We start from the raw sequence: 72,089 nt of genomic DNA on the forward strand, positions 1-72,089 counted from the left end.
CATGTTAACCGAGAGAATGACGACATTCCCCAGGTGCACTATCACCATGTTAACCGAGAGAATGACGTCATTCTTCAGGTGCACTATCACCATGTTAACCCAGAGAATGGAATCATTCTCCTGGTGTAGTATAACCATGTTAACCGAGAGAATGACGTCATTCTCCCTGTGCACTATCACCATGTTAACCGAGAGAATGACGACATTCTCCAGGTGCACTATCACCATGTTAACCAAGAGAATGACGTCATTCTCCCAGTACACTAGAACCATGTTAACCGAGTGAAAGACGTCATTCTCCCGGTGCATTATCGCCATGTTAACCGAGAGAATGACGTCATTCTCCTGTTGCAGTATAACCATGTTTGTTAACTGGCTGCAGAGACTTGGTCGCGTCGTGTGAACTATTATAGCAAGGGGGAGACTCTGTACCTCCCGCGGACACCTCATCGGCACTGACGTGTACTTTTAGTACTTTTGCGCATTGAGTCGTTAAAAATAGTTGATTGTAAAGTTGGCCGGACTATCTGTTTTTATCTCTGAAGTGTTTCTGTTTCTTGTAATGTGTACTTTGCTCCAATGTAAAGCATCAGCATAATTGTTAACCGATAACCTTTAAAAAAAAATACATTGTATATGTTGTTGGTTTTCAAGCGTATAAAAGCCACACGAATATAAATCAAACAAACATCTCTAATGTGGCAAAACGTGATGTTGAACAAGTCTCCAGTGCGTGGAACAGTTTTACTTTCCGGTTGAGGAGGAAGCCCCCGACCCCAGCCAAGAGCCAGACAGTTGCCTTGACCCCAAGGGGTCACTGACTCCGTGACTGCAAAATCAGTACACGTTGCTTTGACCCCAAGGGGTCACTCACTGACTCCTCGACTGCTTAACCAGCACACGTTGTCGTGACCCCAAGGGGTCACTCACTGACTCCCCGACTGCTTAACCAGCACACGGCACCGTCACTGGTGTTGAAATGTCCCCGTCTTGTGCAAAGATGAGTACGGGCGTTAAGTGAAATAAATAAATAATGGGGGGGACCAAGAGTCCATTGGCATCATTAGAGGGCTCTTGTGAAAGTGCTGCTTTATAGTGGGCACTTAGACATGTGTACAGTTGGGTTAGAATTTAAAAAAAAGCCAGTGTCAGGTCAAAAGACTGTGGCTAGAAGACAACTCTTGATAAGCGCCACTGTTGCCCGCTACTCATCCACGGCAGCAGTAGGGTCCACAAAAAACTGTATTATCCACTGCCCCGAATTATTGCTATTACTTGAAATATTTTCACGGAAAAGAGTGACGTGACAAACTAATCCTGTTGTCCGTGATTTTTACCCCAAATGTCGGATTAAAATTGCGGATAATTAGAATTGCGATATTGGTTCCCATATATCGCTGCAGATTAAGAGTCCTGCAGTTGAACACATAATATGCTTTCGCGACCAATATTATTAATAATACATGTTTTTTTGGGTTCGATCGCATAAATAAAAATGCGTCGTTTTACCCACCATCACCCGACACAGCGAATTCTTAAGGTTTGTCACGTAAACAAAATGCGCCAATTAGTTACTAGCTCAGCGCACCGGTTGTGTGTTGGAGAATAAACCCACAGGCTCACTGTGATGACGTCATCTTGCTCTATTTAAGATCAGAAGTAGGAAGACTTCTTCACAATTCTGGCAAATCGCCTGATGAAGCTGGTTGTAATCACCAGCGAAACGTCGTACTCAAATTGTAAATGTTGTGGGTTTACTCTCCAACACCCCGGTGTGCTGTACTAGTAACGAATTGGCACCCAAAAAAACGTTCTTATGAATAGGAGTCCTGTAGTTTAAAAATGCTGTGGTTTGCAAATCAGTTATTTAGACTGTTGTCTCAGTGCAATGTGGGAGTGTAGCTCGCTAATCTCTCATGAGCTTCTCCAACATTGGCTGCACTCAGATAACGATCGACTGATAGGTCCCAAAGCCTCTTGTCTCCTGGATATGCCATCTGTATGTATGTTAGCTCCTTTCGCATTATACGTAGCCAACTGTGCAAACCAGAGGTGTGGGAGGACAAAAAACTAAACACAAAAAGGAGTTTTATAAAGAAATTAGTTTGTAAATCTAGATGACGATTGTAAAATGCATAGCTCCAGTGGCTTTCTAATATCGGAAGAGCATTCCAGACGGCTGCAGTAGCACATCTGAAAGCACGCGATGCGGTGGCCGTCTTCTTCAGTTGGAGATGGGAGGCATTGGAATTCTGACATTCAAATACAAACCAAACTCAAGCACGCTTAGCTTCCGAGATTTGACGAGGTGGGATGAATTCAGAGAGATGCCGTCATTTTTTTCATAATCCACTTTGTTGAGCTATCATGTGACCAGGTCGCTTCTGAAATATAAGTTAATGCCTCAGTGGGCTTTGTCTGGTAGGATGGTTTAGTTTCATTTGTATTTTTGTGGGTGATGTTTACCTTGCTTGTACTTTACACAACTATCGTGTTTTTTTAAATTGTTGTAACGTTCTTACCTGCACCGACTGGACATCTGTGAAAAAGAGCTTATAGCTCATCGGATTCCTCCAGTATAAATAAATATTCTGATTCTGTTGTGTATCACCAATGCCACCTCCTTGAGCTTGGCTGGAGATCATGACGTGTGAGAACGGCAGCTTCACGAGAGAGTGACTGCGCAGACAGGAGCAAGTGGACCACGGCATTATCTAATTTCACGTGGAAAACACTTTGACCCTGGTAGCTGACCAGAACATAAAAGCGTGGTCAGTGGCTGACTCGGATCTCAGATGCCAGTTAAATAAAAGACACCGTCATACAGTAGACTCTTGATTATCCGCGTGCGGTTTATTTGATTTGCGGATTAGCCACGCACTTGAGATTTTTACAAATTAATAACTCGTGGCTATTTCCCTTAAGCCCAAATTGATAATCTAAGAACATTTATACATTATGAGACCTCCTTTGCCAGTAACAAGATATAGTAATAGGTTTTACCCTTTTAACTGGCACAAAAACTGACACCTTAGGCTCTAAGAAAAGCCGTCTCGGGTGTGGACCAATCAAATTCAAGGACAGTGCATATTATTATCAGAGTTGTCTCTTTTGTTTGCATTTTGACTGCTTGTGTTGTGGTTATTGCAAACATGATTCCTTGAATAAAGGTGTCAGTTTTTGTGACAGTTAAAAGGGTAAAACCTATTACTATAACCAGCTATACATTGTTATTCATGGAAATGTTTATTACAAGTCACGTGCTTTAACCCAACAAATATTCGCTCCGGTTAATCCGAAATCCACGCGATCACCTCTACAGTACAGTAGTTGCATATCTTTACAACATTGGGCGGAGTTTGATGTTGATTGGCGTGGCTCTGCTCTTAGCCACTTAGTGGGCGGAGTCTTCTACGTGGGAGCAGTAAAGTGTCATCACTGAGCACGCGCAGCGATCGGTCGAATCGTCAGTATTCTTTCTAATTCAAAAGAGTAATAATCGAAAATGTCAGTTGTGCTTCATTGAGTGATTTTAGCCAATCATTTATTTTAATTCACATAAACTGTGCTTTGGCGGAGAAACTCAAACATAATGTTTATCTATATTAGTGGTTTTTGGCAGAGTTCCGCGGAAAATGGATATTTTTTGGATTATCCGCGATTTTGAATTATCCGCCGCCGTCCTCCTCGTCATTAGCGTGGATAACCGAGAGTCGTCTGTATTGTATTGCGGAGGTGCTGTGTGCACAGTGCATTTTAAGTTGTAGGAAACAGAAATCCAAAACTCCCTCACGTAATCGGCATTTTCACGTTGTGCACTTTGAATGCCGCAATTGGTGAGGCAACATTACCTCGGAATGAACCATTACAGGATTGCGCAACCAGATAGTTTTAACTCGCCCCAACTCCTATTCTGTAGATAACGATCGCTCACGTAACAATGACTGGTAATATAAGTCCTCCGGTTGCCCGGCTGAGTGTGTGTGTTCTTATGACGTGAATATTTGAAATTATTTACCATAAAACGTAACTGTGCCTAAGAGTGTACAAGGTCATGGTTGGCGTCAGGAAAACTCATACTGTGTGAATTAAATTACTGTATTGTACAAGCATATGTAAACATCGGTTTAATTCCAGACGTAACGTAAAATTTAAGCCTATTGACCGATGGCCTCTTCAGTACCAGTTTCTTCCAGCAGTCACGTGTTCTGGCAAACTGTGGACTGGTTTCACCTTTTCTGAGTCTCATCAGGAGGCTGTAGCCTGCTGTCAAGCACTGCTTGAGCATATTCCAGCAAGATTGTTCCCCATTGGTCAAAAGACATACGTTATCTTTAGATGTGTTATTAAATTCCCCTCGATTAATATGGCCACGGACGTTTCCTGAAGAGACTTTGGTTGCTTATCGACTAAAGATGCACAGGAAGCAGCTATTCTTAGCTGTTCTTGGATACGTGACTGTAATGGCAATTTGTATATAAGTAGCTCTTACCCATGTAGACATTTTTTTTCAAAACGTTTTCTGGAGTCGGATAATTTATGTAACTTTGTTTTCATAGTCTGTCATCGTTTCTTCTTTCACTGAAAATGCACGTTTTAGTCGTAAATTGTTCTACTGTTGCTAATAGCAGAAGATGACAGCAGACTTATGTTGAAGCACATTTTAGTAATCGTCATTCATTCAGAAATACAGCAACGTACAAAAACATACCAATAAAAATGTGAAATACATTTACAAGGTTATGTAAAACTGATATTGGAATATTCTCTCGTGTGAAAAATGAAAAAGCTTATTGTGAAATGTTATACCACCGATATTTATGTACAAAGAGTTCTGTAACATGGCTTTACAAGCCCTGTTCAGGCTGATTGGTTGTCTAAAGGTGTGTCTCATACAATGGCAGCTCACCCTGATTGCATAAACTTGTTTTTGGAACACAACTGCATTTTGTACCTTCAGCAAATTAGTGCCGTAAGGGGCCGCCCATAAATGACGTCACGCAATTTTTGACGATTTTTGACACCCCCCCCTTCGTCACACGACGTCACAAAAAGTCAGACCCCCCTCAAATATGACGTCACAAAGCTCTGCTCCCCCCCCCCCCCAAAAAAAAATTAAACATGCTTCAAATCTCTTTAAACTATTGTCATTGTAGTGCATATTTAATGTGGCGCTGCACTCTGATGTTGTAGGAGAAAACATTTATTTTAAAAAGTCCATTTAATTAAGTAGAACGTGTTGTCTATATTTATTTAAAGTTGCGCCTTTTGACGTGACGTCACATTTCTCAACCCCCCCCCCCCTCGTCACACATCGTCACACATCGTCACAGGAGGTGGTGGGTTTGATCCTGACCCTGACGCCTGCTGTACATTTGGAGTTTGCGTGTCTCTCTCCCCGTGGTCGTGTGGATTTTTCTCCGGGTTCTCCAGTTGTCTTCCCTCCACATTTTAAATCAACATCACGCATTTTAAGAGTAGTCGGCTGCTTTACATTTCAACATAAGCCAATTCGTTGGGCTATGCTTTGCGTGGTAAGGTCGCATTTTAAAAGGAGCAATCGACCTCAGTGGGCCTTGCCGGGTAAAATAAAACGTTTATTTGAGTAGATGGGGCATCCTGGATACTCCAAGCTGCGAATGCCGACGATGAGGCATATTGTGGATGATCGTCCTCTGACCCCACTGGATGGAGGACTGAGAGCATTGAACAATGCAGACGACGCTGTGGACTGGCTGGGCCAAGTTCGCATACCTAGACTAACATTTACCACACATTGTAATCGGGCTTTCATCCAGAATGCCTGGAGTTCATAACAACTCGTATCCCCTCAACAAAGCAGTTTGATGAATTGCTGTTTATTCTGGGTTACGATTCGACCAATACACAAATTCTCCGCTCATCTTGTCTGTACAGTTGTATTTTGCTCCATCAGCCTCAATGTATCATCTGTCACAATTCTGTCAATTGTCACAATTTGGGGCCACTATTTGATTCAATGATCAGTTTTATCTGTTGCACTGTGTATGCGTATGTATGAACTTCTTTTGCACCGTACGTAGCCAACCGAGCCAATCGGAGTAATGGATGTGTCTACCCAGTTTCCGTGAACCGATCAGGTACAAAGATATATACTTGAAGCACGATTAAGCCATCCTTACACACATGATCCTGTGTATTGGTGAGCTTAAAAATCGATATCCATCAATGCATTGATTAATCAGAACATTCGTACCATAACTTAAGCTTCAAGCACTAGGAGGGCGCTAAGTGTGCAGATGAGATGACCGTACAATTAAGTTTATTTTCAAACGAATTCCCTTTTCTGTCCCCTTTTGGGGATTATGTAGAATGAGCTGCCCATAATAACAACACGATTCATAACACGCGCACATATCAAGAATTGGATGCAATGTTAGGGCACATTGTACATGGCTTTCATGCAGGGTGATGCGATTATTTTCCTGGCTTGTGTGAAGATATTTTCAATTGTATTAAGGCTGGCCAAGTGAGGCCGAACAAGTTTGATCGTGAGCGGGGGTTAACCCACCTGTGCCATTGTGGTTTAGAAACTATTGGGGTAGGCACGTGTATAGTGCCCATGCTTAATGGAGACATCCCCGTTGGATTGTTTAGCATGTCCGATAAGTAAAGGCTTTGGTTGACTGGATACAAGACATATACAAGGCAGCAGAACCGAAGCTAAATCAGTCTCCACTGGGCCAGCGAGAGACAACTTGGGAGAGGCAGCCAGCTGATGCTGCAGTCACACATTTTTGGACTTATAAGTATTTCAGTTTCTCAGCTAGTGTGTTATATTCACTGTTTTTGTATTCTATATTTTGTGCCGAATACTTTTCCTGGCATACAATGAACTCGGAAAACATTTCTCTCCCCCCCCCACCTTTGGCTTGATCCCACGGAACTTCACTCAAACCCCTCCGCGTCCAGCTGGAATCTCTGCATTGGGGCCCTGTTTTTTTAACCTCCCCCCTTGTTTCCTGCTTTCTCCACACTCAACTCGTCACACAGCGGTAGGGTTTTGCCTCGCAGCAGTGCACTGAAGTTTCCTTTACAGTCATTTTCAGGCCAACCATGACAGGTCGCTGGAGTAGTCCAGACTATCCCGGCTCTTGTCAAAGAACACACCCCCTTACGTAGAGAACATACCCACCCACTCAGCACCACGAACCGCACACGCGCGACGCGAGCCTGACACGAACCAGAAAGATGCTGCCGTCTGTGAGATGGTTACACGTCTCCTCAGCTGCCTCGTTCACTTTTGTTGCCAACTTCGGCCCCTCATTGGCTGCGGGTTATGGCCCAGCCTCAGGCACCTATGGTCAGGCTACAGGGCACAATAAGTTTGTCTGTATGCTGTTACAGCGAGTTACTCGCTTATCCACTAAGTCTTCGAACTTCAAAGCTCTTATAAATTCACACTTTACCTGCCAAAGAGCTGTTCCACGGCTCACACGAGTGAACCGGTCTGCCCTTTGCATCCACGTCGTAACAATTAGCTCGTTATTTTTCACTACCTTTTCAGTTTTCCAAAAACACTCCAAGCTGCTCTGGCCCACCTCTAGGTATCATCTTTTGATTGCGGTCTGCCCTCAATTGCTCATATTCACGTAAAAAATTCAAAATAATAATGAACACAGCTCAACATGCAACTGTGGATAAGTCATGTTTATTTTGTACATCACTTTTCACGTTTGCTCGTATCAATGTGTTTTTCTGACTCAATATGATACACAATACTTTCCCAATAATCTCATGCCACTTCTGTGGTATCAAGGCATAAGGCAAATAAAAAAAAATTCCAGGTAATTATCCTACATAGTAGAGCATCACATGAGGAATGAGCCTGGAATAATATAATTGGCTTCCCTTACCAGTTTTGTATAAACGACACTGAAAACTGGAATTTATTGAAATTCCTAATGCAGGAATTGGGTGGCTTGACAAAGAGTACAGACCCGTTTACACAAGAAGCGGATTGCATCTGTGGATGCTCAGGATGTGAGTCAAAAGTTGTCCGTCTGTCACAATGGCATCATAACAGGCATCGAGCCATTTCCTCAGCCACTTCTAAATAGCATTAACTCTCTGCATAGAGGATCAAGAACAGGCACACAAGGACTCAAAATGTTCATAATTATGGTTTCCAATTGATTTTTGGCTTGGGCCATATCATTACGTGGGCCAACCCAAAAATCTGTGGTGAAGCACAAATTAAATTGACCAAGTCGCCATGAAAAGCAAAGTTTCAATCCTTAAATAAATAAATATTTCGCTTATACCAAAGCCACCAAACACTTTATGACATATTTTTTTCACTAGTATATATAATCCTTTTATATTGTTTACTAACCCCAGCCAATTTATATTCCGATTGTGCTATGGGCACATCATGATGCAGTGAGCCCAACTGTGTAGAGGAACGTTCCCCAGAAGACAACATCACAGAACTACATCAAATGCCGCTTCAGCAGCCATTTCATCCACAACCTGTGGTGCATTGATATTAGTTTCCCTTGATATGGCACACTGCGCATGGCAAAATGTATTTGGCACCAACCAGAATTTAGAAAAACTGGCATAAAAATAAGGTATCACATTTTTTTTTGCAGCAAATACACACTATCCATTATTGTAGATTATGCACCTTTCTCAGCTTGTCTTGTAAATGTTACTTTACCAAATGTATGCAAATATGGCTGTTATGGTCTCAATGTTTCAATATATTTACTGTTTGTATCAACAATTGCATCTCAATTGTGCTCTTGCCATCTAGGTACAGAATGTGTTATTTTTCCATTCCAAATCCCTGCCACAAACAGAGGATATGCATGTTGTATAATTTCCCATAAGTGGCATTACTGGACATCCTATAAGGGTCTCTCTTACTCAATATCTTGGCCGTGCTGTTCAGCTGTGCAGACCGAGCCGTTTATTCCACACATGTGAAATATTACTTGCAAGTCCTTCAGCCTGATTTAAGTAAAAATAACTGGAATATTTTCGTTTATCCTGTATAGTAAAATAGTAAGTTGCTTGAGACCATAATGTTTTCTACACTGTGGAAGCTGGCAGTCCACAGAATCTCAACCCAGTATCTCTGGCGAAGTTCTCTGCCCTCCCGTGTCAGCTCCACGAGCCAATCGTCCCTCCTCGTCGTTCATGTTCAACAGTACCAAGCTGCGCGTGATACAGAGAGTTCTCTCGCACTTCCTTACGCCTTAGACGTCGGAGGAGAGGGCCTGCACCTTGTCGAGGTTGTGGTCGACGGCAGACAGCAGGAACCGAACCCAGGCATGCTCTTCCTCGGGGCACACGTATGTCTGTCTGACATGGGCAACATCAGAAAGGGCATTGTGACCACAGACCAATAAACTAAAACTTTGTTCTACCAGGTAAGGCCCACTGAGCTCGATTGCTCTTTTTCAGAAGCGACCTGGCCACAAATGATAGCTCAACAAAAGTGGCTTATCATGTGGAAATGTATAGCAGGCAAATACTCTAAACGCATGTTTCTAAATGTGGAGGGGAAAAAACGGAGAACGCAGAAAAGAAACCTATGCGACCACGAGGGGAACATGCAAACTACAAATATACATCCATAAGAGGTTTTTGCGTGAGATAGCGTAAATATATAAATGTGTCGTTAAAACACGCCACCACCCGACACATTCAACTAACTAGTCAGGGTTGTCACGTAAACAGAACGTGCCAATTCGTCACTAGTACAGCACACCGGTGTGTTGGAGAGCCAAGCCACAACATTTACAAACTGAGTGCTCAGTTTTGTAAATGTTGTACTAGTGACGAATTGCCATGTTCTGTGACAAACCTTACTAGTTAGCTGTGTCGGGTGGAGGCGGGTTTTAACAACACAACATTTATATATTTACGCGATCCAACCCCCAAAAACCTCTTATGGATGATATTGGTCGCGAAAGCCTCCTACGTGTTAAACAAATATATAGCAGCAGGCGTCAGGGTCGGGATTGAACCCACAGCCTCCTGTATACAAGGCGAGGCAGTTAATATCTCGCCCCTCAGCTGCCATGCGTGTACAGCAGCTGGGGGGTACTCACGATAATACAGACAGTAGGGTGGAGCTATTTGAGCATTTCATCGGTGTTCAATTGTTGATTTGTTTAGAGCACCACTTCTTCGCCAAATATTACTCTTCCACATTGCATGGGGTTGGTTGGCTGCTCATATTTTCATTCTCCATGTATTTACGTGTAGTGCCTCTTCTCTGGTCACATCCATTATCCTCATATTTTATCTTTATTCACGTATCCATAAGTTCAAGAACTGAAATGTTAAATTATATGCCGAAACAATTAAAGATGTTTCGATAACAATTTACAGCCCTTAGTCAATGATGGACTCCCCACGCCATATCAGTCATGGGTGGTTGTTTTACCATACTTCACCAGACTTGTGAGTGAATCGTTTGCTTGCAGTGTCGATGTGAAAATGGTTCTCCACCCTCCTATGAATTATTCTGCAGTTAGACTCAAAGCAAATCTCCGTCTATTGTTTTATACACCTTACTCAACACACCTGGTTGGTGAGGTGTAGGGAGGCCAGAACCAGTTCAGATATAACTCACTCTCTGGTGTTAGCCTTGGCCAGGGATCAAACTCCAGTGGCCATGTTAATATCGCAGTGCACTAACCACTGCGCCACTACTCCGCCCAATGTAACAGATGCTCTACTACGTACTGCTACAGGCTGATGGGCTGAGTGGAAACGTGACTGGGACTTGACCTCGCAACCTTCCAATGGTGAATCGAGCGATGAAACCCACAGCACCACATAGTAAACTCATTTAAACATCCTGCCAGGGTCGATAAATTTGATAATTTGCCACGCATATCCACAAATAACGATTTGTACGACCCATATTGTGGATTGCAGCTCTAGCTCGTCTCGAGGATTCTCCAAAACGTGAGTTTACAATGCCACAACTTGCTGTGAACCTCAGTTGAATACAACCCATGGTTGTGCCTTGTTTACAAAAATGCCAAGGCGTTAACCAAATGCGCCATCTGCCGTATAACAAAGGAATTATACAGCAATTTTATAGCCCGAGCCCAATTTCTTTTTAGTAGTCATTTTATAAACAAATTACTCCTGTTCTTGGTTCTTTCGGACTTACCAAAAGAACCAAGAATATGAATCCCTGCAGTCACGAAAGCTTTAAAACAAAATTTAAATCAATTTAAATTACTCCTGTTTCACTTGTAGCCCCTTCTACGATAAAATAGATGATAAATAAGGCTCACGTGGTTCATGATTCACATGCTTTTTAGTATTCATTGGATTCGTAGACCCCATGCCAAATGGTGCAGTGGCGGATGCAGAGGCCGCAAAGCTATCGCCAATAACAGCTCAGGAGCATCCTTGTTCTTGTGCAAGTACTTACCTGGTTACCTCCAGATAATTCTTGAGCACAGATGCAAGTTTGATGGCCTGCAGAGGAAGGCACATATTACACATTAATAGTATAACTTATACCACAGTTTAAGGCACATATTACACATTAATAGTAGAACTTATACCACAGTTGAAGGCACATATTACACATTAATAGTATAACTTATACCACTGTTGAAGGCACACATTACACATTAATAGTGGAACTTATACCACTGTCGAAGGCACACATTACACATTAATAGTGGAACTTATACCACTGTTGAAGGCACACATTACACATTAATAGTAGAACTTATACCACTGTTGAAGGCACACATTACACATTAATAGTAGAACTTATACCACTGTTGAAGGCACACATTACACATTAATAGTAGAACTTATACCACAGTTGAAGGCACACATTACACATTAATAGTGGAACTTATACCACAGTTGAAGGCACACATTACACATTAATAGTGGAACTTATACCACTGTTGAAGGCACACATTACACATTAATAGTGGAACTTATACCACTGTTGAAGGCACATATTACACATTAATAGTGGAACTTATACCACAGTTGAAGGCACACATTACACATTAATATTAGAACTTGAACTTCATATCACTGTTGAAGCCTACTAGTGTGTGCCCAGTGCAACACCACATGTTGTTCATGGCTTAGATTGCGGCTGCATGATATGAAAAACGCTCACAGGAGGCAAGGGAGCTGGCATGATGAGGACTAATTGATTCACGCCGTTTACACATGAACTGTATAACAACCAGGATCCATATCCTGCAATGGTATTGTAGAGAAAGGTGTGCATATATACCAACATAGATATACGTACATTGAGTCTAATTGCAGCATAATTCATGGGAGGGTAGACAGCCATTGCTAAATCATCAACACTGCAAAGACAAATCATAAGCAACACTCAGGCAAATAATTATGTCTCTGTGTGCATTCACTGCTGCATAGTGTTCCCTATGCTTGCTTGAAAAGATTCAATCCAATACATTTTGTTTACAATTATATATTTGTGCAGCTATTTAGGATACTTCTCATACTATAATACTCACGCACTTGAGAACATGGTTGAATGACACGTAGCTTAGGACTCGCATAAAGGACTGCAGCAGTGATGGCTCATTGCTCTGACAAGGACATTACACAAACTCCCAAGTTGCCCATTCACCATTATTAAAAAAAAATTGCCTCAATGATACACCGTGTGATTTCCATCTTGCACATTTGCAAGTAACATCGAGACTACATTCCATGTGAATGAACCAGCGGTGTTCACCATTCGTATATTTACGTGTATTTATGTTTGATTGAGTGTGATATTGACTATATGAATGCACACAGTACAGTATAAGCTATAGATTTAAAATGTTTCTATACGTGTTTGCTATGTATGGTGGCGGCGGGGCTTGGTGCTGGCCACCCACCCCTCTCGTATGCAGTGCCGGACTTTTCTAGATTTGAAGCTTTCGTGACTGCAAGGATTCATACTCTTAGTTTTTTTTTCGGTAAAGTCACGTAGGTAAAATAAAATAAATTAAAATTAAACAATTAAATAACGACGTTTCGGAGGCAACACAAGCTTCCGTCTTCAGGTGGAACAGTTACAGCAAGATCGCTGCATCAAGTGGGGAGGGGCTCTGAGAGCCTCGAGCTTAAATACAGGTTAAGGGGGGAGGGGGGGAGGAGCCAAGTAGGGCACATTGATGTTGTGCGGGGCTAAGTTAATCAGTCTTTTGTTATGTTGAGGGTGCGGGGGATGCGGTGGGTCACTGCACGGGGGCAATGGAAAAATGGAAACACAAAATGGAAAAGTTCGGAAAGAATACGCTGCGTGCTTATAAGGTAGCTAAAGTTTTGACTTGGTTTATGACATCTTTCCAGTGGTTGCTTAATTTAAAACCATCCTCTCCGTTGAAGTAGTGTCTATGTTTGTATATCTGGATGGCTTCGAGGACAAAGCTTTGGTAATAACCGGGAGGTCTGCATAGTACTTTGGTATCGGAGAAAACAATCTCACGAGAACCCGCTGTGTTGAGACAATGATCAGCTACGGCCGACAAATTCGTCAAATCAGATTTGAAGCACGGCAGAAGGAATCCGGAGCGCACCTGGGCGAGATGAGGCGGGCGAGGTCCGCCAGGTCGTCCAGCTGTGACGCTCGCTCCTCCTGCCGAGCCGCAGCCCCCGCCGAGCCGTGGGTCTTTACCGTTCGCGCAACTTTCTGCAGGCACGCTTTGGACGCCTTCATGAGGCCCAGGCAGGGGGCCAGCAGCTGTCCACCACAAATGGCAGCGCAAAGCAAACAGTGCCCCAGCGTCGTCATGGAGCACACAGAGGTGCTGCTGTGAGATCCTCAGGACACCCATCAGTCAGAACTCATCGTAAGCATGTGAGAGATAAGACAATGAGTAACTGCCACGGGAATAATGAATTTACAACATTGACTTGGCCAACAGTGGAGTTTAACAATAATCCACCACTCATTTTAGTGGGGGGACTGACTGAAAACATTTGGGGCAAATGTGTCTACTTGTTGGACACTCGGAATGCAAATTAGCAGTAAATGCAACTTAACCAAAAGACCCACAAATTTAGTTTTTACTCTTTATGTGTACCTTCCATAATCACGGGCCGAGATCACCAAACATGTTACACTTGAAAAACTCTGTTAAGCTCAAGTAGCTTCCTGGAATTTAAACCCAGGATCTCAGCAGTACAGGCTTTAAAGGTTCACCACCAGCACAGTAATGGGTCATGCATAACCAAACTGTTGTTGACAATATTCCCTCTGACCCCTGTCCCCAGAATATGGCCCAAAATACCTGGCGGTCGCGCTCGGACCAATAGGTGTCCTGGTTCTCCCGGAAACCCACGATGTCATCTGCGAGCACGTCCCCAAAAGGGTCACTGTTGCCTGCGTCTTGAGCCTGAAAAACACCAAAGCCTGCTCACATCCATCGGTCACAGTGATGGTGGCCCACCTCTAAACCACTGCTTTGGAAGCCCGGCCGGTGGATCACAAAAATGCAATCATAGGCAGATACTAGTCCACTGGGTTGTGAAGGGGGCTATGAAATGGACCGTGTTTTGAGTATGATTACAAAATGCTCGTTATTCTTCAGATACTCTGGGTCCCTTCCACACTCATTAAACAACGTTAGTACAAACAGCACAACGTATAACTGTCCCAAAAAGTGCCTCCAGTCTCAATAAGGCTTTCCTAAAGGGCATTATCATAATTAGAAGACTCAGCTGTCCTTGCAGCTGAAAATCACTCGAATGTTTTTGTTGACAAAAGGCATTTTTTTCCATACTCTTCTCCTTGTGTGTACACACTGGTAACATAGGATGCACAATACATGGGTAAAGAAAAACAGAAGATGAAAAATTAAGTCTCCTTTAACAAGCTGTGGAGTGGTAACCAGGTGGGGGGGGGGACTTAAAACCAGGTATGTGGTTGGTTCAGATTATAAGAAGGGAACAACAGTTGTGATACAGTAGTCCCTCCGTTAAGTGACATCGGTTAATGGTTTCTCGGTTAACGTTTCGCCTCCCATAGGACCTCATGGTTTCAACTGTTAACATTTAGATTAGCGGTATGTTTATGTTATGCACGCGGGCGCCAATTTAGACCAATCCAAGTGCTCATAAGTGGGCTGAGCATGTAAACGTAAGTGAATTCGAAAAACAGTTATTTCAGTGAACACTAGTTTTCGTGGTATAGATTAAAAACGTTCACTGAGAGACTACTGTATTTGGGGGAAGGCAGCAATGGAGTGTGTAATGGCATCATACGCATGTGGTAGCCTCTTCATGTTGACCTGAAGACAAGCAACAATGGAAGTGACTGGGACCGCCTTGGCCCAAGTGGGACCCTACCTGCTCAATCTCCTCCAGAGCATCGCGCACAATCCCCAAAGCTGCCTGCATCACAGCCAGCACTGCCACCACATTATCTGTCAACAGCGAATATCAAGTCAGGTCACTTGAGCTTTTTCCAAATGTGAAACAAATGAAATGTTTACATCTTATACAATTCAGATGCAGATGTTTTCATGCCATGGGCAGTGTATTTAAATGTTATTTATATTGCATTTAAAGTCATCGGTATTATAGAATAAAACAGTGGATCACTGTCCATGCCACAAGCCCCGTACCCCTTGGTAGACGAGAGATGTGGTCGCAAGCCTCCCAGACGCCCGCTGTGCTTGTGAGCTGGCCCTGGGATAAACTATAGGAACACAAAACAACAAAACATTTCCTCTTGTTACACTCACCAAGGTCACGGAGTTGGAACTAAAAATCCACTTGAATTTACATAACCAGATTACCAGGTTTGTTATAAAAATGTGTCAGTTCCACTGCATAATAACTCTACAAACCCTATGAAAACACATTAAATAGCATTATACATGCCATTAATGACACCATTGATTACCATGTTATAAATATAGTCTACCAATATAAATATTTCCGTCATTCACTGAGTAAAATCGGTTCAAATCCTATTAAATGTTCAAGAAATATCACTGAATATGGATATTTACATAGGTATGTTTTTGCAATGTACTTAAAATGCATTAAACATAATGCACATGAGCTATGATATCAGCACATTTGCATACTGTTTGGATTGTGATGTCATGGTATTTAATGCCCACTCTGCAGTTAAACATTGTGATGTTTGTGGCAGTGCCTCGCAATAATAATTTCTAGTGCTGTCTAAAGTTATTAGGCGACTGGAAAGGACTTTTTTTTTACCTGGACCATTGACTAAAGTAGCCTTACTGGAAAGTAACTGGTGCTATATTAACCCTTTCCCAAGGGTTAATATAGCACCAGTTACTAGATGCATAGCGCCATTGTTTTTAAAGACATTGTACTCACTGCAGAGAGCTGTAGTGACACGACCGCACTCTGTAATAGCTGGTGCCAAACTGTGCCACAGCCCTCCCCCCGCATGGCCTTGTGTAAGCCTCGGTACCGATAAAGTCATTTAATTTTAGTTTTTCTTCTGGCTTCGTTTTGATGATGTACATGTGTAGTGGAGTAACGCGCGTGGGGGTTTGCAAACAGTGTGCACGCATGTGTGAGCTGCGGACGGTGAGGTCACGCCAGGGCAAACAGGTGCAGAGAGGAGAGCAACCAGAAAGGGGCGACCAATTAGGATGCATAGCGGTGATTGGCTGGCTGCAAATGTAGACGCGGAGTAGGCGCCACGGAGGCGAGTGATAGTGGCGATAAGGGGGGAGAACGCTGAAGCAGATGTGCGGGGAAACGGGAGCTGAGTTGGTTCGAGTGAAGACAAGGGAGGAGTGAAGACAAGGGAGAAGTCAAGAGCAGTCCGGGACCCCGCTCTCCACACCTCATCCTCTCCAGCTGTGTTGGCTGATCCCCAGCTGGAGGCACGGGCGAGGTTGGAGGAGTGAGGGTAGACAGGCTAGCAGTAGAGAGGCTAGCGGAATCCTAAGTGTGAGAAGGCTATCAGTAGAGAAGCTAGCAGAGTGCATAGTAAGAGGCTAGCAGTAGAGAAGCTAGCGGAGTGTATAGTAAGAGGCTAGCAGTAGAGGAGCTGAGTGCAACATAGCAGGCGAGCGGAGTGAGAGAGAGCGAGCGGAGCGTGGCGGACGAGCAGTACAAGAGGAGGAGTTGTGACAGAGATGCGTGGTGTAGAACGCGAGGAGTTCTGTACGAATAAAGTGACACAGGAGAAAAATAAGTTGTCCGTGTGAAATAACACCACTACACATGTATGTCATCAGAATGGAATGGGGAGAAAAACTTATGACGTACACGTACGTCATCAAAACAGGAAAGGGGGAATGATAATTGCCAAAAATTGTATAAAGGGGTGTGGTGCCCACACAGTGGCCTTATAGGAGCACGGTGACCTACCTCTGGACCGGCGAGCGCTTTATGGATTCTACCAGATGCAGGACTCCGCCCAGGACTGTCATAGTTGCCTCCTTTGTGCTTTTCCTCAGCACCAGCCCTGCGTGGGGAAATAACGGGTGCTGCTGAGTTCCTATCATTGAATGCTGGGATCTACCAGATATTAAATCAAGTGCCTTTAGATAGAGGTTTAGTGGTGGTACAGTGATTATCGCATTGCACCCTGAAGCCGGTGATCTTAATTTTACTCTTGGCCATGGCGATCACCAAAAAGTGATATCTGAAATGGTCATGGGACCCTACAGCACCAACCTGCACTGAGTAGCGTGGTGGCATAAAGTCTAACAACTCCCACGACCAAGACGACATATCGAGGACTTCATCGAGGAGTGTCTTTACAGACTGGGAATTTGAACCAGTGAAATGTTACAGACTGGGCATCTCACTTTTTTTGACCCCGAAATGCCACGATTTTGTTAGAGAATAGTCCAGATAAAATTGTGTTAGGTTGGCCAAAAAATTGCGCCACCACTTCACTGAATTCCTAAACAGAGCCAGCACCCTTCCCAGTGGTTGTGGAAACATGGCAAACAGCCTTACTAGGCTCTGTATTGTGATGCCATGTGGGTGAGTGTAGTTAGACACACTCAGCAGTCACACCGTAAGTCTTGGGCAGCGTGTAGAAGACCGTCACAGTGGCCAGCACCGCGTTCTCCATCCCCTCAGCCAACTTCCTGCAATCCTGGCCAGACATGCGCTCACTCAGGATCTTCTTTGCCACTTGGGCTAGCATCTTGCAAGAGATGGAGCACCATTTTATGGCTTCAATCCGATACCATTAGCCTTCTTTATTACCCTTTGAAGATGTATATAAGTAGCCAAATATGTGGAGATTAACTGGTAGATAAATTAGTCGGTAAGTAGCCATTATTGGTGGGCAGACAGAAAGGACCTCCGATTAGCACGGTTGGCTATGTACGGTGTGAAAGAAGTTCAACATACATACAAAGGCAGACTGGTACCACAGACAATGACCAAATATTATTGATAGGTTGGAATAATTTTATAGAGCATGTGTAAAAAGACCCTTTTGGCATTCATTACTCGAGAAGGCCGTTCTTTTGACTCCATGGTCATGGAATAAGATAAACAGTCTTTGCATCCCTATCGGCAAATCATTTCCATTAGAAAGGAAATAATAAACCTCTTGAACAATTCAGGTGAATAAATGCTGCTTCAAAGTGACCTTTATACATTTTTCCCAATTTACAACCAAGCCACGCCAGGACTACCGAGCCAGCCTGGTACAGCTCAGGAGGCACCAGGATGTTTTTCCACCGCAGATCCGAGCCGCGCCACTAACGTCACACAGAATGAAAGTGTGGCGCTGATGTACCGGCCGATGTAAAAAAATTACGCAATGTCTAACAACAATAATGAGGCCTGCCCTTGGTCTTGCTGGTGCCAAGCCAGATTGAGATGTCTCGGGGCGAGAGATTAACAGTTTAAGTTTTGGCTTGGCTCGGCAAATAGCCAGTGGAAAACCACCTGTGCTATGAAGGCCCTGTGCTGGTGCGGCTCGGGTGTGCCAGTGGAAAGTTGTTGAATATTGCCCAGTGCCTCACCTGTGCTGAAGGCAAGGGAGGTCTGGAGAAGGCCAGGCTGAGCTTGGTGGACTCTTGAGAAACTGCCTTGTAGCAGTGCTCTGTGTGGACACACGTAACCTCATAAGACAGTGGGCCAACCAATGTATCCCAGTAGCAAGTGTTAAATCCTGAGAAAACTCTGGACTAGTTTAACTTTACGGAGTTTCTTCAGCAGATGTGGTCTGTTAAACAAAACAACGCAACTGGGTAACCCCATAAAGAGTTAAAATAACAGTTGCACATTAACTCAACCAATAATGCCTTGGGGGTCAATAAATTGAGAAACGCTTTGTGGGAAATCAACAGTGGTTATCCCCGTCATGGGTATGCGTAATTAACACTAGTGGTTCGGGACTGTCAATGACCGTACGTCACCCTTCGATGTTGAGCAAGGGGACAATCTGGCTTGCATTGTCGTATACCGTTTAAGCCATTACCACTCCACAAAATGACGCACCTAACTTTTCCCAGAACTCTGGCATGTTAAAGTCTTCACGAGGCGCGACAGAAGACTCTCCATCTGCATAAGCGGAACACAAAGAATAGCATCACAATCAAGCACTGGAAAAGGTAATAAGGCATCAATGTAACGAGGTGAGTACTGCAAACGCTGCTCACCGTATTTAATTTATTGAGCACTGAGGCGCATTTGGCTAGACACTAAACTACTGTATTTTTACTTTACCAAGTAAGACCCACTCAGCTACATAGCGCATTTTCAGAAGCGACCAGGCCACCAATAATAACGAAGTGGCTCATCATTGTCACGTGTAAATGTATAGCAGCCAAAAATACTCTTAAACGCGTGGTGTTGATTCAAAATGTGGGGAAAAAGGAAGACCAGGAGAAAAAAAGTGTGCATTCCAAATAGAATCTTTAACATGTGGGCTTTCGCAACCAATATTATCCATAGATCTTTTATGGATTCGGTTGCGTAAATATAATCTGGCTGTCGCCTGATATAGCCGACTGTACTCTCATTGCGAATGTTTTGGTTTACTCTCCAACACACCGGCGTGCTGAACTAGCAACGAGCTGGCATTTTTTGTCCATGTGACAAACCTTACTAATTTGTTGTATCGGGTGGTGGCCGGTTTAACGACACATTTACGTGATCTAATCCAAATATACAACAGGGCTTGGGATCGAACCACCCCCCCGTGCCCTGCATGCCAGGCGAGGGAGTTAACATCTCGCCAGAATCAAGGCAACGCTCCGAAATTCACCGACACAGCTTGCCCACGTCCATTTGCCAAGCTCCTCTTTGGACACGAGAGAGAGAATGTCTATTTACCGTGACAACTTGCGCGAGAAATCGATCCGCATACACCTCATCAGAAATCGATCCACGCATTCACCGTAACGAATCGATCCGCAATGTTGTTACAAAGGAATCGATCCGTGTTGACAGAGCAGGCCTCCGACGATGGCCCGTTGCGAACAGGAGTCGGAGTGGGGTGTAGGGGGGCGGGATGTGGGCGCCTCAACCTTTCAGCTGCTCCAGCACGAGGGTGACGCTGTGCTTGAGGTTCTCCAGCGCCACGCTCACGTCCTGCTCGGCCATGGCGTTCACCGGCGCCGACGAATCCGTGATGTCGCCTCGCTCCGCCACCATCGGCGAGATGCGCGTCACGGGAGGTGACGTCACGCGAGTGGGCGGGGCTCATAAAAGAGACGCCCCTGCACCGGAAGAGGCGCGTACAGTTAGATCCAGTGCAGTGTAGTTCACTCTAATACAAACCAGTGTGGTGTAGTTCACTCTAATACAAGACAGTGTAGTTCACTCTAATACAAGCCAGTATAGTGTAGTTCACTCTAATACACGCCAGTGTAGTGTAGTTCACTCTAATACAAGCCAGTGTAGTGTAGTTCACTCTAATACAAGCCAGTGTAGTGTAGTTCACTCTAATACAAGCCAGTGTAGTGTAGTTCACTCTAATACAAGCCAGTGTAGTGTAGTTCACTCTAATACAAGCCAGTGTAGTGTAGTTCACTCTAATACAAGCCAGTGTAGTGTAGTTCACTCTAATACAAGCCAGTGTAGTGTAGTTCACGCTAATACAAGCCAGTGCAGTGTAGTTCACTAATACAAGCCAGTGTAGTTCACTCTAATACAAGCCAGTGTAGTGTAGTTCACTCTAATACAAGCCAGTGTAGTTCACTCTAATACAAGCCAGTGTAGTGTAGTTCACTCTAATACAAACCAGCGTAGTGTAGTTCACTCTAATACAAGCCAGTGTAGTGTAGTTCACTCTAATACAAGCCAGTGTAGTTCACTCTAATACAAGCCAGTGTAGTGTAGTTCACTCTAATACAAGCCAGTGTAGTGTAGTTCACTCTAATACAAGCCAGTGTAGTTCACTCTAATACAAGCCAGTGTAGTGTAGTTCACTCTAATACAAGCCAGTGTAGTGTAGTTCACTCTAATACAAGCCAGTGCAGTGTAGTTCACTCTAATACAAGCCAGTGCAGTGTAGTTCACTCTAATACAAGCCAGTGCAGTGTAGTTCACTCTAATACAAGCCAGTGCAGTGTAGTTCACTCTAATACAAGCCAGTGCAGTGTAGTTCACTCTAATACAAGCCAGTGCAGTGTAGTTCACACTAATACAAGCCAGTGTAGTGTAGTTCACTCTAATACAAGCCAGTATAGTGTAGTTCACTCTAATACAAGCCAGTGTAGTTCACTCTAATACAAACCAGTGTAGTGTAGTTCACTCTAATACAAGCCAGTGTAGTGTAGTTCACTCTAATACAAGCCAGTATAGTGTAGTTCACTCTAATACAAGCCAGTGTAGTTCACTCTAATACAAACCAGTGTAGTGTAGTTCACTCTAATACAAGCCAGTGTAGTGTAGTTCACTCTAATACAAGTCAGTGCAGTGTAGTTCACTCTAATACAAGCCAGTGTAGTTCACTCTAATACAAGCCAGTGTAGTTCACTCTAATACAAACCAGTGTGGTGTAGTTCACTCTAATACAAGACAGTGTAGTGTAGTTCACTCTAATACAAGCCAGTGTAGTTCACTCTAATACAAGCCAGTATAGTGTAGTTCACTCTAATACACGCCAGTGTAGTGTAGTTCACTCTAATACAAGCCAGTGTAGTGTAGTTCACTCTAATACAAGCCAGTGTAGTGTAGTTCACTCTAATACAAGCCAGTGCAGTGTAGTTCACTAATACAAGCCAGTGTAGTTCACTCTAATACAAGCCAGTGTAGTGTAGTTCACTCTAATACAAGCCAGTGTAGTTCACTCTAATACAAGCCAGTGTAGTGTAGTTCACTCTAATACAAGCCAGTGTAGTGTAGTTCACTCTAATACAAGCCAGTATAGTGTAGTTCACTCTAATACAAGCCAGTGTAGTTCACTCTAATACAAGCCAGTGTAGTGTAGTTCACTCTAATACAAGCCAGTGTAGTTCACTCTAATACAAGCCAGTGTAGTTCACTCTAATACAAGCCAGTGGTGTAGTTCACTCTAATACAAGCCAGTGTAGTGTAGTTCACTCTAATACAAGCCAGTGTAGTGTAGTTCACTCTAATACAAGCCAGTGCAGTGTAGTTCACTCTAATACAAGCCAGTGCAGTGTAGTTCACTCTAATACAAGCCAGTGCAGTGTAGTTCACTCTAATACAAGCCAGTGCAGTGTAGTTCACTCTAATACAAGCCAGTGCAGTGTAGTTCACACTAATACAAGCCAGTGTAGTGTAGTTCACTCTAATACAAGCCAGTATAGTGTAGTTCACTCTAATACAAGCCAGTGTAGTTCACTCTAATACAAACCAGCGTAGTGTAGTTCACTCTAATACAAGCCAGTGTAGTGTAGTTCACTCTAATACAAGTCAGTGTAGTGTAGTTCACTCTAATACAAGCCAGTGTAGTTCACTCTAATACAAGCCAGTGCAGTGTAGTTCACTAATACAAGCCAGTGTAGTGTAGTTCACTCTAATACAAGCCAGTGTAGTGTAGTTCACTCTAATACAAGCCAGTGTAGTATAGTTCACTCTAATACAAGCCAGTGTAGTTCACTCTAATACAAGCCAGTGTAGTGTAGTTCACTCTAATACAAGCCAGTGTAGTTCACTCTAATACAAGCCAGTGTAGTGTAGTTCACTCTAATACAAGCCAGTGTAGTGTAGTTCACTCTAATACAAGCCAGTGCAGTGTAGTTCACTCTAATACAAGCCAGTGTAGTTCACACTAATACAAGCCAGTGTAGTGTAGTTCACTCTAATACAAGCCAGTATAGTGTAGTTCACTCTAATACAAGCCAGTGCAGTGTAGTTCACTCTAATACAAGCCAGTGCAGTGTAGTTCACACTAATACAAGCCAGTGTAGTGTAGTTCACTCTAATACAAGCCAGTATAGTGTAGTTCACTCTAATACAAGCCAGTGCAGTGTAGTTCACTCTAATACAAGCTAGTGTAGTGTAGTTCACTCTAATACAAGCCAGTGCAGTGTAGTTCACTCTAATACAAGCCAGTGCAGTGTAGTTCACTCTAATACAAGCCAGTGCAGTGTAGTTCACTCTAATACAAGCTAGTGTAGTGTAGTTCACTCTAATACAAGCCAGTGCAGTGTAGTTCACTCTAATACAAGCCAGTGTAGTGTAGTTCACTCTAATCCAAGCTAGTGTAGTGTAGTTCACTCTAATACAAGCCAGTGCAGTGTAGTTCACTCTAATACAAGCCAGTGCAGTGTAGTTCACTCTAATACAAGCCAGTGCAGTGTAGTTCACTCTAATACAAGCCAGTGTGGCGTAGTTCACTAATACAAGTCAGTGTAGTGTAGCTCACTCTAATACAAGCCAGTGTAGTGTAGTGCAATATAATACAAGCTAGTGTAGTGTAGTTCACTCTAATACAAGCTAGTGCAGTGCAGTTCACTCTAATACAAGCCAGTGTGGTGTAGTTCACTATAATACAAGTCAGTGTAGTGTAGTTCACTCTAATACAAGCCAATTAGCACGGTTGGCTACGTACGGTGCGAAAGAAGTTCAACATACATAGTGCAGTGCATTCGTACTGTACAAGCCAATATCGTGTAGTCAAGTACATTCTGATGTAAACCAAGTGTATAGTGCATTAAAATGCTGTAGAGTATAGAAACTTGTGGAGTGCATTGAACCTCTGCACGGCGGTGTCGAGATGTTAACTCCCTGGCCTGATATACAGGAGGTCGTGGGGTCGATCCCAACCCAGACGTCTGCGTGTCTCTTTCTCCGTGGTCGTGTGGATTTTGCTCCGGTTTCCCCTCCCCATTAAGAATCAACATCAACGCGTTCAGAGTATTTGGCCGCGATACATTTCCCACCTTGACAATCCACTGTGTCGAAGTATGATCAACATTCGTGATAGCCCGGTCGCTTCTGCAAACGAACTCCGGTAATAATATAGCTCAGTGGGGCCTTTACCTGGTGAAAGGGATAACAAAATCATATTCTTTGGTTCTTTCGGTAAAGTCACGTAGAATGAGAATAAAATAATAAAATAAAACAATAAAATTCTCACGACGTTTCGGCCATAACACAAGTAGCCGTCCTCAGGTGAAGAAACACGACTGTCCAGAAGACAGCGCTTGAGTGAACCCTGTCAAGCTTGATAGCGTCTTTTAAGCTGTGTGGGAGGAACAGAGAGCCTTGACAAAGGAGCATTAACTGGGAGATTAGCATTACGGAGAGCGAACGAGCTGGGACTGGAGGAGGGGGGAGGGGAGTTTACATATAAATTAGCATGTAACTGGGGGATTAGCGTTGGTGTGAGGGAGAGAAGAGCACCAAGGAGAGAAAAAATGTCGGTTTTTCCATCTCCTCAACAACCAGCACCAAGGACAGCGACATTGAGGCGGACGGGTCAATCCATACTCGGAAGGGAGGAGGGAGAAACAGTCACAATGCCAGCGAAAGAGCTGCGGTCTGACGGTCACCGCCAAATACAATTAATTAAGAACCGAAATGGTTTAAAACATCTTTCCAATGGTTACTAAGCCAGAATCCATCCTCTCGGTTGAAATTGTCTCTGTCTGTATATGTGGATGGCTTCATGAACGAATCTCTCATGGTAGCCGGTTGGCTTGCAAAGAACCTCCGTCTTGGAGAAGTCAATGTCATGTGAGCCCACTGAATTATAACAGTGATCTGCCACGGCAGAAGAGTTCGTCCTGCCGTGTTTCAAGTCTGCTTTATGTTTGCGGATGCGGTCCGAGATATGTCGTTTGGTTTCCCCAATGTAGTTGCTACCACAGAGGCACTTTAGTTTGTAAACGCCTGGGTACTGTATGTCTGGAACAGCATCTTTTACAGATGGAACCAGATCACGGATTTTATGTACTGTGTTGAATCGGACCTGGATCTTGTGTTTGTTCAGGATTTTGGAGATCTTTTTAGTAACCCCTGAAATGTAGGGCAAGGTGATGGTTTTGAGTGGCTCCTCAAGAGGATCCTTCTTCATGACTGGAGTGATGGCTTTGCGGATTGTGTAGTTGGAGTAACCATTAGCCTTAAGAGCTTGGTGTACGTGCTTGAGTTCACTGGCTATGTGTTCCTGGTCGGAAATGCATTGGGCTCTATGGTATAGAGTCTTGATGAGATAATTCTTCTGGGATGGATGGTGGTGGGAATCCGGTTTCAAGTAAGCATCTGTATGGGTAGCTTTCCTGTAGACAGAGTGGCTCATTGAACCATCAGGTCTCCTTTTAATTAAGACATCCAAAAAGGGTAGCTTGCCATCTTTTGTGTTGTGGCCGAAACGTCGTGAGAATTTTATTTTATTATTTTATTCTCATTCTACGTGACTTTACCGAAAGAACCAAAGAAGATGAATCCTTGCAGTCACGAAAGCTTTAAATCGAAATAACAACAAAATCATAATCTTAGTTAATAGCAGCGGGGCTCTCTCTCTCCCTGCCCACGGTGAGGCGCCAAAGGCCGTGCAGCCCAGGGGCCGTGGACGAGCCCCGCGCCGCCACCACCACCACCACGCCGCCTGGCTCGCTAGGCCCACGATGGAGCGGCACGCCGCTGGCAGCGGGCGCCTCCGCCCCGCCGAGGAGGAGCTCTCGCAGAGGCACAAGCGGGAGAAGAAAGAGCTGCAGGGTAACGAGCCACCACCACGACGTCGCGCTGCGTGCGTCAAGTGGCGCTGCATCTTTCGTCCGCGCTTTCCCGCTAGGCCTCTACGCGAGCCTCGCGCCTTGCCTGGCTCGTCGTGCCCGCGAGGCTCAATGAAGCCCGGCGGAGGCGCGGCGGGGGGGTGCTCGTTGAAGGCTTCGAGCGGGACCGCGGAGGTCTTCGCCAAGTAAATGTGCAGTCACCTTAACGGAGTTGTTACTCCGTGTAGGAGTAGAGCCTTTAAACACGTCCGCCGTTGTCAAGCACGGCACGGCTTTGACGCTTACAGTGAATGCGTCGTGAATGCGCACTGGCAAGTGAAGGTATGAGGGTGCACGTGGTGAATGTATGGGACGCGGTGTCGGCGTAGAATGACAACAGGCGAAGTGACGTGTCCCGTTGTTGTGCACCAATTTTCGTGGGGAATTAGGGGAAACGTCCCCCTGAACAACCGGTCTCATCATTATTATTATACGGTACTTGCTATACTCCCACGTCTAAGTTCCTCCTATATCGACACGTACTATGATGAAACACGCACTATGATGAAACACGCATGGGGAGGCTCTCCTCTAGCAGTGGATTGACGAAAAGATTTTAATTTACGTGGCTGCGGCAACACGAGTCATTTATTTGCTATAGGTATTTAATACATACAGTATGTGTAACTACATTTTAGCCGCACATCACTTACGTTATATATGACTTCATTTTTTTTGAGCATTATTATTTCTCGATTTAAAGCTTTCGTGACTGCAATGATTCATCTTCTTTGGTTCTTTCGGTAAAGTCACGTAGAATGAGAATAAAATAAATTGATAAAATACAATTATTATTATTGTGTTATTTTATTTTATCAATTTATTATTTTATTCTCATTCTACGTGACTTTACCGAAAGAACCAAAGAACATTTTTATTTCGTTGTTTACACATTTGTGCTCAAATTCCAAGCTTACACTCCCCTAGTTAACGTCCCTTTACAGGCGCTGGAGCAGAGCCGTCCGCTCATCTCATCATCTCTCCGGGGTCGCTAAAATAAGTACCGTTCTGCTTTGTGGGAACACAGGAGTTCTCATATGGAGAGACTGCCACCATCCATAAGAATGTGGAATTACGGTCATATCATTGGCTGAGGGCCATAAACAGAGACGAGCTGAGAGACACTTTGACCTGACCCCTGTACCAATTGAACCATTGACTATTACGAAACAGTATTAAAACCAATCTCAGATCATTTGCACTGGAGATACTTTGAAGGATGCAGGTGAGGATTTTTGCTGGAGTATCGCCTGGAATGTGCCCAAGCCTATCAGATCTTGATCACTACGCAGGGTTGAGCCTCAATAGTGCTTGAATATATGTTGAACTTCTTTCGCACCGTACGTAGCCAACTGTTAGCGGAGGTGAATGAGTGATCATAATGTATAAAACAGGTGTCATCGGATGCTATATAGCAGTTTCCAGTATATGATGAGTGCATCCTGGGTGATGTGGTTACAGGAAAGGGGAAATGTGAGAACAGTATGTTATATATTGCTCGGGGAAATCTGGTTGCACCGTTCCTGGCTCTCGAGTAATTTGTTTTTCCACAGGACGTGTCCAGGCAATGAAGAATGCGGTACCGAAGAACGACAAGAAAAGACGCAAGCAGCTTGCGGATGAGGTCGCACAGACGGAGGCCGAGCTGGAGGCACGCCACGAACGCGAGAGACTCGCGCTCGCTGGGGAGCACAGCGAGAGCCAAGCAGCCACGGTAATTAACCGTGGCCAATAGTGCAGCTGTGACAGTACCACTATTGTCTACTGGGCAGTCACGGTGGCGCAATGTTTTTGCTCCACTATGCCGGCAGTTTCTGTAGGAAGTGAAAGAAACGACCCAGCACGTGGAGCGAAATGTCAAATAATCGTGTTGTAAAAGCACACGGTACAAACCCCCCGAAAACACATCGGAGAACTATGCAGCACACCTGCAAAACCCACACATTGATTTACAGGTGTGCACTGCACGCGTTTCCCCATTTAGGGCTCCTCGTTCTCTTACCTTGCCTCCATGCCCAGGCTGAAACAAATCAGCATTCCTACCGCTCCTGATCTTGTGACTGTGCTGCGTGTGGAGCAGGTGGGGAGCGTGTTGGATGCACTGGCCAGTGTGGAACTGACCTCGGTTGCAGAAAATGCAGGGACGACGGAGACGCAGCTGCGTGTGAGCAAGGCCCAGAAGCGACGGGTGAGACGAGTGTGTTGCGATCACAGCCTTCCCACACTAACCTGATAGCTTTCAATGTCACCGTTAATGTATGTTATGTATTGTTTACACACGGGCCTCAAAGCACTTCATGCCCAAAGAATCACTCTATGCTACCACACCCTTCTAATTCAAGTCCTGTTTAAATTATTATTCTTAGACATGGATTTTATTTCCATCAAACTGTTTTAATTTAGCTATCCAAATCATGTTATTGTGCATGTACATATATGGTTATATTCTTAAGGACATCTCATTATCTCCAGGTGATTTGCTCGTTAGTTTCTATGTAGTATCTTTGTTTACCAAAGTTCCTGTGCCTGACACCATTGCAATCATTGAAGATTTGGTCCAACAAGGACCTTGTTAGACACTGCCTCACCAACATTTACTTCACCTGGAATGGAACATTCTACAAACAAGTTGAAGGTACCCCAATGGGTTCTCCCTTATCTCCAGTTGTAGCCAATGTTTTCATGGAAAATTTTGAGACAGATGCCATCCACGCATCCACTCTACGTCCGTCCATGTGGAAGAGATACGTAGATGACACGTTCGTCATCTGGCCACATGGCCTACCAGCTCTGAACCAATTCCTCAACCACATCATTTCCATACACCCAGCCATCAAATTCACCATAGCAGTGGAAAAGGATGGCAAGTTACCATTCTTGGATGTTTTAATTGAAAAGAGACCAGATGGCTCAATGGGACACTCTGTCTACAGGAAAGCCACCCATACGGATGCCTACCTAAAACCTGACTCCCACCACCATCCATCCCAGAAGAATTCCCTCATTAAAACTCTACACCATAGAGCTCGTTGTATTTCCGACCATCACCACCTCGACAGTGAACTGGAACACGTACACCAAGCCCTCAAGATGAACGCATATTCAGACTGCACAATCCGTAAAGCTGTCACCCCAAACGTTGAGAGAGAACCATCTGAGGACCCATTCAAAACCATCACCTACATAGCAGGGGTCACCAAAAATATTTCCAAAATCATGAGCAAACACAAGATCCAGGTTCGATTTAACACAGTACGTAAAATTCGTGATCTGATCCCATCTGTGAAGGATGTGATCCCTGACATGCAATACCCCGGCGTCTACAAACTAAGCTGCGTCTGCGGCAGTAGTTACATTGGGGAAACTAAGCTACATGTCTCGGACCGTGTTCGTGAACATCAGGCAGATCTGAAACACGATAGGACCAATACCTCAGCCGTGGCTGATCATTGTTTTAATGCGGTGGGCTCACACGAAATTTATTTCTCCAAGACGAAGGTACTCTGCAAACCTACTGGCTATCAACAAAGATTCGTTCATGAAGCCATTCAGATATTTAAACACAGACACAATTTCAACCGAGAAGATGGTTACAAACTGAGCAATCATTGGAAGGACGTTATTAACCAGTTTGTCATTACTGGCTGTGATGTTTCCATCCTACCTTCCAATGTTATCAGTTATATTCGAATAGAACCAAAGAGTAAGGTTCACACTAACACAGCCGCCGTTTACATTTACATGCTAATCTCTCTCACTTTAACATCACTAGCCCCGTCCACTTAGTTTATGACCCTTTGGCTACATCCATTTCAAACCTTTAAAAACAGCCTGCTCAGCAGCTTTCCCCTCTTTTTTCTCCTGATGATGATTACTTGTGTTGCGATCGAAACGTCGTGTTGTTTTTTTATGATTTTTTTATTCACTCTATTTTCATTTTTATAATTTTATTGTTCTATCTACGTGACTTTACTGAAAGACCGAAAGAATATGAATTCCTGCAGGCACGAAAGCTTTAAAGCAAGATATATGGTTGTTTGTCAATCCATTGCTGGATATGGGCCCCCCCATGCCATACGGATCATGTAGGTTATTTGACCATACTTCTTTGGTCAGTGTAGGTTGGCAGAAGTTGGCAGCGTTCACAAACACTTTGGAACACAGGACAATACAACAATGGATTATGCTGCACTGCCCTCTCGTAACAACCTAGCCCCACAGCAGACTACAATACCTGCCTGTGGTTACTCATTCAAGCAGTATCCTGGCTCAACCCTGCTTAAGAGTTTGGACGCATTCTGGGTGATTTGGTCATAATGTCATCAGGCAAATAATTTTTCATTCAGGATTCTTGCAGGCAGCAGTGCATCACCCTGTGTTAGGGAATGGCCTGAGATGATAACACCACAGAATCACCTCTGAAATGTCTTCAATAGGCCTCTTATCCACACGAGATGACACACACTCGCATGCCCTGTAAAGAGTGTTAAATGCCATGCTTCCAGGTGTTTCATGAATGGTTGCACCGTGTTATATCTGCGTGGATGGTGCTCTGATTAGAATATGCAAATCAGTCTTGGTCAGGGATCAACTTATTCGCACGAAGAGTCAATGTATTTTACAAAAGCACTGCGGGTAGGTTATTACGGCTGATGCCATTGCTTCACTCTCGTCCCTGCCGCCCCCCGCTCAGGACAAGAAGGCTGCGAGCGAGAGGGAACGCGAGGCTCGTATCGTGGCGGCCGAGTTGAACGAGCTGACTCACGGCGCGCGTCACCTCGAGGGCCGCCGTGTGGCCGACTTGCTGGCCGCCCGTGGCCTGCACGCCCGGCCCGTGCCGCCCGATGGCCACTGCATGTACGCGGCCGTACGGCACCAGCTGGAGGCACGGGCGGGCCCCGCGCTGTCCGTCGCCGAGTTGAGGACGCGTGCCGCGAGCTACATACGGCAGCACCGCGACGAGTTTGCACCATTCCTCACTCAGGCTGGCACGGGCGAGGCGTACACAGATGGTACGTGTGTGCGTGTGTGTATCGAGCGGCATTATTCTAGTCATAAGGTGCGTCATGCTTTGCGAAAGCTACCTGGTCTTTCACTCCACACAAAGCTCGGGGTCTTCTCGGACAAGGTTTTGCCCTGGATTGTATGAGAAGCTCACAACTCCTTGAAAGATCTAAACAATCCCATCAGTGAGCTCCTCTGGCAAGCAAGGCTTCGTTGACTGGGTCATGTAGCCCGCATGCCCAGCCACCGCATGCCTCAACAGCTTCTGATTGGCCGGATATATGGGGCTAAACGGGCATGGTACGGGCTCGAGAAGAGATGGACTGATATGATACAGAAGGATGTGGAGCTGATTGGACTTGATGATGACTGGTATCAGCAGTGTCAAGAGCGGCTTCTGTCAAGGAGATTCATAAAGGTTACTGCTGGGGAGTTGGAGGCAGTCGCCCTCCAGCAACAATGGAGGGCAGAGGAGCGATGCTCACAACAACAAGGAGAGTGCCAGGTGGCTAAAATGGAGAAAGTTCACAGAGTGGGAAACACAGTTGGTGCATCTGCGAGTCATCTCATTCACTCAACCCATGGCACCTGGGTCTGCTCCGTGACCTTCTGCCAGCGGGCCTTCAACTCTTCACGTGGCCCCAAAGTGCACCTAGCATGGCACAAGCGCCATAGTGACATCACCACCGCTTAGAGGTGAACGGCGGTTGTTGTTGTGCACGTGTGTCGGCCTAAAAATAATAATATGCATAAGCCTCTGTATGCTCTCCAAACGTAGGTTTGTCCACGGTCGTATTTAACGAGTGATAATCGAGATGTCGTGTGTAATTATGTGTATCCTGAGTGGAGGCGAGTGCATGACGTGTGATGTCGCGAGATGACATCGCATTTTATGATGTTATCCTGGGGGCATACATGGCGTGTGATTTCATCGCATTGGCTCAGGATTTCCATTGCTGGGTTTTATTTTATCACCAAGTCTTGGTAACCCTTCGAACAGTAAGTTTCTTATAACAACAACTTTTCCTGGACATCTGTGCAAAAGAGCTCATCAGATTCCTCCAGTATAAATAAATAAATATGATTTACACTCGCGTTTAATTTATACCAGACGGTATGTATGGTGTTATTGTGACCCAATGCGACATGTCAAAGGTGCGCAGATAGACCGAAATCAGGAGCTAATGTATGACTGCTTTCAACCGTAGTTGTAAAGGCCATGAAAATTTTATTTTATATATTCAATTATTTCCTACACATCTAATGATGCAAAATGTTTTAAATGTGTAGACCAGGCGGTTTAAGGTGAATTTTTGTCTGAGCAATGAACCATCATCACTGCGGTCCTGGTTTCAAATAGAGAGAAACTATTGCAGTTTAAACTGGATTCGTTTGTTTTGAGATTCAATGACTGAAAAAAATTCCCATAGATACCTATGGAACATTTAATTTATCGTGGTGTAGCTCTGAGGTTTATATTTGAACAGGAATAGAAAAAAAATATGTGGTCTAGTTGTGCAAACTGTGAGACATATGACTTTGTTATCCAGTGGGATCTGTCTCCAGCTGTACGGTGGAAGTCTGGTGAAAAACAATCCCAACCATTATTTATAAGAGCTGAATTTAATAGAATATCCTCTCTCCTGGGAAAATATGTAAAGTAACGACGAGATAATTTGCATGGGTGTTTTAGCATTCAAGCATAGACGATTACCATATTCGCCATGCTTGAATGCATTCTGTAGTTTAGCATTGCTGCGCTGAACTGCAAGGCTTAAACACAATGACTAATGTGCATAACACCCTCGGCAATCTCGCTGTCATTGCATGTGTTGCAGAGGAGTTTGATAAATATTGCGATGAGGTGGAGAAGACAGCAGCGTGGGGAGGCCAACTGGAGGTAAGAGGCCACGACACACACACACACACCATGTGTGTGTGGGTGTGTTTGGGTATGTATGGACAAAGGCGGCCGGGCGTGGTGCTGGCCACCCACCCCCTCGTGTGCTGTGCTGGCTTTCATAGGTACTCGCTAACAGCACTTGCCCCAACAGTCTGTTACAGGCTTTCAGGGGGAACTTTGTCTTTGTTTATATGGACATATCTGAGTGTGTGGGTACGTGATGGTATGTGTTTGGTTTTACAGCGCCAAACCAAACATTTTTGGGCAAGCCTTCACGGCTGCTCACTAACAGCTCACTAATAGCTCCTTGGTCTGACAATACAAGCTACTAAGAGGGGAGTATTGTATTTATGGACCATAAAGTGCGGTTCCTTCAACGATTGAGCCATTATATGCGGGTGCAGGAGTGATGGTGTTCCACTTGTGTGTATGTGGTGCTACGCAACCAGCTACGGGCCCTGTCTCATGCCTTGGAGACGCCCCTGGAGGTGGTGCAGGCGAGCGCTCCGACCATCACCATCGGGGACGAGTACCACGTTCCGCCCATCACACTCATGTAGGCTCACACCGACAGCACCCACGTGGCCAGCGCTACCCACACAAAAGAACTGAATAATGTGGACATGTCATTTATTCATAACGTGTTAAAATGTTGTCATTTAGACCACTAACTCAAAGGGTTGAGAAAATGTGGCCATCCCAACAGGCAGCGGCACTGTACATACACAGCACACCTTTGTGTGTTGTTAATATCCTTTACTCCAAGCTGCATTGATGTTTCTGTTGCAATGGGTTTTCTAATCATTTGCACATTTCCGAATGAAGCAATGACCCTTGCCTACATGAGCCCATGCTGTCACCGTCGTGGTTTCTGAACACCGTGCGTCCCCCCCCACTCCACAGCTACATGCGCCACGCCTACGGCCTGGGGGAGCACTACGACTCCGTGGAACCCATCCCCGTGGGGGGCGGCGCAGAGGGAGGAGGAGAGGACGGAGAGAGCGGTCGCTGAGAACCTCCCCGGCGGGAGAGAGCCAGCGCCGTCAAACTCCTGGTTTGGAATTCCAAGTGGCCACTACGATTACATCCTGCAAGTGTGTCGTGATGTTTGTGGTCTGCATAGCTCGGTCACCAGTGAATGCACGAGAATGGGCGTTGTAAAAGCTTGCTTTGGCATGGAATTCAGACGAGTTTAGCTCCAAAAGGCATACGCGTCAAATGGGCATGGCATGAACCACTTGCGCATTTGCACAGCTAAAGACAGAGGTGTGCTGGTTGTGGAAAATAGACCATTGGAGAATTGCAACCGGAATGTTGTCAAATGAGTTGTTCAGATTGTAATGTGTGACTCTTAACAGTTGTGGGGATAACATGTTTTGCTTTGTCTAGTTGGCAAAAGGCAAGATTGAAAATGTAAAATAAATGCGATACCAGTATGTATTCTTGTAAAATTTCACTGGATCGCTCTCGCGAAAATTATTGCGGTAAATTTGCACAGTGCATTCTGGGATGAGCAGCATTGTTTAAGGTAGCAAAAATCAGGAGTTGATCAGTTCATAGGAGGCAAACGGCTTCAGTATTACACGGTGGCATTCCTGCAGATACTACCTGTGCTGCTGATAATGTAGTCCAGTGTTCTTCACTAATTTTCAGAGGGGGGGGCAAATTTTACCGATAAGACATCAGTGTGAGCACCGACCGTCACACATTTGCAACTATTGGGGGTTTGACAGCAGCACGATGATGGGGAGTGTATTGTCGGGGGTTGCACGTCAGGGGCCGCACTTAAGGTCACCAGGGGCCACCAGTGCCCCACAGGCCTCGTAGTGAAGACCACTGATGTATCAGAATCTTTATTTTTTCTGGAGGAATCCAATGAGCTATACAGCTATTTTTCACAGATGTCCAATAGTCACAGATGTCCAGATGGGGAAGAGCGCCCATCGTGGGTGGTAGGGGCATTGTAAAGCCTGCGCTAATCATCGTAGAGCCTTCCTCAATTTAACCACTGAACTTCTCCCTTCCTTAATTTTAGTACAATTCGTTGTTTACAATCTGCACTTTGTCACGTTCCCATAAGTTAAAATGACATATTTGACAATGTCTTAGGATTGTGTGTTTACAATCGTTATGTATTCATTGGGTCTTTCGGTAAAGCCACGTAGATAGAAAAAAATACAAAAATATGTCGTTTCGATCGCAACACAAGCAATCGTCATCAGGTGATGATTGCTTGTGTTGCGATCGTGGCTTTACCGAAAGACACAATGAATATGAATTCCTGCAGTCACAAAAGCTTAAAGTCAAGATTTAACTGTTATGTAATTGTGACTTTCTTAACTACCAGGTGGTTCCCCATGGAATCTTCATCTTAAAATCGTCTTGAGCCTTGGCATTAACGTGACTTCCAAGAATCCCAAGGTTGTCATACTTCTGGCTCTCCAAGCCTCTGGCTTTAAAACTGAACCCTTTAAGTCCTGAAGGGGACTGGTCTGACTCTTCGTGTGCTGTGTCCCCTGCTATATATGTAAATGTGGGTCCGATGCAAACGGCTTACTCGTTTATATGTAAAATGTAAACGTGACACCAACGTGGAATTTAAACTGTCGCATAGAAACGTCTGCTGTAAATCCATCGGTATGTCACAACATCCCACCTGCCATTCCAGTGAGGCGCAGCTCAGAATCAGAATCTTTTTTTAGACTGGAGGAATCTCTATTTTATGCAATTTATTTGCCGAATGCCATAACTCAGGGGTCCCCAATTCCCGGGCCACGGACCGATACTGGGCCGTGGCCTGTTAGGAACCGGGCTGCACAGCAGGAGGTGAGCGGTGAGTCCGCGCGTGGCCCGCCCATTATTTTATTTACCACTTCTGTCCGCGTATCTTTCAGTCACAGTCACAGTGTTGGTAAACCCACAAGCTAACCCCTAGTAGCCACAATGAGTAAAAAAAAAACGTCGTTGGAGAGCTTCTTTGAAAAGGGGGAAAGACCCAATGATGAACCCCCCCCCCCCTCCCCGGTCCGTGAAAAAATTGTCTTCCACGAAACTGGTCCCGGGTGCCAAAAAGGTTGGGGACCGCTGCCATAACTAACACCGCTGCCATAACTATCACCGCTGCCATAACTAACACTTAAAATGCACTTGCTCAGTGGCCCAGTGCTCTTACTGTTCATAGCCATTGACTGGCACTGCCTTGTGGGTGTATATTTATCTGTTGAAACCGTTGATATTGGCACATGTTTCTAATTACTCAATTTGAATCTACATCGCAATCATTATCCCTTACTGCGACAACTTGGCAGGATCCTGATTAGAAAGAGTCACGAGACTCGGAGGCCTTCTTGGATCTTCAAGCATCATAATGTTTAAAAAATAATCTTTGAACATCAGAAAGTGAATGGACACAACCAAACAAAGGTGTCCTATCGGCCGATATCTCCACGCATAGCTCTCAACTCGTGACACATCGGAACTGAAAGATATCCCGTCACAAACCAACTTTTGATAGTTTTTACGCAAATAGATGTTTTTTTCATGTGGTAAGTCGAAAGATAGCGCGCCGTGTGTATTCCAAGCATACGCACGCATCCCTCGTGCAGCCTTTGAAAACCCGCATCCTTTATCGGCTTGATCTCTGTAGCTGCACTTGACTGGTATGTGACGGCCTCTTTGTTCTTTTGTCCTGCAAAGAAATACAGCGTTCACGTGGGTGTGCTGGGGCATGTCCAACTGACTGCACTGAGATCAAGGCGATTCTGTGTCCCAGGGCGCTCCTGCCTATGTAAGATCCCTCGGTGAGCATTGCTCAGAACCTGGGTTCAAACCCGGACACCCAAAATAAAGCGTAAACTACTTCTCACGTTTGGTAGTCTTGGTTTCGTCACCTGTGAATGTTTTTTTGTTTTATATCCGTGACCCATGATTGGCTTCTGCTTCTTTACAACAGGACACTCCATAATCAATGTGTCGTTAAACCCACCACCACCCGGCACAGGCAATTAGTAAGGTAATTACCGGCAAAACGACGTACTCAAATTGCAAATGTTCTGGGTTTACTCTCCATTTATGGTCTGTGTCAAAAAGTAATATTGATCTATCTTGAATGTAGATGTTGCCCTGTGTTTCTGTATGAAATGTGGTTTCGCCGAAACCGTAATCAAACTTGTTTGGTTTGTTCTTCATCTTGTCTAGTCCACCTCTTGTGTCTATGTATACCCCTCTGAGTCCACACACACACACATCTTGAGACTATATAGACACAACAGAGTGGAGCACTGTGTGATCGTGGAGGGTTTAGTCTCTTGAAGTAAGGAACAGCCGTAGAAGTTAGTCGACCCAAAAGGGAGCACCCATCAGAGTCTGGGTTGACAATTTTTCACCTATGTATTTGGAACTTCTTTTGCACCGTACGTAGCCAACGTCCGAATCGGCCACTCTCTGCCCGGGATGACCCGTGATTATTTCCCAAACACCGGTAGTTATTTAATTATTTCCCAGACACGGGTAATTATTTAATTTTGGGGTGGTGATAAAGCCTTGCGGTAGTGTGTTCCCGCTTTTTTACAGAGGTTCACCGTTCAAATCCAGCGGCCACCCTGGTGCAATACTGCAGGTCTAAGTAGCCAGAGCAACGCACACAGTCAGCTTCACAGTGGACGTTAAAGGTACTGTGATGTTCTTCGAGCGAGTCGTCCGATCTGTGCCTGATGTCACGGTCCAAATTTTTTAAAAAAATTACCTGCAAATTACTCAATTAGAATGTACAAAGCAGTCGTCACCCACGACTGCGAGACCTCGAAAGGACCCTCCTGACAGAGAAGTCACGAGACTCGGTGATATTTTCCTGGATAAACAAGCATAGTAGTAGTCATAATAATCTGAATCGTAAATATATAATCAACCCCTGGGATATGGTGCGCGCGCTTTTTTGATTGTTGGCCGGGGCCCAGCCATGCCGCTGCTATTAAGCCGCATGAATAATTACATTAAATAATGTAAATACACCACGAGTAAGATGCCAAAAGTAACCAATATTGTTTCTATTTGTGAAACTGAATATTCGAAGCTTGAATAAACACTATTCTTGCAATATTTCAACAAGGGCTGTGAAGTATTTATTTATACGTAATGGAAATCTGCTCTACGCGTGTCCTGACGCTGCCGACTTTCTCTCGCCGCAAGTCACGTTCCCCATGTTGACTGCAATACGAGATCCGGCTCTTACAAACCAAGTAACTTTTTTGTTGTTTTGGGTAAGAATTTCCAAAACAGCTCCCCTCCCACGCTGACTTCCCTACCACACAGCCGTCGGGTTTCACCATGCTCAGAGCGCTCGGCCCAGCTCGCAACCCGCAAGGTTACAATTTTAAATTCTCCAGGGTTGATAAAATCAGTACAGCTACCTCTCGGTTTGTGTTCTTGAAAATGGCGCGTACCTGAAAATTGCGTAAATTAAACAAAAAATTCCTGTAAGAAATAAAGGAAATGGTTGGTGTTAGTGAGAGTATGCTGTCGAACCTCATTCTTACGTCCACATCTTTCACTGGTTGTATTTACAATACTACCGTACATATATGAAAGGTAGTAACAGCCTATTTTTAAAAAAAAAGTGAAACAGATTTTTAACGGGTTGTGAGATGCTTGAGTGTGGGCTGGTGGAAAGGGAGGAGGGGAGGAGGAGAAAGTGGCACAAGAAGGAAATGCTGATGCTGCTGCCCGTGCTTGTGGTGGTTGTCAGTACTGCTGCACCTCAGGGAACATCGCTACTGAACTTTGATGCCCTGACTAACGATGAGCTCGCATTGTCGATTGGCTCTAGTTTTTAAGATATGCTACTGGGCCAGTATATACGACCCTCGACTTGGGAATGGCGGAGGTTAAGTGAGTTTTGACTTAAAGCTTTCGTGACTGCAGGAATTCATATTCTTTGGGTCTTTCGGTAAAGCCACGTAGATAAACAAAAACACGTTCCTTCGGAGTGGGCAGGTAGGAACTTGGTTGGACAGCGAATTCGTGCGATCCGTGTTGGATAACATAGTCGTGTTGGAGGTTGCAGCTGTTACTATTGCATCTGATGATGATTCTTGATTTATTGCTGATGTTGGTCTTTAAGTTCATGCAGCTGCTGCAGCAGCAGGTCGCGCCTGTGCTGTGACGCCGCCTCCTGCGTGTACCACGCGCGCCAATCCACCTGACGATGCCGTCGTGATCGCGCACCACGGTGCACGATGTTGAGCAGGGCGTAGATGCCGTAGTCATAGCCGTTCGGTTGCTGCGGCACAAACACCGTGGCGATCGCCACCTGCGTGCTCGCCGGTTCGGCGCTGGCAAAGGCCGCGATGCTCTTGGCGTTGCGCGACTGCCCCCGCGCAGCCATTGAGTCTAAGAGCATGGCAGTCGACCTTGGTGGGCACGTGGCGTTGACGATGACCAAGATCTGCCAGTGCGGCTGCTCGTGGATCGGTATAATCCACACCGGCCTGGAAGACACGCCATCGAAGACGCGATTAAAGTCGTCGAGATGGCCCACCAAGAACTTCGTGTACAGGAACGTGTTGAACAGGTGGACGTCTGCCGCTCGCGGCAGGCAGTAGAACTGCCCGAACAGGTTGATGATGATGATGATGTCGTTCAACCACTGCCCAGGTTGTAAGCAGCGGAAGTCGTTCGGGAACAGCCTTCCGTACCTCGGGACGAAGACGACGTGTTCGACCGAGACGGGGGGCGGATGCGGATGGAATTCCGGATATGCACGACAGACAGACAGACAAATAATCCCTGGTGGGCAGTGTGGAACCTGTTGTTCCTACCTGTATAATACAAATATCACAACGTTTCGATCGCAACACAAGCAATCGTCATCAGGTGAAAAAATAGCGAGAGAGCTGCTGAGGCAAGATGTTATAAAGGTTTGAGATGGGTGTAGCCCAAGGGTCATAAGTGGGCGGGGCTAGTGAATAAATTTGCATGTGAATGTAAGATCGGAGAGCTGAGCTACCTCCACGACGACGGAGCTGCGGAGGTGGCCATTGTATTGTGAGAGATTAGCATGTCAATGTAAGATCACAGAGCCACCGCCAGATCACTTTACAACAAATCGTCGCCAGTGGTTGAACAGGAAATCTATGCCTTTTGCAATGCCAATGATTTGGAGAGAGCCAACAGATCATATCAGGATTTTTGTTACTTCTGCATGGTGCCTCCATTTGAGAAAGGTTTGTCAAAGAAGAAAAAGTGGACTATGCATTATCCAAACATTCCATCAGCTATACGCCCATTACCCCATGGAGAAGGACTGCCGGTTCCTCATGCACCAGAATCATTCTCACTCGAGTCAGACGAGGAAGAGGATGAAACTTCTGGTCCTGAACCATCAAGGTCACATGACCCAGATTTTCTCCCATCCTCCTCTGAACCACACCACATAACACAAGGTGAACTGAAATACCTGGTCAGGGATTTGTAACTACCCACGAGTAAGGCAGAACTGTTGGGCTCCAGACTGCAGCAATGGAATCTCCTGGTAGATGATGTTTGGGTTTCCATGTTCCGTGACCGTCAAAAGGATCTTGTCCCATTCTTTTTCATGGAAGGTGATCTTGTAGCCTGCCTCAACTTCGTTCATGATCCAGATGAGTGGAGACTGTTCATTGATTCATCGAAGATGAGTTAAAGCTGTTTTGCTGCGTAATGGCAATGTTTTGCCGTCAATTACAGTTGGTCATGCAGTCCTTATGAAGGAAAACTATGACAACATGAAAAACTTTTGAGGTGCATACACTATGACCAACATCAGTGGCAGTTTTGCGGTGATTTGAAGGTTGTTGCTGTCTTGCTTGGTCTGCAGACTGGATACACAAAGTACTGCTGTTTCTCTGCGAATGGGATAGTCGCGCGAGAGATTCCCACTACATCAAGATAGATTCGCCACTCCGACAGTCATTGGAGCCTGGGAGGAAAAGTGTTCAGCATCCACCACTTGTTGAATCAAGGAAGATTTTGTTACCACCCTTACACATCAAGCTGGGTCTGATGAAGAACTTTGTCAAAGCCATGGACAAAACACAAGCAGCTTTCAAGTACCTCCGTGGAACATTTCCAAGGTTAAGTGAAGCTAAGATAAAGGAAGGTGTCTTTGTTGGTCCTCAGATTCGTGAACTTCTTCGAGAGGATGCATTGGACGGTGCACTGCGTGGCAAGGAAAAGACGGAATGGAAAGCCTTCCAAATTAGTGGCAACACATTTTCTCGGAAACAAGGCAGACAACTACAGGGAGTTGGTGGAAACCCTCAAGACATACAAAAGCCTTGGTTGCAACATGTCACTGGAGATACATTTTTTGCACTCTCATCTAGATTTTTTCTCACCGAACTGCGGAGCAGTGAGCGACGAGCATGCCGAGCGATTTCACCGAGGACATCGCGACAATGGAGACACGCTATCAGGGCAAATGGAGCCCATCAATGCTTGCAGACTATGGCTGGACAGTGACAAGAGATTCTCAATTTAATGAATGCAAGAGACAAGCCAAGAAGCACGGAGTAGACACTGAATAAGGACTAAACTACGTACTTATATATACAGAATAGTTTTTTGCCTTTTGTTTCAAAATCATTTTTATTTATATAACACTTTTGCTGATTTTTTTAAGTGTTACATGAACAGAACAGGTGACGTTATCATGTAAAGCAACCATAAACACATGAAAAGACCTAGGTTTACAATTTATGAGTAAAGCTCTATCTATACAATATACATTGACATAAAATGTAAAAACTTAAATATCTTGGGAACAGTAGCCAATCAGTTGTTTTAATTGTCTTTTTTGAATTCAGCACATCAAAATCAATAATAAACAGCACATTTCATCTCTGAAGCAGACGACGTAAAACATTGTAGACCAGTGTTATAGGGAATGTCCGTCGCTGGCACTGGACTATCAAGAGAATTGGGCACTGCAGTATTGGCCTTTGGCTTGTCCTGTACCATTAGGCGGGCTCTATTTTTGCATGAAATATTCACTTGTCTCTAAACTATGCTTGCGTAGTTGTTGGTTAGTATAGTACGGTGCTGTGTGACCCGCCATGTATAGTCTGCTCAAATGTGAATAACAAATAGGCATTTGGTACAAACGGACTCGCCACAACATTCTTTTGCAGGAAATGAGTGCAATGGAAAAATGAGCACACATTGTGAATGCTAATCCCTTTTGAGTGTTTGGGTTGTAGATGCTTGCACTTAGCAAACAGGAACAGATTAGACCAAAGACAAAACATCATATTTGTAGGCCTTAAATTCCAGCTCTATATTTGTTGATGAATAAAAAAGAGATGCCTGTGTTTAATGTGTCACTGCATTACCTCCACCCACCCTCCAGTTTACAGTGAATCCACTGCTGGACGAAGGCCTCCCCCATGCTCTGTGGGGGTCGTATAACCATACTTCACCACGTTGGTCAGTGCAGGCTGGTGAAGTGGAGAGGAGGTGCAAGACCGGTTTTGATTTCCAATTCACGGCTAACGTCAGTCGCAAGTAATATTGCGTTAGCCGTGGATTGGAAATCAAACTCGGGGCAGTGCGCTAACCACTTGCCTCCTCCTCTCACCAATTTACCTGTGAGCAACATTTCGGCCAGCAGATGCCACTGTGACCTACGCTTGTGTCGTTTGCAGCTCCACCCATGTATGCGTTGGAGTTATCTGGCACATCATAAGTTTTTCTAAATGCTGAATTATTTAAATATGGCATTGGCAGAACACTCCCCCCACCCCAAGGTAGAACCTTCCTGATAATGAGTGTTAAGTTGGACTTTGATTGGAATGAATCTATAATCTATAATCATTTGCCTGTGACCACATCATCCGGAATGTGTCAACACTCAGAAATTTCGCAGGGTAAAGCCTGAGAGTGCTTGGATTGTGCGACCACCGTGCAGAAAAAAACAGGTGCTATAGGCTGCTTCTGGGCTATATAGCGGGCACCAGAGGGCACTGCAGACAAGTCAGTTGTACTGCACTGCTCTGCTGCCACGGCCATGCACCCAGCCTTCACGACGCACACTGAACAGGGTGGTGGTGACTGACAGTAAAATAACCCCCAAGGTTCGCACGGCAGTGGGTTGGTTAGGATACACGCGCCATAGTCAACGTGGTCATGCGGGTGGGAGCCCGGGATTCAAACCCCGGAGTTTGGAATTAACTTCCCGGGGCCATTCGTGTTCCTTCCTCAGTGCTCACTCCCAAATATTCCTAAGCAAACACACTCGCACCTCCGATTAGCACGGTTGGTTACGTACGGTGCAAAAGAAGTTCAACATTCATACAAAGGCAAAGTTCCCCCGTTTAGCCTTTAACAGACTTGGAACAAGTGCTGTTAGCGAGCACCTATGAAGGCTGGCACGGTACACGAGGGGGTGGGTGGCCAGCACCACGCCCGACCGCCTTTGTCTCCCCAGTGGCGATCTTTACACAACGCACCAGGTACTCATTTGAGGCTGAGTCGACCTAGGGGAGGCCCGGGACCGGTTCAGATAATCTTCACTGGTGTTGGCCGTGAGCGGGAATCGAAATCGGGTCGCCAGGTTCACAGCGCAGCGCGCTAACCGCTACATCACCGCTCCCCACCACTCACCACACAACAACAACAACAACCGCCACTCGCCACTAAGTGGCGGTGACGTCACCACGACGATGCTTGTGCCAGGCCATGTGCACACACACACTGACACACACACACAGAGACACACACACTGACACACACAGAGACACACACAGATACACACACAGACACACACACAGACACACACACACTGACACACACAGAGACACACACACACCGACACACACACAGATACACACACAGAGACACACAGAGACAGATACACACAGAGACACACACACAGATGCACACACAGACACACTGACACACACAGAGACACACACACACTGACACACACACTGACACACAGAGACAGAGAGGCATGACGCGCGCGCGCACACACGTCGGCACGCACCCACGCACTCCTGCAGGAAATGCGCGTGGAACCTTGCCCTGCCGTGGGCAAGGGGGGGGTGAGTCACGGCGTGAGCTCACCGCTCCTTCGTGAAGTCACGTAAATGTGGTGATGAAAGGTTATTTGGCAGCGCCTGCATTCAAATGCGCCCTATGAACTCGAAGTCACGTTAAAAGGTAGTGCACCTTCCACGTCACGTCTTGCTTTGATGTGTTGGTGAGGACAGGTCAGTCTCTGAGTCTTTTGTCAAGAGAACCTGTCAAAGACTGCTTTGGAAGTCTGTTGTCTCGAAGCCCTGTCAGAGACTGGTCTGTGAGCCTATTGCCCACGATAATATTTTCCTGAAGGTGAGAGAATCAATGCTTGCATTTGTTTGTATTAAATACTTGGTGATTGTACAGGACGTGTTCCACAATTGACAAAATAAGATGCTGCATCAGCACGACAAGTATTCTTCTGCGTGCACAGTCACTTCACGACAACAGATGTTGGAGTCTACAGGTGAACAAACAAACACATTCCTGCGGAGGGAGCTGGTAGGAACGTCGGGTTGTTCGGTCAATGGCCAGGGTCAACGGCGGCACCACCACGTGGTGTATTCCTCAAATATGCCCGACTGTGAGGGCGGGCACAAGCCGGCGTGAGTAGGTTAAACGTTAAGCTTTATAAGGGCACCACGGGGTGACCAGCCCCTCCCCACCCTCCCCACCCCACCCAGCCCCTCCCCACCCTCCCCACCCAGCCCCTCCCTCCCCACCCAGCCCCTCCCCACCCTCCCCACCCCACCCAGCCCCACCCTCCCCACCCAGCCCCTCCCCACCCTCCCCTCTCCACCCAGCCCCACCCCTCCCATTTTTGGATGTACGACGGACGGACGGACACAATAATCCCCTGTGGGCTGGTGGTGTAACCAGGAGGTTCCTACCAGTACAAACTATTTGTCCTTCACCAGGTCACAGACATTGAGATCCTAGGAGATGTTAACTACCTCGCCTTCTATGCAGGAGGTCGTCGGTTCGATCCCAACACTGACGCCTGCTCTATATTTGGAGTTTGCGTGTCTCTCTCCCTGTGGACGCGTGGATTTTTCTCCAGATCCTCCGGTTTTCCCCTACACATTTAGAAACATGCGTTTTAGACAGTTTGGCTGCTATAAATGTCCACACGATAATACACTTCGTTTATCATTTGTGTGGCCAGGTCGCTTCTGAAAATAAACTGTATAGCTCAGTGAGCCTTACCTTGTAAAATAAAAAATAGAGTTATCTGCAAGCTGCGGCTGTGTTTCTGCTTTGCAGGATTTCAGGGAACTGCCCACCCCCAGCACTCTCTGCAGGTGTTATGTGGGCAGGCGGGGGTGGGTGTACACTGACACTCCGGGAGTTTACTGCTGGTAAGCGGGCTCGGTGGCCCAGGGCTGACGCTGGTCCAGGGATGACGCTGGCCCGTTTTGGCATCAGCAGCGCGTTGCGGGATGTGCCGCGTGGCACGTTGTGCTGAGGAGCCACCTCACCCCCCCCCCCCCCCCCCCACGTCTCCCTCTCGGTGCCCTCCACACCAAGCAAAGCAAAGATTCACGAGAGGTTAGTATTACTAATCGATTATATAATTACATTACCCCCCCCTCCGCCTCTAATCACTGCACCTGATATGAGTTAAGTGATGACGTCACCCTGCTGCTCTATATAAAACCGGGAGCAAGCGAGGGTTTTACCATTCTGGCGAATTGCCCGATGACGCTGGATGTATTTACCAGCGAAACGTCGTACTCAAACTGTAAATGTGGATTCACTCTTCAACACACCGGTGGGCTAAAGTAGTGAATTATTTGTCTTTTGTCAACGTGACACTTTTTTTGCTGATTGGCCGTGTCGGGTGGTGGAGGGTTACGACACATTTATAAATAAACGCGATCTAACCCAAAAACCGTTATTATGAATAATATTGGTCGCGAAAGCCTACGTGTTAAACCAAATAACACGGAGATTTTGGCGACCAGTCTTTTGGGTTAGATCGCATAATGTTCGTAATAGCTGTTTTGCGTTAGACCACGTGGTGTTGACTAACCCTCCGCCACCCGTGTACAAAAGTGTTTAAATGCACCAGTTATTGTTTGAGATCACCGGTTCAACGTCAGTTGATGATGTCTCATAAATGCTCCGTTTATGTTGGGTTATCCATAACTTAAAATCGTCAAAACCACGCAGGATTAAACGGAAACATGACCCTGACGTTGAACGAAGCGAAAGACTCCGTTACCATGTTAACCAGGCCGCATCGGCAGCCAGCTGCCCCCGTGGGAGTGATCCCGTGGGAGTGATCCCGTGGGCCCACTCAACAAGCGCATTCGGTATCGGGGCAGCCCCGCAATGCCAGGTGGACAACCGCCTGACACCGCCGAATCCAGATCGAGCTCGCAAGCCCAGCCGGCGCTTGCCATTCGTCACGGAAGACGGCATAACGCTCGCGTCATAGAAGAAGGCAAGCTTTGGTAACTCCCTGTGTAAAACGCCAGACGGCTGTGGAAATCAAATGTTGACTTTTCAAACTGGGTCCACAGTAAACAATAATGACGACGCTGCAGCTGCCCAACACATCTACCCCGGAAGGAACCACTTCGCTCCCCAGCCGTGGCGGTGTTGACTTGTACTTGAGGTCGGCGTTGATATTTAATATTTGGCTGCTGTAAATGTCCACATGATAAGCCACTTTGATGAGCTATCGTTTGTGATAGCCAGGTCGCTTCTGAACAATAAGCTATAATAGCGCAGTGGGCTTTACCTGGTAAAGTAAAAGTTTAGTTTTATCTGTATATTACTGGTAGGAACCTCCTGGTTACACCAGCCCACGGGACTATTGTGTCCGTCCGTCGTGCATCCAAAAATGGGAGGGGTGGGGCTGGGTGGAGAGGGAGGGGCTGGGTGGGGAGGGTGGGGAGGGGCTGGGTGGGGAGGGTGGGGGGTGGGGCTGGTCACCCCGTGGTGCCCTTATAAAACTCAACGTTTAACCTACTCACGCCGGCTTGTGCCGCCCTCACAGTCGGGCATATTTGAGAAATACACCACGTGGTGCCGCCGTTGTTGACCCTGGCCATTGACCGAGCAACCCAACGTTCCTACCAGCTCCCTCCGCAGGAATGTGTTTTTTGTGATTCGCTTTCCTTTCCTATACTTTGCACTCCTATCGTGTTTGTACTGTTTGTTGTTGTAACGTTCTTACCCACCCCTACTGGACATCTGTTAAAAAGAGCGTCATAGTTCATCGGATTCCTCCAGTATAAATACATCCTCTGATTCAGATAATGTGTTTGATGTGGTAGCAGGCCTGGCTCCAGCTCCTCTCGTATGGGAGGGCTGTTGTGTGGAGGCCACCATAACGGCGATTCGCCGCTGAGGTGGAATTAATTTGGATGGGGGGGCACCCAGCCCCCCCTGCTTGGTCGCCTCGTGAGCGAGCGAAGTCACTCCAGTACCTGAACTCAGTCCCTGACGGTCAGTCCCTGGCACTCAAGGCATCACTCACAAATTACTTCAACGAACGTTTTGCCAGTGCTGCCGCAAAAAAGCCCGAGCTTGACTCCCAGTCTCTGATCATGACATTAATCTAGATTATTCCAGCAGTGGATGTGCAACAGTTGTGGTCATGGTCAGATCAAAGTGAGTAATGGTCACAGTCCAGTTCCGAATGGCTGCACAAATACAAATAAAGCATGCATTTAACTTAATCTGCTCAACCCTCGCCCTGAGGACCAATTCAGCGGATAGGCACACAGCAAAGCGTCTCACTCAGCAGCATGGCTGAAGAGAGAGTAGAGTGTGACCCAGCGGTTGTGGTAAGATGATTTTATTATCATTGTTACACTTGTTGACCCAGGGAAAGCCTCACTGGGTCCCAAGACTCTTTTCAGGATGTCCCTGATATGTTTTCGCAGTAGGGGGGGGGGGGCGATGACAGCTTCGTACAGTCCCAATTGAGCAAATTGTTGGTATTTTTTTATTCGGCAAATCTGGACCGCGACCTCGTGGGATCTCTAACGTCCACTGTGAAACAGACGGCGAGCCTACGGTTAATACATCCGCAGTATTAACCAGGGCGGCCGCTGGAATCGAAACGTGAACCTCTGCAAGAATGGGAGAACGCGCTCCCACCGCGTCGCCACCCTCTGAGGGGGCTTGTCACTTGCACAGAATCATCTCCGGTATCGTGGCGAGTATAGGTAACCAAGTTATGTTATAAAATGTGTTACGTAGTTTTGGGTCAAACTAGGACCCTTATCTAACAAACGTGTGGCAGCTCACCATCGTTGGTTCAAGCAAGCCTAACGAGACACTGAGACTCTGATCTAGAGCTGCTGTGTCTGTTGAACCAAGGCTGCTGAAATGTTTTACTCCCAGAAGGTCGTGTGGCTGGTGAGATGTGCACAAAAATGCCTGTATATGTTTTTGTTATGAGGAGGGGCAGATTTGTGAAGAGGGCATATCAAGATGGCGGCGGCGTGTGTAGCAGCGTGTGAGTTGTTTTTGTGAGTTGTTTTGCGTGAGTGTAAACTGTGCGTGAGTGTGTGAAAATGTGAGTGAGAATGAGCTGTGTGTGAGCTGCGTGTGAGTGAGCCGTGTGTGTGAGCCGTGTGAGGGTGAGCCGTGTGAGAGTGGCCATGACGAGAGGAACTTCTGCGTTCGTGTGTGATGGAGTGGTGATGTGCACTATGTGTGTGTGTGATAGTGTGGTGATGTGCACTCGTGTGTGTGTGTGATGGTGTGATGGTGTACACTCGTGTGTGTGTGATGGTGTGGTGATGTGCGCTCGTGTGTGTACCTGGCGCAGCCTGAGTGGGGCCTGGTTGGTCACGCACGTGGCGCAGCCTGAGTGAGGCCTGGTTAATCATGCACGTGGCACGGCCTGGGTGAGGCTTAGGTAGTACTGCACATGACACAGCCTGAGTGAGGCTGAGTAAATCGTGCATGTGGCTCAGCCTTAGTGAGGCCTAGCTGATCGTGCACCTGGCGCAGCCTGAGTGAGGCCTAGTTAATCATACACGTGGTGCAGCCTGAGGCAGGCCTAGTAAATCATGCACAAGGCGGAGCCTGAGTGAGGCCTAGTTAATGGCGCACATGGCGCAGCCTGAGTGAGGCCTAGTAAATAGTGCACGTGACACTGCCTGAGTGAGGCTTAGTTGATCATACACGTGGCGTGGCCTGAGTGAGGCCTGGCGGATCGTGCACCTGGCGCAGCCTGAGAGAGGCCTGGTTAATCATGCACAAGGTGCAGCCTGAGTGAGGCCTGGTTGACAGTGCGCCTGGCACAGCCTGAGAGAGGCCTGGTTGATCGCACCCATGGCGCAGCCTGAGTGAGGCCTAGTTAATAGTGCGACGGACCACAAGCTGTGTTCCTGCCAAGGCAGCATTGCCACGGACCCCAAGTTGTTCCTGCCAAGGCAACATTGCCACGGACCCCAGGCTGTGTTCCTGCCAAGGCAACATTGCCATGGACCCCAAGCTGTGTAAATGCCAAGGCAACATTGCGACGGACCCCAAGCTGTGTTCCTGCCAAGGCAACATTGCCACGGACCCCAAGCTGTGTTCCTGCCAAGGCAACATTGCCACGGACCCCAAGCTGTGTTCCTGCCAAGGCAACATTGCCACGGACCCCAAGCTGTGTTCCTGGAAAACTTCAAGGAGATCGTCAAGACGGCCAAGGGTCGTGAATGAAGAGCCCCCTGTGTGGGCTTCAGTGGGGCCGTCTGGCCGGGTAGCAGAGACACGAGAGGCCAAGAAACGACATTCCAGTCGTGGGCTGAGCTCAAGGAGGGCTAGCTCGAGCACCATCCTGCAGCGGGGAAAGGAGGCGGTGCAAGCGGTTCAGCCGAGCCCACAACGGCCAAAAATCTGCTGTCCCTGTCTGGGGGGGCGCTGTTCAACCCTAGCACATGGGCGAGAAGCCGTGCATGTGTGACGAGTGCGGCGAGACGTTTTCTCGCGCTCGGCCTATAAGTATATATTTTTTTTATTTTTAGTTCTTTCGGTAAAGTCACGTTGAAGGGAAACAACAAAATAATAAAATATATATAAAACAATTAAAATTCTCACGACGTTTCGACCATAACGTCGTGATAATTTTTATTGTTTTATATATATTTTATTATTTTGTTGTTTCCCTTCAACGTGACTTTACCGAAAGAACTAAGAATATGAATTACTGCAGTCACGAAAGCTTTAAATCAAAATTTATATATATATATTTTTCTTTTCTGCTTGTGTGTTAATCTGTGTTTAGCCCGGATATTTTAGAGATGGCAATTCTCCTGCTGTGTATCCTACTGCTGTCTCTCCCGGCCATATCTAGTGCCACAATCAACTCTACAAACAGCTACCCTCGTTACTTTGCGTCCATACTTGCTGCTCGATTTGCCACTACACCTGCTAATAAACAGCTCATAGACACTTTTACACTCCATCATTGTATCCTTTTAAATCCTATCTTTGTCCCATTACTTCACCAGCACTCCTTCCAAACTTTATTCTGCTCTTAAAAATAACACCATCTGCGAGCTACTGCTATTCGTCCAAGGTTCGCCGCTCTTCATCCTTTCACAGAAAATACTTGTGCAAACTATTAATTCTACTTTTCTTATTTCTGGGTGGTATTGAGCTTCATCCTGGCCCAAATGAAAATAACTCGTATAATTCTGTCGATTTTTCTGGCAAGAAAGGTGTTGGTGTTCTACATGTCAACATCAGAGGGCTTGTGATTAAATTAAGTCAACTAAAACTAGAAGTGGCAAATCTTGACCCGGACATTTTTTTGCCTAACAGAAACATTTCTCACTCCTGCTGTCAATGACTTGCAGATTGCGATTGACAACTACAACCTTTTTCAGCTTGACCGAGGATCTAAAGGAGGTGAAATTGCCATTTATGTTCTAAATACTATTGCATGTTCACTTGCTCACTCCTTGTTTAGAAAATATTGCTTTGAAGGTCTGGCTCTCAAAATAACTCTCCCAAATAATCAACAGATATTGGTAGTGTGCTGCTATTGACCGCCTAGTGGGAAGCATGTTGAAGCTGCATCTGCACTGAGAGAGCTTTTTGGGGGCCTCCCTAAAGGTGAAATAGTTTTAGTGGAATTGGCTAAACCCACCGGCCGTGGCCACAAATTTTGCAGATGAATTTAATCTGTTTTAATTAATAAATGTCCCCACAAGACCCAACCTAAAAAATCCGGGACAGTCATCTCTGCTTGACGTCCTATTGACAAATGCCCCTCACAATTTGACACTGACTGGTGTTCTGGGTAATAACCTTAGTGATCACTCCTTCAATTTTGGAGTAAGATCATCAGCAAGACCCAAAGCCCCCCCTAAATTGGTTGAGAAGCACTCTATGAGACACTTCAGCACTCAGGCATTTACTAATGATGTGCTTCACTTGGATATTGACAAGGTCTGTGATATCCCCAACCTAACTACGGCTTGGGGGACCTTCAGGTACACATTTCTCCAAATTCTTAACAAACATGCTCTCTGGGTTAGATTTAAAACTAAAGGCAACCGCCCACCATGGTTTGATCATTTGATTACAAAGCTCATGAAAACTAGGGACAAGGCTTGGGCATGTGCTCAGAAATGTTATTTGGTCAATGACTAGCTAGAATACAGGATTTTAAGGAATAGATGCGTCAACAAAATACGGCATGCAAAAAATTCCTACTTTTCCTCCACTCTCCTGGAATCACATGGAAATGTCAGGATTTTCTGGAAAACAATAAAATGTATCGAAAAGGCATCCAAAACAGACAATCTGCCCGTTGAGCTTAACCGAAATGGGGAATATTTTTCAGATCCCCAAAAAATAGTTAACAATTTTAACCTTCATTTTTCTGAAGCTGGTAATCTTTTTGATAATGTATTGGGAGTCACCCCTGCTCATGCAAATTCCTATACCCCTGTCCAAACATTAAACAAATTTAGTTTCCAGCCAATCCATGAAAGTAATGTTCTGAAACAACTGTCCTACCTCAAAGGGTCCTCCTCTACCGGAGCAGATAGTATTCCCGTCTTTGCTCTACTAACTGTTGGTTACCTAATATACAAACCTATAGCCCATATTTTCAACCTGTCCATCAAAGAAGCATCAGTTCCTCTAGAATGGAAACATTCCTATGTCCGTCCACTTCACAAAGGGGGCCCTAAAGATGATCCAAATAACTACCGACCTATCTCAATTTTGTCCCCGTTGATGAAATTTTTTTTAAAATTATTGACCTACCAAATTAGCAGTTTCCTGTCCACCAACAATCTACTACATCTAAAACAATCTGGGTTCCGAAAAAAATACAGCACCACATCTGCTGCATTAGACTCTCTGCATCAAATTTACAGTAGCCTTGATAATAAGCAGTACTGTGCCTGTCTTTTTCTAGACCTGTCCAAAGCTTTTGATACAGTAGACCACAACACCCTGCTTAGTAAACTAAGTTGCCTCGGTTTTTCCAAAAACGCAGTAAAATGGTTACAAAATTACCTCTTTTCTCGCACCCAAACTGTATTCACAGATGGTTGGAGGTCAAACAGTGTTAAGATAACAAAAGGGGTTCCACAGGGTTCCATCCTCGGCCCCCTTTTGTTCTCTCTTTATGTCAATGACTTGGGCACTAACCTGGATCATTCCAGGATAAATATTTTTGCAGATGACACGATACTAATTACTGCTGGCCACTCTCCAGATGACGTGATTGCTAAGCTACAGGATGATTTCAACAAACTACAACATCAGCTAGTTGCTCTTAAAGTAGTCTTGAATACCTCCAAAACCAAGGTGCTATGCTTCTCACCAGGACTAATGCAGGAAGTTATTTTCCCCAATTACATTCCTTAAATAATTATCAAATAGAGCAAGTCAAGATCTATAAGTATCTTGGGGTCATCCTGGATTCAAAACTGAATTTTGAAGATCACATTGATTATATTGGTAAAAAGACAAAAAATAAAATTGGTTTTCTGTATCGACACAAGCACTGCTTCCCCCCAATGTTCCGTTTGGAATTGATAAAAGCTACCATACTGCCTCTACTTGACTACTGTGACATCGTGTATAAATCAGCCCCAAGTACTGTACTGAAGATGCTTGATTCCATTTATCACGCGGCCTTAAGATTTACATTGAACTGCCCATATAGGACTCACCACTGTGATCTCTACATTGGGTCAAACTTAACATCTCTTAATGTTCGACGGCTTGTGCACCAGATCTTATTTATTCACGATGTACTTACAAAAAAATCCGCAGACTACCTGCTGGATCTCCTCTCTGTTTCAAAGAACAAATTTGACCTCAGGTCGTCGCTCATTTACCAGCTTCACATTCCCTATTGCCATACAAAAACTGGAGGAAGGGCCTTTGCTATTGATGCCCCCAGGGTCTGGAATGCTATTGCCAATAAACTGCAACTTGAATCGCTACCAATGAGATCTTCTCTCAAAACTGCTCTAGAGGAGTTGTACACCCCTAGCTGCCACTGCTATTCATTGGCGTAAAATAAAATGTTTCGCTCCGGATGACGCTGCAAAGTATTATCTGTATTTTGATTAAGCGTGCTGATCTTAAAGGTGTATTGAACATTTTTATACTCCGACTGATGCTTCTGTTGTGGAGTAACTCATGCAGCCAGCTATGGCTCTAGGATTTGGTGTTACATGTTATTTATGTAGTTTATTGTAAAAAAAATTCGGTCACAGTCCCTGTGATCACTGTTACGTTGCATTTATGGATTTATTTTTTGGTGATTTCGAAAAGGTTTTTTGGCTTGGACATGTTTGTTTTGTTGTAGTACGGAGTTAGACTGATGGCCTTAATCTAAGTTTTCTTGTGGTTGTTGTTGTTTGACTTGCATCCCACTGGGATTTTTAGCACACAGCGTTGGTGTACGGTGCTTTTTTCAGGAATATTTTGCTGTTTTTTTTCATGGATTTTACGTTTGCACAGTCACATAGTCACTTTAAGATGTTTTTCTTGTTCGTGTTTTTGTTTGTTGTGGTTGCACCCGATTTAAGAGCCGAATGGCTCACAGGGCTATACCAAAATAAATAGACTGAAAAAACTTAAAACTGACCTCATATTTGTTTAGTAGCTAACAGGTGATTCCTCATGCGATGGATAGAGGTACCACCGGCACAGTTGCGATATACAATGGGGGTTATTTTTTTGTTTTATCCGCTAAAGGTTCACAATGTGCGCTTGTGCAAAGTGAATGTCTCAAGTCACGAGGTTTTCCGCGTGTCACTATTTGCTGCCACTGAGAGTCGCTCTGTTAGATGTAATCGTACATCTGTAGAACTAACAATACCCTACGTGACTCAAGGCTCGTGCAGACAAATGCGTGCAGACAAAACATACACACACCCACACTCTTACAGACATACACATACACCCACACTCTTACAGACATACACATACACACCCACACTCTTACAGACTCGCGGGGGAAACAATGCTATCGGGTACATTATATTTTTTATACAATTTTAAAAGATATGAAATTTTTTTAAAGAGGGCATAACATGTTATCATATTGAGGGCTATGCACTGAAATGTTTGTCACACGCGTCACAAGGGGGTGGGTGAGGTGGTCCGGAACGGCACTCGCGAAATTATGAACCATAGCAGCGCCGTAATGCGGCTTGATCAATCCACTGCTGGATAATGGCCTGGCCCCTAAGCCACAGCCGTCTCTCGCACAAAGTCAGTTCTCGAAATAAGGTCCGGGCTATCGCGATTTCAATGAAAACCAAATGAAACAACATGCGTACAACATGGTACTTGTATAACTACACGGTACTTGTATAACTACACGGTACGTGTGTATACATTAGTGTGTGTGGTGTATGTGTACAGACACATACCGCGTGTCTGTGCTGTGCAGTGCTGCATCTCGTGAATTAAATAAGCGGACTGCGTCTATGCCTTTTGGCTTCCTCTGGTCTAACACCGTTTGAGAATAGGTTGAAAAGAAAGCTGTCTCTGGTGTGGACCAATCAGTTTCAAGGACAATGCATCATTTTATCATAGTGTGTTTTTTGTTTGCATTCTGACCACAAGTATTGTGGTTAATGCAGACATGATTCCTTGTAAAAGGTTTTAGTTTGCTGTTTTAACATCTTAACACCTGTTTTGTTGCCAGATAAAAGGGGAAAACCCTATTATCATATTTTGGTACTGGCAAAGGAGGCCCCATGATGATGGACAACGTCTCCTGCACGTGTCCGTCTCTCCACGTCGACAATAAAAATGATTTCTCACACAGCCCGGCAGGAATCGCTTCCAGACAAGTAAACTCTTTTGGCCGGTTTCGACATCTCTACAAGCAGGATTGTTTATTTAGAGTTTTGTATTTTTAGGTATGTTGATTAACAAAAAAAAAGAGAATCGTTATTGTTACACACTTGGCTCTCTCCTGGCAATATAAAAAAAACGTTGCAAAAATGTTGAAGATTACTTCTGGAAGGTCCACATCTCGGCCAGCAGAAGCTGTTCGTGCAACGCGGCGCTCTGTGTCACAGCTTAAAATAAAAAAGTGACCTCATTAGGACCGCGGCAAATATGCACCGACTCTTTGCAGGAAATCGCCAGAATTCACGCAAACATTTTGAGGACATCGCAAAGGATCCCAGAGGGTGCGAAGAGGGGAGTCAGTGCCGTTACATTTGGCACCCGTCTGTGGTCGGTGCCACCCGGCTCGCGACCTTCGGTGGGCAACGTGAAGGGGGAGGGGGTGGTGGCCCAGCGGCCCCCTCGGCTCGCAGCGGCCACGATGGAGCGCCGTGAGTCAATTCCACCGTCGGGATTTAGGCTCCAACCTTGAGATGAAAAGCAGATCGAGGCGCTGCGGTGGCAGGAGATGTTCACTCCCTCGCGTGGTATGCAGGAGGTCCGTGGGTGTCGTTCCCGACCCTGACGCCTGCTGCCGCTGCTGTATATGTGGCGTTTGCGGTGTCTCTCATCATCATCACGGTGGCTAGGAGACGTTAACTCCCTCGCCTGGTATGCAGGAGGTTCGTGGGTTCGTTCCCGACCCTGACGCCTGCTGCCGCTGCTGTATATGTGGAGTTTGCGGTGTCTCTCTCCCCGTGGTCGCGTGAATTTTTCTCCGGGTCCTCCGGTTTTTTCCCTTCACATTAAGAATCAGCATCACGCGTTTAGATGATTTGGTTGCTATACATGTCCACGCGATAAGCCACTTCGTTGAACTCTCATTTGTAGCCAGGTCGCTTCTGAAGAAGAGCTACGTAGCTCAGTGGGCCCTAGCTGGTGGGGAAAAAATTTAAATAAAAAATAGATTACCTCGTGTAACGTGTTCATTGACCCCAGCCTGGTCACTCATGGCTGTTTACATAAATACCATGCGTGTACAATAGAGGCGTGATGCATTATACACACCCAACTAATTTATACACACCCACTCAATTATACACACCCAACTAATTTATACACACCCCACTCATTTATACACACCCCACTCATTTATACACACCCCACTCATTTATACACGCCCACTCAATTATACACACCCCACTCATTTATACACACCCCACTCAATTATACACACCCCACTCATTTTTACACACCTCACTCATTTATACACACCCCACTCATTTATACACACCCCACTCATTTATACACACCCCACTCATTTATACACACCCCACTCAATTATACACACCCCACTCATTTATACACCCCACTCATTTATACACACCCCACTCATTTATACACACCTCACTCATTTATACACACCCCACTCATTTATACACACCTCACTCATTTATACACACCTCACTCATTTATACACACCCCACTCATTTATACACACCCCACTCATTTATACACACCCCACTCATTTATACACACCCCACTCATTTATACACCCCACTCATTTATACACACCCCACTCATTTATACACACCCCACTCATTTATACACACCCCACTCATTTATACACACCCAACTAATTTATACACACCCCACTCATTTATACACACCCCACTCATTTATACACACCTCACTCATTTATACACACCCAACTAATTTATACACACCCCACTCATTTATACACCCCCACTCATTTATACACACCCCACTCATTTATACACACCCACTCAATTATACACACCCCACTCATTTATACACACCCCACTCAATTATACACACCTCACTCATGTATACACACCCCACTCATTTATACACACCCCACTCATACACACCCCACTCAATTATACACACCCCACTCATTTATACACACCCCACTCATTTATACACACCTCACTCATGTATACACACCCCACTCATTTATACACACCCCACTAATTATACACACCCCACTCATTTATACACACCCCACTCATTTATACACACCCCACTCATTGCTAATGACGCTCAGCTGATTCAATATTGTCGATGCGATGACTCCACGTCTTGCAGGGGAGAGGGTTAAAATATTGAATAGGTGTATTGAGATTGTGGGAGATTGTAGAGCTGGCGTGGTGAGCGCAGGATTGTTCAGCCAATGTTACGACTAAAATGCAATCACTAATCGCGTTCACGGTTTCTTCCTGGGATGTTAATAGGGTGTCTATAAATGGATCACCCCCTGCTTAGCTTTACACCTCCGGCCAAGCCGAGCACCGACCGGGGCCTCCACGCGTGGCAAGCCCCAGCAGGGCAGCAACGCTCTCGAGACGTGCTGCGTGCGAACGAAGGTGAAGACGTTCGTCTTTATTTGGCCGGACCGAGACAGTGTTGTCGTCAGCGGCACTGTTGTGACCTGCTGAGAAGCAGTGTCCTAACCAGGGCACAAAGCTGGCGATGAGCTGAAAGTTGACGACTCCAGTGAAATTGCAGCGCTTGCAGAAGGAGCGCATTGAAAGGGGGCGATTTTGAATGGAGGGAGGTCGGATGAATGTAGACATAAAACAGAATTGGAAACTGCGATAACAGATGTAATTTACAAGGTGAACAACACTAACATTGTCAGATGGATTCGGGCAGGACGTCTCGCTGCCACATCAGATGACAGATGGGCGAGAGATTAACAGTGGAATGGGGGCTGAAGGGAGGGAAGTAGGAACAGAGGTGGACAGAAAATGAGATGGCGAGACGAGACAAGAAGATTTGGAGACGCGGAATGGATGGAGGAGGATGAGGCAAGAGAACACGAAGAGCGAGAAGAATTTTACCCAGCGGTGGAATGTTCATAGCTAAGAAAGTACGAAGCAAAGTTCAGAGGACCACGGCTGAGGTTTGGCTGTGTTTAGTTTAAATCGAATTGTTGCGCGATTCTTATCGCCGTGGCCGTTTCAAAAACGGCCACGGCCAGGTGGATGAGCGAGATGAGTGACACCACAGCGTGGGCATCTCCAGATGCCACGGTGACCCCTCCCCGTGACTCAACCAGTCCCACCGCTGCCTGACGAGCGAAGCTCCCCTGGCCTGCAGGTCCCGGCTAGCCTGCAACGTCACGGGGCCCGCCGTGACAACCGTAGGGACACAGCCGAGGGAAGGGCCCGAGAACATCACGATCCTGGGAAGAGCGCGAGCTAAGGAAGAGCCCAATTCGGGCTCGCATCGGGTCTGTCTGGGGGAAGAGCCATCGGCCGAAGCAAGCCACCTTAACCGACCTCGGTCCAATCCTGCAAAGATAAACAGGGCGCTCCACGTGTTAAGTTGCTTTGTTATTGCGCCGTTACGAATTAGGGTGCATGAACGCGGGTGTCGAAATACGACTCCCAAAGAGCCGCCTCCGTCAGCGGTGGTGGTCGGGGGCGGTGGTGCGGAGCCAGAGGCGGTGGAAATGTCTCGCGTGGTGAACAGAACGCCCCAAGTCGCCATGGCGATGCGAAGTCTCTTCTTAAGATTCCCTGCCGGTGTGTTTATAATACCGCGCTAATTTGGCCGCGTGCTAACACGTCCCGGGCGGATGCGGTGAACCATTTTGTCGTCGGACAGGATGACGGCACGGAGGTTCTATTCCGCCACTCTCTGTGACGGCACCCCTACGAGCCGCCTCCATCATCGCGCGCCTTCACGCTGGGAACCGTGCCGGTTTGCTGCCACACTCGCGATCATTTTAGGCCGAGTAAGCAAAGGGGGAGCTCACTTTCGCACCTCCGATGATCGCGTTGGCTCCGTACGGCGCGGAAGAAGTTCAGCATACGTACCGTACATGCATTGCCTGGTTCAGGTAGCTATTGGCGCTGACAATATGCGTGACCTGGAATGAAACCCAGATCAGTAGACTCGTCGTGCAGCGTGTGACCCAAAAGACTGCCGCTGCCTATGTACAGAGACAAAGATCCCCCGTGTAGCCTTAACAGACTGTTGGGGAATTGCTGTTAGCAAGCAGTGGTGACGTTTACACACCGCACCAGGTACTCATTTGAGGCCGAGTCGACCTAGGAAAGGCCCATCACCGCTTCAGATAATCGTCAGTGGCCGTGAGCGGGAATCTAACTCGGTCGTCGAGTTTGTCGCGCGGCGTAGCGCTAACCACTACACTACCGCTCCCCACTCCCTATGTTACACGCACACAGAGACCAGCACAGCGAGGACACACCTTCACTACACGTGTCGTGGATGACCTGAGGTTGTTTTGGTTTTCATGGCCAGTCCTGTGGGGATGTTGCATCCCAAGCGAGCTCACCGGTGAACTGATTCTACGGTGTGAACGTGTGACGCGCGCTGAGGTCGGCCTCGTGGATGCCGATGGGACAATGGTCCCGGGTATTGCCGACGCCACCGTCACGCGTTCGAGGCCTACGGGGCAACGAGGTGGGGCAACGAGGTGGGGCAACGAGGTGGGCCAGCGCTGAATGCCTCACGGAATACTTTTGAGGTTTCTAGTAGACTGCAGTGGCTGGTAAAATTAAATGTATACTGAATGTGGTGTGCCGGCTACGGCAGTATTTTGCCGGTCACTGATCTGGACAGTCCCGTGGCTCTGTCGCGTTCCACGAAATGTGACAGAGTCCGGCCACGAGCTGCAGCTTCCTTACGCTGACAAAATAACAGTTAAAAAATGCAGTTAACCATTTTGTGGTTAACCGCACCTCCGTTTAGCGCGGTTCGGGCTCGTACGGGGCGAAATAACTTCAACATACGTACGTGCAACAATGTACAGATGTACAGGGTTGACATCTCAAGCTGCACTCTCCTGCAGAACACATCTCAAGATCGCCATTCGGCACGTAGTCGTCATTCTGTTCATGCGCCGATTAAAAGAACGCGATGTTTTAAAACTCGCAACGGACGCGTTGAATTGTGCGTGCGTGAGAATCGATCGATTTGCGCAAAGCTGCAAAACGCATCACGAACGTGACTTTGAAGTAAACGGAGCCACACCGGGCGGACAACGAGAGAGGCCCCCCGATGTTGAGACGGCGGAGAGAGTCGAACGCTGATAGCACACACACAGAGAAAACACCACACACACAGAGAGAACACCACACACACAGAGAACACCACACACACAGTGAACACCACACACACAGAGAACACCACACACACACAGAGAACACCACACACACACACAGAGAACACCACACACACAGAGAGAACACCACACACACACAGAGAACACCACACACACAGATAACACCACACACACACAGAGAGAGAACACCACACACAGACAACACCACACACACACAGACAACACACACACACAGAGAACACCACACACACAGAGAGAACACCACACACACACACAGACAACACCACACACACAGAGAGAACACCACACACACACAGAACACCACACACACAGATAACACCACACACACACAGAACACCACACACACAGACAACACCACACACACACACAGAGAGAACACCACACACACAGACAACACCACACACACACAGAACACCACACACACACAGAGAACACCACACACACACACAGACAACACCACACACACACAGAACACCACACACACACACAGAACACCACACACACACACAGACAACACCACACACACACAGAGAGAACACCACACACACAGAGAACACCACACACAGACACAGAACACACACAGAGAACACACACAGAGAACACCATACACACACACAGACAACACCACACACACACAGAGAACACCACACACACAGAGAACACCACACACACACAGATAACACCACACACACACAGAGAACACCACACACACACAGACAACACCACACACACACAGAGAACACCACACACAGAGAACACCACACACACACAGAGAGAACACCACACACACACACAGAACACACACACAGAACACACACACAGAACACCACACACAGAGAGAACACCACACACACACAGAGAGAACACACACACAGAGAACACACAGAGAACACCACACACACAGAGAACACCACACACACAGAGAACACCACACACACAGAGAACACCACACACACACACAGAGAACACCACACACACACACAGAGAACACCACACACACACAGAGAACACCACACACACACACAGAGAACACCACACACACAGAGAACACTACACACACACACAGAACACCACACACACACAGAGAACACCACACACAGAGAACACCACACACACAGAGAGAACACCACACACACACACAGAGAACACCACACACAGAGAACACACACAGACAACACCACACACACACAGACAACACCACACACACACAGACAACACCACACACACACACGATGACTCCACAGAAACAGACAACATGAACGAGATAACACAAAGGCAGCGCAAAAAAAACTAATCGAATATCAGCCTCTGAATCGTGACTATTTATCAAGTCCTGGGGAGCTTGAAGTGCTACAGGCCTACCAGATGTAGAAGTGAATCGGTGAGCACATTAACTCGCTGCCACAAGTTTAAAATCCAACTCGGGAACAATCTTCCCGTCATAATCATTCCTCTGGGGTCAGTAATATGAGCGCATTTGTGGCTGTCTCACGAAGAAGGCTGGCCCTCGTCCATTGTAATGTGGACATTTCACCAATGGTCCGAGACCACCGTGGGAATGTGAGCTCAACCAAATAGTCATGGTCAGAGGCTCTTACTAAATTGATCGGCGATGGTCGTGGACTCACGTTCATGGGGACGATCAGAGTCGCCTGCGGACGCCCCGCAGCAGAGTGATCGCTTTGGTGTTTACATGCAGCACCCTCGCGGTAGGGCGAGGGTCGGGCGGCATCAGGCTGGATAATTGTCGCGTTAGTGCTGATTACGGAGTCATTAATTCAGTGCCCGGGGGGGGGGAAGTATTTCTCGTAGCATCAGCAGCAGATTGGAAGAGAAAAAAGAGATTCGTGGCTGAATTTAATGTGCCCCCAAGCCCCCAAGCCCCCAAGCTCCCAAGCCCCCAAGCCCCCAAGCTCCCAAGCTCCCAAGCCCCCAAGCCCCCAAGCCCCCAAGCCCCCCCCCCCCCCATGTTCACGTCCATTCTCGAACGACGGCGGCGGCGGAGATGGGAGTCGAGCTGGCGACAGAAATAAGCATGGGCCACTGGGTAGAGCTTATTAATTCAGATGGCACAGCAGATGTTGGAAATGCCAAGCGGTGTGTGTGAGAGTATGTATCTGTGGTGTGGCAGTGTGTGTGTGTAGTAGTGTGGGGAGCGGTGGTGTAGCGGTTAGCGTTACGCTGCGCTACAAACCTGGCGACCCGGGTTCAATTCCCGCTCACGGCCAACACCGGTGACGATTATCTGAACCGGTCCTGGGCCTCCCCTAGGTGGACTCAGCCTCATATGAGGACCTGGTGCGGTGTGCAGTAAACATAGCCACTGGGGAGACAAAGGTGGCCGGGCGTGGTGCTGGCCACCCACCCCCTCGTGTGCCGTACCGGCCTTTATAGGTGCTCGCTAACAGCACTTGCCCCTACAGTCTGTTAAGGCTACACGGGGGATCTTTGTCTTTGTAGTAGTGGGGAGTGGTCGAGTTGTGGTTAGCGCACTACGCTACTAACCCGGCGGCCCGAGTTCAATTCCCGCTCACGGCCAACACCAGTGACGATTATCTGAACCGGTCCTGGGCCTCCCCTTGGTCGAATCAGCCTTACATGAGTACCTGGTGCGGTGTGTTAAAACATCGCCACTGGGGAGACAAAGGCGGCCGGACGTGGTGTACCGTTCCGGCTTTCATAGGTGCTCGTTAACAGCACTTCCCCTAACAGTCTGTGAAGGGTATAGGGGGATCTGTGTTGTGTGTTGTGGTAGTAGACACGTTACGCTTCTGTGTATCTGTTTGTGTGTTGAGAGCGGTGGCGTAGCGGCGAGCGCAGTGCGCTGACATATTCTCAGCCACGGCAAACATCAGTGGCAAGTGTTAACAGAAGTGGTCTTGGGCCTCCCCGAGGTCGACTCAGCCCTAAATGGGACATTGGGTGCGGTGTGTAAAATCAGCATTGGGCGCTGTTCAATTTCCCCCTAGTGTGCCATTCCGGCCTTCATAGGTGCTCGCAAACAGCACTTGCCCCAAGAGTCTGTTCAGGCTATACGGGTGTCTTTGTCCATGCAGGTATATAGTACTCTGCCTAATACCTGGACTCATACCCAACCTCTACAATGTTTCACCATCTGGCAGTGGGCCTTTCCCTTGGGTGCTGGTTTCCGTATGACACACTTTCGCACCTCCGATTAGCACGGTTGGCTACGTACGGTGCGAAAGAAGTTCAACATACACACCATACACACACACACTGCACGCTTTGGGTCAATGCCCCCCTCCGTCCCGCACACACGCATCGCCTATTGCAACGTCCAGGAGGCTTTCTTGCCACGTTGTTCTGCCATGACATTACTCATATGTATGTGCGTTGAACTTCTTTCGCACCGTACGTAGCCAACCGTGCTACTCGAAGGTGCCAGGGGTGGGGACAATATTCTGCGTGTGTTAAGATTCAATAACGAGAAGCTACATTTGGACGGCGAATATGGAATCCCTTAAGAGTCCGTGAGTAAAGTGATGTATGTGCATGCATTCGTGTGGGTAGTAGTGGCAGCAGCAACAGCATTAGGAGTTGGCTCGCACTCCACTGTGATCTTGCAGCGTCGTTGTCTTTGATGCCCGGCCACAATGCGTGACATCAGAGGCAACCGATGTTCGGTATCTGAACCTGGCGCGGCCTCTGTGTAAGTTGACTGAGCGTGAAACGAATCCCTGCTGCTGTGGGAGACGACGTTGAACGTTTTTCAAGTCTCGAGTTTGTTTTGTGTGACCAGGGTGAGACGTCGAGGAGAGCGGGGTGAGCTTCGTTCGCAAGAGTGGCCCGGGCCACCAAAACAACGCAGAGACAAAGTAAAGCACGGCAGTGAAGCAAGTTGAATGCGCGGTGCAACAATTCCACTCGTGCCGTCCCTTGGTGTCTTAAGAGATGCGGGGTGTTGGCCAAAGCACCCCGGCCCGGCGTGCGTGGCGACTCGCTGACGGCCCTGACACGCGACATCCCGCACGGCCCTTGGGAGACGTCGCACACCGCACGCAGTCGCGCGGTGTTCAACACCAAGACGTGCATATCATCTCGGCGTGCAATGGGCATCTACGTGTACGGCGTGCGTGTTCCGTCTGTCGCGTACAAAGACAAAGATCCCCCGTGTAGCCTTAACAGACTGTAGGGGCAAGTGCTGTTAGCGAGCACCTATGAAGGCTGGGTGGCCAGCACCACGCCCGCCCGCCTTTGTCTCTCTAGTAGCGATGTTTACACACCGCACCAGGTACTCATTTGAGGCTGAGTCGACCTAGGGGAGGCCCAGGACCGGTTCAGATAATCGTCACTGGTGTTGGCCGTGAGCGGGAATCGAACCCGTGTCGCCAGGTTTGTAGCGCAGCGCACTTGCGTGTGTATCTGTGTGTGTGTATCTGTGTATGTATATGTGTGTATGTATCTGTGTGTATCTGTGTGTGTGTATCTGTGTGTGTGTATCTGTGTGTATCTGTCTGTGTGTATCTGTCTGTGTGTATCTGTGTGTGTGTATCTGTGTGTGTGTATCTGTGTGGGGAGCGGTAGTGTAGCGGTTAGCGCGCTGCGCTATGAACCTGGCGACCCGGGTTCGATTCCCGCTCACGGCCAACACCAGTGACGATTATCTGAACCGGTCCCGGGCCTCCCCTAGGTCGACTCAGCCTAAAATGAGTACCTGGTGCGGTGTGTAAACATTGCCACTAGGGAGACAAAGGCGGTCGGGCGTGGTGCTGGCCACCCACCCCCTCGTGTACCGTTCCGGCCTTCAAAGGTGCTCGCTAACAGCACTTGCCCCTACAGTCTGTTAAGGCTATATGGGGGATCTTTGTTGTTCTTTGTATCTGTGTGTGTGTATCTGTGTGTGTGTGTATCTGTGTGTGTGTGTGGTCATGATGCTGGCACCTGATCTGGAGTGATTGGAGGGCATGGGCCAGATCAGCTCAATAACAACGGTAGGAGGCTGCTAGATTTTTGTGCAGCCCATGGGCTTGTAATTACCAACACGCTGTTCCGGCATCGGCGCATCCACACAACATCATGGATGCATGCCGGGTCCAAGCAAGAACATCTGCTGGACTACATAGTGACAGACCAGCGGATGCGAGCCCATGTCCTTGACACCAGGACCTACCGTGGAGCTGATCTGCCCACTGACCATCGACTTGTCATCTGTAAAATGCGCCTGCCATGCTTCCACTCCCCATTCCAACCTAAAGTGGCCTGGTCTCAGTTATCTGATGAAAGTTGCAAGCGAGAATTTCATCATCGCTTGCGGCTGGGATTGGTGAGGTTTAGGACTGTGACTCATGCAGCTGCAATGGCTGCTTTGGGTACGCGGTCCAGACCTCCCCAGAGACCTTGGCTGACAGAGGAGGTGTTCAGGATGATTGAGAAAAAGCGACAGGCCCACTGTCATCGGCTACAGAATCCCACGTCAGAGAATGAGGAGGCTTACCGCAGCCTTCGCTCGGAGGTTCGGAGAGCCGTGAGGCGCTGCAAGGATGGGTGGTGATCGCAGGTTGCTGAGGAGATGGAGTCTGCCTCAGTGGCCCGCGATCACAAATTTCTATTTAACGCCATAAAAAAAGTAACCTGCAGCGCCACATCTATTACCATCATTAGGGGAAAAAACGGTGATCCAATCTCCGACCCCCAGGAACAGGTTTGCAGATTTCCTGAGCATTTCTGTGAGGTCCTGGGGGAGGGAAAATCCCTCAGCCAGGAAAACATCGTGGCACAAAGTGAGGATGACCCTGCTGAGGCTGCGGTGCCTCAAATATTGGAAGAAGTCACCCCCTGTGAGTGGCTGGCTGAGGTGCCATCTGTTGAGGAAGTACTGAAGGCGATCCGGAGTCTGAGACCAGGAAAGGCAGCGGGCAGAGATGATCTCCCAAGCGAAATGCTGAGGGAGGGTGGCGTTTGTGCACAGACTGCCCTATATGACATCATAACAACAGTCTGGACCACTGGACGGGTTCCGCAGGATTGGAAGGATGCCCTGGTGGTCCCCCTCTTTAAGAAGGGGGACCGCACAGACTGTAACAACTACAGGGGCATCTCACTCCTCAGTGTGCCGGGAAAGGTCCTGGCAAGGATTATTCAACATTGCCTTGCCAGGCACGCTGAGGAGAGGCTTGCGGAGCCCCAATGCGGTTTTAGGAAAGGGCGGTCCTGCACAGATGCCATGTTTTCTGTCCGTCTGCTACAGCAGAGGTGTAGGGAATTCCAGCAAGACCTACATATCTGCTTTATTGACCTGGTCAAGGCCTATGATACCATCAGTAGGCCTGGGCTCTGGGTTGTTCTTCGTGCTTTTGGAGTACCTGACCCTCTGCTCACGATCATTAAAGACCTTCATGATGGTGAGCGGGGCCAGGTAAAACTACGTGGCCGGGAGTCCGAGCCATTCCCTGTACACCTTGGGGTGCGACGGGGATGTCCTCTGGCTCCCACATTATTTCACATCTATTTTGACCACGTAGTTCGTGAAGCCTTCAATAGCTGTACCGGGGGAATCTCCATATGGTACAGATATAATGGGAGGCTGATCGATGCCCGGGTGCGGTCAAGGGATGGCTCCCTATTGCTCAACCATGCCGATGATTTGGTAATAGCTGCTCATTCAGAGGAGGAGTTGGAGACGCTGCTGATGAGACTGGAGCATGCTACTAAGAGATGGGGCCTTACCATCAGCCCCACCAAAACTAAGCACCTGCCTGGGTATTTTGTACCATCGGACACTCCACCCCCACAACTCCCAATCGGTAATGGGGCAGTTGTGGAGAGAGTGGAGAGTTTCCCATAACTGGGCAGTGTGCTTATGACCAGCTCCAGTTTAACAGCAGAGGTCTCACTCCGAATCAGTCGAGCAATAATATATTTTCATCGGTTGCGTAACGCTGTGTGGAAGCTACCTGATCTGTCGCTCCACACTAAGCTTCAGGTCTTCTCGGCCACGGCACAGTTAGGGGCACAGGTGGTGCATCAGCCAGTCATCTCAGTCAGTCCACCCGTGGCACCTGGGTCTGCCCCGTGACCTCCTGCCAGCGGGCGTTCGACACTTCACGTGACCTCAAGGTGCACATGACCTGGCACAAGCGTTGTGGTGACATCACCGCCACTTAGTGGCGAATGGCGGTTGTTGTTGTGTATCTGTGTGTGTGTATCTGTGTGTGTGTATCTGTGTGTGTGTATCTGTGTATATGTGTGTATATCTGCGTGTGTGTATCTGTGTGTGCATCTACCGCGGTGCCGGACGGGCAACTCTGTCGTGGACAGCGCTGTGGGGGGAGATCCAATTTTGATTGGCTCCTCCCCTCATTGCATATGTGTCCACCACAGGGGCAAAACGGGGGCTCTGGACGGGTGCGAGGGGCTGGTAACCCCTCCACCTTCAATTAATTACCACGAATTAAACTGAAATATGTAACAACTAAGCTTGTGCCGGAGGCCCCGGGGGGCCAGGCGTCTATGACGTCTCCTGGCCAAACCCCAATTGGCGGAGCCAGGAGATTGAATACCTACCCTCGGGGCTACTCCAGAAACAACGAAAAGCCACTACGGGTGGCCACGTGGAATGTTCGAACGCTCACTGCAGAGGAGAGGCTGCCACTCCTCTGTCGGGAGCTGGACCGGTACCGCCTGGATCTATGCGGCATTCAGGAGGTCCGGTGGACCGGCTCTGGCTCCTGCCACCATGAGGGGTGGACAGTCCTCTACTCGGGGCAGCAGACTGCCAAACAACAGGGTGTGGGTCTTCTTTTGAACAAAAGAATGAAGGGGGCGTGGGAGCGTGGCGGTGAGGTGTGGGAAGCTGTAAGCCCCAGGCTACTTTGGGCTCGCCTTCCCATCAACCGGAGGCGAGGAATGGTGGTCGTGGTTACTTATGCCCCCACCGAAGATGAACATCCGTGGAGGGATGCAGGCAAAGCCGATGAGTCAGATGCCTTCTATGACCTCCTGTCACAGGTGCTGGCTAAAGTGGCCCCTCGGGATAGAGTCATCATGTTGGGTGACTTCAATGCCCGAGTTGGTCATGATACTGGCACCTGGTCTGGAGTGATTGGAGGGCATGGGCCAGATCAGCTCAATAACAACGGTAGGAGGCTGCTAGATTTTTGTGCAGCCCATGGGCTTGTAATTACCAACACGCTGTTCCGGCATCGGCGCATCCACACAACATCATGGATGCATGCCGGGTCCAAGCAAGAACATCTGCTGGACTACATAGTGACGGACCAGCGAATGCGAGCCCATGTCCTTGACACCAGGACCTACCGTGGAGCTGATCTGCCCTCTGACCATCGACTAGTCATCTGTAAGATGCGCCTGCCATTCTTCCACTCCGGTGGTGGGTGTACACCCAGGACCCCATTCCAACCTAAAGTGGCCTGGTCTCAGTTATCTGATGAAAGTTGCAAGCGAGAATTTCATCATCGCTTGCGGCTGGGATTGGCATCGTCCCCGACTCCTCCTGATGTCGAGGGTAAATGGGCGAGGTTTAGGACTGTGACTCATGCAGCTGCAATGGCTGCTTTGGGTACGCGGTCCAGACCTCCCCAGACACCCTGGATGACAGAGGAGTTGTTCAGGATGGTTGAGAAAAAGCGACAGGCCCACTGTCATCGGCTACAGAATCCCACGTCAGAGAATGAGGAGGCTTACCGCAGCCTTCGCTCGGAGGTTCGGAGAGCCGTGAGGCGCTGCAAGGATGGGTGGTGGTCGCGGGTTGCTGAGGAGATGGAGTCTGCCTCAGTGGCCCGTGATCACAAATCTCTATTTAACTCCATCAAAAAAGTAACCTGCAGCGCCACACCTATTACCATCATTAGGGGAAAAAACGGTGATCCAATTTCCGACCCCCAGGAACAGGTTCGCAGATTTGCTGAGCATTTCTGTGAGGTCCTGGGGGAGCGAAAATCCCTCGGCCAGGAAAACATCGTGGCACAAAGTGAGGATGACCCTGCTGAGGCTGCGGTGCCTCAAATATTGGATGAAGTCACCCCCTGTGAGTGGCTGGCTGAGGTGCCATCTGCTGAGGAAGTATTGAAGGTGATCCGGAGTCTGAGACCAGGAAAGGCAGCGGGCAGAGATGATCTCCCAAGCGAAATGCTGAGGGAGGGTGGCGTTTGTGCACAGACTGCCCTATATGACATCATAACAACAGTCTGGACCACTGGACGGGTTCCGCAGGATTGGAAGGATGCCCTGGTGGTCCCCCTTTTTAAGAAGGGGGACCGCACAGACTGTAACAACTACAGGGGCATCTCACTCCTCAGTGTGCCGGGAAAGGTCCTGGAAAGGATTATTCAGCATCGCCTTGCCAGGCACGCTGAGGAGAGGCTTGCGGAGCCCCAATGCGGTTTCAGGAAAGGGCGGTCCTGCACAGATGCCATATTTTCTGTCCGTCTGCTACAGCAGAGGTGTAGGGAATTCCAACAAGACCTACATCTCTGCTTTATTGACCTGGTCAAGGCCTATGATACCATCAGTAGGCCTGGGCTCTGGGTCGTTCTTCGTGCTTTTGGAGTACCTGACCCTCTGCTCACGATCATTAAGGACCTTCATGATGGTGAGCGGGCCCGGGTAAAACTACGTGGCCAGGAGTCAGAGCCATTCCCTGTACACCTTGGGGTGCGACAGGGATGTCCTCTGGCTCCCACATTATTTAACATCTATTTTGACCACGTAGTTCGTGAAGCCTTCAATGGCTGTACCGGGGGAATCTCCATATGGTACAGATATAATGGGAGGCTAATCGATGCCCGGGTGCGGTCAAGGGATGGCTCCCTATTGCTCAACCACGTTATGTATGCTGATGACTTGGTAATAGCTGCTCAGTCAGAGGAGGAGTTGGAGACGCTGCTGCTGAGACTGGAGCGTGCCACTAAGAGGTGGGGCCTTACCATCAGCCCCACCAAAACTAAGCACCTGCCTGGGTATTTTGTACCATCGGACACTCCACCCCCACAACTCCCAATCGGTGATGGGGCAGTTGTGGAGAGAGTGGAGAGTTTCCCATACCTGGGCAGTGTGCTTATGACTGGCTCCAGTTTAACAGCAGAGGTCTCTCTCCGAATCAGTCGAGCGGCAATATCTTTTCATCGGTTGCGTAACGCTGTGTGGAAGCTACCTGGTCTGTCGCTCCACACTAAGCTTCAGGTCTTCTCGGCCACGGTCATTCCCTCCCTTCTCTACGCTTGCGAAACGTGGACCCCCCTAATGGAACATCTTCGCCGGTTAGAAACATTTAGGCTGGCCTGCCTACGATCCATCCTGGGTTTAACCAGACTGGATTGTGTGAGGAGCTCACAAATCCTTGAAAGATCTGGGCAGGGTCCCATCGGTGAGCTCCTCCGGCAGGCAAGGCTGCGATGGCTGGGTCATGTAGCCCGCATGCCCAGCCACCGCATGCCGAAACAGCTTTTGTTTGGCCGGATTGAGGGGGCTAAGCGGGCGCGGCACGGGCTAGAGAAGAGATGGAGTGATGTGGTACAGGAGGACGTGGAGCTGAGTGGACTTGCCGATGACTGGTACCAGCGGTGTCAAGATCGGCCTCTGTGGAGGAGGCTCGTGAAGGATGCTACTGGGCAGTTGGAGGCAGTCGCCCTCCAACAACAACGGAGGGCGGAGGAGCGACGCTCACAACAGCGAGCGGAGCGCCGGGTGGCTAAAGCACAGCAGGTTGGCACAGTAGGGGGCACAGGTGGTGCATCAGCCAGTCATCTCAGTCAGTCGACCCGTGGCACCTGGGTCTGCCCCGTGACCTCCTGCCAGCGGGCGTTCGACACTTCACGTGGCCTCAGGGTGCACATAGCCTGGCACAAGCGTCGTGGTGACGTCACCGCCACTTAGTGGCGAATGGCGGTTGTTGTTGTATCTGTGTGTGTATCTGTGTGTGTGTGTGTATCTGTGTGTGTGTATCTGTGTGTATTGTGGTGCCGCCGCAGCGGAGCAGCTCCGTCGGGGACCGTACCCACCGCCGTGACACCACCACCGGGAGGTGACAACGCCGCCCCACCCCCTCCCCCCCCCCCGCACGAACGCACACACACCCCACGTAGAGCCGGGAGGGGAGGTCACCTGGCCGACGGGTTTTTATCCAGAAGCCCCTAATGGGATCAAGCTTCATGGTTTCCCGCGGCCGGGAAATTTGGCGATCTCCCCCCCCGTAGCTGACATGCACTGCGTCGCCGTGACCTGATATTAAAATTACGTGGTCACGGCGGAGGCCGTAGAGCCACCGCCGATGAAATCACACACACACAGCACGGGGCGTGGGAACAGCGGTACGCCTTTGTCATAGGTAGAATTAGAGACCCCAATAACAACGAGACAAGAGCATTCCGACATCTGAATGGACAGGGCAGCCCGGGGTGTGAGAACGGCGGAACGCTTTTGTTACAGGTAAGATTATGGATCCGAATGTGAAAGAGACGAGAATAACTCGGCCTCTGAATGGACAGGGCAGGCTCGGGTGCGGAAGCATCTGAAT

The 72,089-nt window shown here is 47.3% G+C and overlaps 2 protein-coding genes across 6 annotated transcripts; one reads left to right on the forward strand and one right to left on the reverse strand.

Annotated features, from left to right (window-relative positions):
* Nucleotides 1-7,674: 7,674 nt before the first annotated feature.
* Nucleotides 7,675-26,443, reverse strand: CCNDBP1 (cyclin D1 binding protein 1). 4 transcript variants are annotated; one of them, XM_032971282.1, is made up of 13 exons: nt 26,331-26,443; nt 20,505-20,696; nt 19,474-19,536; nt 18,996-19,075; nt 18,031-18,112; nt 17,374-17,470; nt 15,636-15,709; nt 15,358-15,434; nt 14,301-14,405; nt 13,587-13,750; nt 12,299-12,359; nt 11,444-11,490; nt 7,675-9,348 (listed from the first exon to the last, which is right to left on the reverse strand). In XM_032971282.1, exons 2-13 carry the CDS (start codon nt 20,629-20,631, stop codon nt 9,243-9,245), a joined length of 1,083 nt encoding a protein of 360 aa, XP_032827173.1. In that variant the 5' UTR covers nt 20,632-20,696; nt 26,331-26,443; the 3' UTR covers nt 7,675-9,242. The 4 variants fall into 4 exon arrangements, with proteins under 4 accessions (XP_032827173.1, XP_032827172.1, XP_032827174.1 ...); XM_032971281.1 differs by having other exon boundaries at nt 26,215-26,341; XM_032971283.2 differs by lacking the exons at nt 20,505-20,696; nt 26,331-26,443 and adding an exon at nt 20,311-20,462.
* OTUD6B (OTU deubiquitinase 6B) lies at nt 25,245-38,181 on the forward strand. Of its 2 annotated transcripts, none has more exons than XM_032971284.2 (7): nt 25,245-26,112; nt 27,722-27,882; nt 28,249-28,356; nt 30,862-31,180; nt 33,011-33,072; nt 33,525-33,631; nt 33,979-38,181. In XM_032971284.2, the coding sequence occupies exons 1-7, from the start codon at nt 26,022-26,024 to the stop codon at nt 34,085-34,087; spliced, it is 957 nt and encodes a 318-aa protein (XP_032827175.1). In that variant the 5' UTR covers nt 25,245-26,021; the 3' UTR covers nt 34,088-38,181. The 2 variants fall into 2 exon arrangements, with proteins under 2 accessions (XP_032827175.1, XP_032827176.1); XM_032971285.2 differs by lacking the exon at nt 25,245-26,112 and adding an exon at nt 26,314-26,450.
* Nucleotides 38,182-72,089: the final 33,908 nt, after the last annotated feature.

This window comes from Petromyzon marinus, chromosome 45 (assembly GCF_048934315.1).
Source record: "Petromyzon marinus isolate PM22_M1 ecotype Great Lakes invasive population chromosome 45, UKy_Petmar_22M1.pri1.0, whole genome shotgun sequence".
Taxonomy (NCBI): domain Eukaryota; kingdom Metazoa; phylum Chordata; class Hyperoartia; order Petromyzontiformes; family Petromyzontidae; genus Petromyzon; species Petromyzon marinus.

Bases quoted from the DNA above. Each gene is read 5' to 3' on its own strand.
- OTUD6B (XM_032971284.2), top strand. From the start codon at position 26,022: ATGGAGCGGCACGCCGCTGGCAGCGGGCGCCTCCGCCCCGCCGAGGAG. The intron at 26,113-27,721 runs GTAACGAGCCAC...GTTTTTCCACAG, and splicing joins GGAGAAGAAAGAGCTGCAGG to GACGTGTCCAGGCAATGAAG. The intron at 31,181-33,010 runs GTACGTGTGTGC...CATGTGTTGCAG, and splicing joins GGGCGAGGCGTACACAGATG to AGGAGTTTGATAAATATTGC.
- CCNDBP1 (XM_032971282.1), bottom strand. From the start codon at position 20,631: ATGGTGGCGGAGCGAGGCGACATCACGGATTCGTCGGCGCCGGTGAAC. The intron at 19,537-20,504 runs GTTGAGGCGCCC...CCGCTTATGCAG, and splicing joins CGTGCTGGAGCAGCTGAAAG to ATGGAGAGTCTTCTGTCGCG. The intron at 12,360-13,586 runs GTGCGCTCCGGA...TTGTCTTTGCAG, and splicing joins GCCCGCCTCATCTCGCCCAG to TGTTGATGATTTAGCAATGG.